The sequence below is a fragment of the Pantherophis guttatus genome, chromosome 4 (assembly GCF_059756535.1).
Source record: "Pantherophis guttatus breed Tessera chromosome 4, ASM5975653v1, whole genome shotgun sequence".
Lineage (NCBI taxonomy): Eukaryota > Metazoa > Chordata > Lepidosauria > Squamata > Colubridae > Pantherophis > Pantherophis guttatus.
The window spans coordinates 121,582,037-121,654,125 of record NC_142066.1 but is presented as its reverse complement, the minus strand read 5'-3'; the positions used below and the strand labels follow the sequence as shown (position 1 = coordinate 121,654,125).

At 38.5% G+C, this 72,089-nt stretch overlaps 2 protein-coding genes across 7 annotated transcripts; both read right to left on the bottom strand.

Moving 5' to 3' along the window:
- Positions 1-12,558: 12,558 nt before the first annotated feature.
- On the bottom strand, positions 12,559-16,841 carry POLR1F (RNA polymerase I subunit F). The gene is made up of 4 exons (XM_034402467.3): positions 16,331-16,841; positions 14,818-14,959; positions 13,620-13,828; positions 12,559-13,211 (listed from the first exon to the last, which is right to left on the bottom strand). Exons 1-4 carry the CDS (start codon positions 16,603-16,605, stop codon positions 12,872-12,874), a joined length of 966 nt encoding a protein of 321 aa, XP_034258358.1. The 5' UTR covers positions 16,606-16,841; the 3' UTR covers positions 12,559-12,871.
- Positions 16,842-18,068: 1,227 nt separating this feature from the next.
- On the bottom strand, positions 18,069-66,421 carry TMEM196 (transmembrane protein 196). Of its 6 annotated transcripts, XM_060685686.2 has the most exons (7): positions 65,576-66,420; positions 55,630-55,686; positions 52,656-52,910; positions 51,697-51,770; positions 50,499-50,580; positions 47,676-47,800; positions 18,069-18,788 (listed from the first exon to the last, which is right to left on the bottom strand). In XM_060685686.2, exons 1-7 carry the CDS (start codon positions 65,744-65,746, stop codon positions 18,746-18,748), a joined length of 807 nt encoding a protein of 268 aa, XP_060541669.1. In that variant the 5' UTR covers positions 65,747-66,420; the 3' UTR covers positions 18,069-18,745. The 6 variants fall into 6 exon arrangements, with proteins under 6 accessions (XP_060541669.1, XP_060541670.1, XP_034258359.1 ...); XM_060685687.2 differs by lacking the exon at positions 47,676-47,800 and having other exon boundaries at positions 65,576-66,419; XM_034402468.1 differs by lacking the exon at positions 18,069-18,788 and having other exon boundaries at positions 46,734-47,800; positions 65,576-66,421.
- Between the last annotated feature and the right edge of the window lie 5,668 nt (positions 66,422-72,089).

The following is a 72,089-nucleotide window of genomic DNA, read 5'->3' as shown; positions in this document are numbered from 1 at the left end:
AATTGATTTCTTTGCAACACACTAGTGAAGTAGTGTACCAAATATCTACTCATCTGCTTATCTGAAATGAAATGCACATTTTTTACCAATTCTTATTTTAGCCTTAAATGGTACGAAATGACTCAAAAAATTGAATTACTGATCAGATTGTTGATTAATAGCAACATTTGATCTGTTCTTCAGAAATAAAAACATATTTTAATATTTACAGGTTTGAACATCTCAAAGTTTTGTGGATATTATAAAATGCCAATTTTTCTTCTCCACACTTGCTTTTTTTTAAAGCATGCTGAATTTACAGCCCATTATTTGGATAAATCCACTTGATATCAATCCTGTTAGAACATGGCTGTTAAAAAAAATGAGATAACCGAATTATTCTTCGTTAAGTGCCTATTTAGAAATACAGCTGTAAAGTTCTTCATACATTTTTGTATGCATTTTATTGGCAGGAATATCAGGGTCAAAAATGCTGGGAACATTCTTATTAACTACATAAGATTTTTTTATGAGCCAGCAAAAAGTATCAGACTGTTATGTTATTGGTAAATTATCTAAAAGCCAATCTAGCATAATTTTGCCCAAATGTCCATGATTGGTGGAGAAATGACAGATTTATTTTGACAATCTGGGAAACACACATTACATGTATATATTTTCAAAATGATCTGTTAAAACAGCAATAGGTAGACTACCTAGAAACCTATTCTAATGCCTTAATAATACACTGCTTTTACACATCATTTTTCTTTTACTTTGGCCTCTTTCGATCAGGTATACACCCTAGATATTTCTTGTGAGAATGAACATACTCAACACACACACACACACACACACACACATACAAATTCCCTTAGCAACATATATCCCTTACCACTTATATATGTCTTTGTTTTATTATTGTATTTAGGCACTGCTCAAGTCCAAAACAACTCTGGGAATGCAAACAAACCTGCAAACATTTACCCTCATTTGCCCACTTCAAGCTGTATTTTTGCTATTCCAAAGTAGAATTCTTGAAAAATGAAGAGAAATGCAGGCTTAGCATATTCTCTGAAATATGAACTGATTTCAAAAAAATTTCTTGGCTGATAGATATATTGATGTGTTAATGAGATGGGCTCTGGAAGAAATGTTGCACATTTGGACAAAGTTTAGACAATATCCTGAAATGCAAAGGAAGACTGCATATAAAATACTTTCTTTATTGCTTTACTGGAAACTCAATTTATATACTCTACTTGCCATACAGTGTGAGCAGAAAATTAGAACTTAACTGGAACATTTTTTTTTAATAAGTATGATAATTCTTGGGCCTATGACAGTGATATAGCCACAACATTTTTGACTCAAGTTCTGAATTAACAATGCTGATTTCTGCTCTTCTGAACAGATTTCAGCATTACTTGACAATAAACTAACTCCCATTTTAAAGTTTTTACAGCCATGTGAATTACCCTAAACAATATTTTTAATCACCCAAAGTATATAATAAAATATAGTGCTTTAAGAGATTATATGGTTAACCACTTTATTTATTTATAATTTTATTATTATTTTATGTAATAATTTAATATAATTTATTATATTAAAGTTGTATTAATGTAAATAATATAATTGCACAATTTTATATTTAGTAATAATTATATATAATAGAATAATTATATATACATAAATTTTCAATATCTTTTTATTGGTTGCAAAATAGAAGACTAAAGCAATCAAAAATCTATCTTTTGATTGCCTGTGTGAATAAGGATTCAACCATATTATCTCTATCTTTATCTTTATCTTTATCTTTATCTTTGATTTATGTACCGCCCTACTCCCGAAGGACTCAGGGCGATGAACAGCCAAATGATAAAATACATAAATACAAAATTTAAAAACAGAATAAAACCGAATTAAACAATTTGGCCCAGACAGATTTAAAACACCCCAATCATTTAAAAACAGATTAAAATTTTAATATTAAAAAGAAAAAGGGAAAAGATTAGGCCAGGCCCGCCTGGTGGAATAAAAAGGTCTTGAGAGCGCGGCGGAAGGTGCGCAGATCCGGGATCCTCCGTATCTCCAGGGGGAGCTCATTCCAGATAGTAGGTGCCCCTGCAGAGAAGGCTCTCCCCTAGGGGCTACCGGTCAACACTGTTTGGCCGACGGCACCCGGAGGACCCCCCCCCTCTATGAGAGCGTACCAGCCGGTGGGAGGCTATTGGTGATAGTAGGCGGTCCCGTAGATAACCAGGTCCTAAGCCATGGAGCGCTCTAAAGGTGGTAACCAAAACCTTGAAGCGCACCCAGAAGATCACCGGGAGCCAGTGCAGCTCGCGCAGGAGAGGTGTTACATGGGAACACTAACGTATTCTTAAGTAGTATATTGTACTACTCTCTGATGCAATCTCATCCAACCTGTTTATATGATGAACTTTATCAGAAAGTGTTCATTAATTTAGATTTCAAAAGGATTTACCAATGCCATCTGCAATATTTGACTCAGTGCTGGTACTCTGCATATAAATGTAGAGTGGTCGGCTTCTTCCCAAATTTAGGAGTCAATCTTTAAATTCATTTAATTTGAGATTAAAAATGAAATGGATTAGGCAAGTGCAAGATTGCAACATTGATCCTTTACCACAAAAACCTGAGAATATTTAATTTTTATGTCTAATTTCCTGGGTTTTTTTAAAAAAAGTTTGTTTTGCTTTGTTTTGTACTCATTAACAAAATAATCTTACCATTCTTCATTCATATCTTCCAACACTCCCAATGACAAATCATTTAATAGTACTTGAATGTTTTGCTGGTTTCAAGGCAATAAACTTTATTCGTACCCATTGCACAAAAAGACTTGGGAGGTTTTTTTTCTCTCCCTTTTTTATTTGCTACAATCTGTTCAGTGTCACTATGTTAAGAACAGCAACATGGCTCCAAAGCTGAAGTCTGGGAAGCTGTACATCAGGCACACTTTAGCAGATTTATGTCATCAACTCCCACACAGTATCAATCATTCCCGAGATCATAATTCGCCACCAAAGCAAAAGCTGTACTGAAATCACCAGGACAGACTTCAAACCAAGCCAGTTGCAAGTTTTCAGTTGCCATGGAGGAATTAGGAGTGGGGGTTGAGTGGTTGAAGTTAAAGAATTCTCAGCAAACTCTCCCAAAGAGGTTAGGGAAAGGTGGGGGGGGGAGGAGAGCAATGTTGCCATCAGCACAAATACAAGATGTCTCTGTTAAAGAAACCAGGATGCATTCTGAGACAAATAAACACAGATTTATCAGTCTGGCTGCAATTTTATGAAGTGCAACATTAGCTCTCTTCTGTCTCTTTCCAATCTAGATCAGATAAACAGATGCATCCGGGACTGCATATGTCAGGGTATATGATCAGTAGCAATGGCCAGGAGCATTTCAAAGCATTTCAGGGTTCTTTCACTTTGTTTTCATATCAGTATTTTCAGATGTCAAACAGCCATTGGCACAGCAGCCATGCCTTTTTATTATCATACCAATTCTTAAAATATATTTCAATATAGAGGAGGAAATACAGTGCTCTTTTCTAGTTCAAGAAGAATTCAAAATATTCCAATTCCTATTTGCTTAGAACATGATAATTTGGTAGTAGTGAAAGCCCTAGTCCAATGATGGTTAACCTTTTTGGTGCCAAGTGCCCAAAGCGCACGCGCACATGCACAAATGCACACGTGTGCCCAAACCCCCAAAATGCAATGTGAGCGCCCCCCCATGCATGCCCCCCTAAGCATGTGCCCCACCCTCCGGGCCTTATTTTAGGCTTGGAAAGCCTCCCACACCAACCTGCACTCCCCTGCGCATGTACCCTGCCCCCCACACATGTGCATGCGTGTTGCCCACATGTACCCCACCCCCCGTGCATGCACGGCAGAGACCCGAAGACCAGCTGGCCGGTGGGAGGTGCACACACATGCACGGTGAAGCTGGGCTGGGGCGACAGCTGCGTGCCCACAGAGAGAGCTCTGCGTGCCACCTGTGGCACACGTGCCATAAATGTGCCATCATGGCCCTAGTCCTACCATGATCTTTGCTCTATATCAAGCAGACACACACACACACAAGAAGCCAAAATATGGCCCAATGCCAGTCTGTGGCTTCATCTTCATTTTCAAGAATGCCTCTGGGATAATGAGATTTATATATCCTATAATTCAACATTCCATTACTTACCCTAAGGTTACCTTAAGAATTATCCTAGAGACAACCTACTATTTCAGATTTTGTAATATCCAAAATCAATGTCACCCTCTGTATATTAAAGGAAAGATGGCTTCATGACTCCAATCAAGTTTCAAAATTTGCTATCATGACAATTTTAAAAGAAAAGTTTAACCTCCAACTTCCACATGAGACTGTCTCTTTCCTATTTCTAAATGCAGAAATCTCCTACAGGTGCTAATTACCACCTGCTGTAAACTGATATCCCATTCTGACAACTTTTATTTACTATAGGAAACCATTTCTCCTTTGGTATTTTAACAGTAATGGGACTAATAATTATTTTGGGAAGATTCTGCAGAAAAAAATAACAATCTAAGGGATCAGGCCCCAAATGGGCCTCAGAATTATACCCATTCTATATTTTCCAGAGTATAATTATGTGTTCCAGCACATATCATTATGCTCTGGAAAACAAATAGAATGTATATAAGCATGTTCATAGATATACAGGTTCTCTCCGAAAAAATATTTGTGGTTGGGTTTTTTTCTTTTTCTCAAACATCTTAATGTTTGTTTAAATGTTTGGGGAAGTCATTAATCAAAAGTAGCTGCCATCAATCTCCAAACTTGTAAAAGTCAACCGAAGGAGGCAGAAATGGTTTAAAAAATGTGTTAAGCTAAGAGAATCATATGGAACTTTTTAAAGGAATGTATCAAGGGAATTTGCAAACTGTAACCTCCTACAACTGCAGGAAAGGCTACTGAAAGTGTGAATTAATTTAACACAGAATTTGTCCTTAGCCATTCTTAAGAAATAACAGACATTGGGGAAATGTAGAGAACAGAGTGGCATGCAAAATTATAAATCAACACATGAGAGCTGGAAGGTGCACTTGAAAAGCTTGGCATCATTTTAAAATACTCTAGACAGGATGATTGATTTTCCATAGGGGAAAAGATGTGCAAAGTGGGGGAGGGAAGCAAAGGAAGAGCCTATCATGTTCAAAAGGTCATGAGAAGAAGCAGAGCAGAAAAAAGCATTTGATCAAAGACAAGCTGCCAAATCTGTGTGCTGAGATATTGGTAGATGCTTAAGTAAAAGATGCTTAAGATACCCACACCTACAGCTGCATTGTAATATGGAAAACTGGAACTTCTTAATTAATATAAAGTTAGACTTTGTCATCTACATTTTCTTCTTCGATAGCCTCTTCAATTGTTCACAAAGAAACTGCACCTCGGGCACATGCCTATAAATGTAATACATTATGTATATTAATTTGCTTTGTTGGTGCAAATTTGCCAGTTCCTGATTATGATGACATCAGAATGATGCATCATGATGCCACGATCTAAGTTCTGCCTTTTCATATTAAAATCATGACATATCCATGAATATCAGCTAGCAGTCAGAAAACAGGATATAAATTCCTTAAACTCTTCCACACTTGTAGCAGAGAAACTGGCATTTTTGACCAAGCCAAATCCATAAAATGCTAGGGAATTTTTGGAGGCTTGACATTCCAATAAATCAGCCATCAACAGACACGTAGAAATAAACTCCATCCACATGCCATTTAAAAGATAGCACCAAAAGTCAAGTAAGAAAACAAACATTGCTCATAGCAGCCAACAGCCAAATAAACAATCAGGGAAGAAACTATATCCAAGCAACAATCAAGGAAGAAACTATACTCCAATCAAGACTGGTAAGGCAAGATAGTAAACAATCAACAAATATTCTTTTCCTATGAACAGATGATGTTATCTAGCCTGGTAATGAAACATCTGCAGGAAAAAAAGTAATCAAGCTGAGAGGACAACAAGAACTTAATTAATCTAAATAATAGATAGATGTCTCAACACCATAGATATAAAGCTACTTGGAACAGGTTGGAAAGACTTTGTGCAGAATGCCATAAAAGTGGGAGAACAATGCTCATGGGAAACAAAGAATGTTTTGTAGAATGCTGAAGAGAAGCATGTTATGGAATAGCAGAAAAAGAAAAAGATATCTAATGTAAATATTAAAGTATAATTGTTGCCCGTGGAATTGCTATGCCACTTGTATAACATATAGTACAAAACTACTATATATACCTTATAATAGGAAAATGTTAGCAAAACTAAAGTGGGATTAATTTGTGAAGGCTGCTGAAAAGTTTTGTCAGAATATGAATAATCTATATTTTGGCAAAAGGAGTACTCTTTTTTACCAGATAAAAGATTTTTCTCTTCACATTTACAAATGTATGAAAATGAGAGTTTACTGTATATTTTTTGATTTAGAGAAAGCATATGACAAAGTGAATTGGCTTGAATTATAGAAGTTTCATACATTAATGAATAAGAAATGCTTATGATTATATCACAAGTAGCTGGAGACAAATATACATGTACTTTTATATGGCAATGATTCTACATTATTACTAGACAAGACAAATTATTTTCCTCAAATATTGTATGCAATGATAGTATGTATCTGAAAATCAATATATCTAAAACCAAGGATGACAAGGAAAGTGGGGTGAACAGTGGCAGGTTATAAATACATGGCAAAAACGTAGAGCAAATAGAATTATTATTATGAGGACCCAGATTGTTGGGGGCAATATGCTGACTCTGTAAACTGATTAGAAAGGAATGTAAAAGTACTATGAAACAGTATATAAGTCTAAATGCTATTGCTATTATGATACCTTGGTAGAAAGATTATTGAAGTTAAGAGAATAGATAGAGGAAGCTGGTAAAAAGATATAAGTGGATATTGTAAGGGATTTGTTAAAATAATATAAAATGGCAGTACACAAAAGCATATTACTGCGTTTTGCTGCATGGAAATAACAGTTGGTATGTTCAGAGAAACATAAACACTGAGTTGAATACAGGAAAAATGGGATGCTTAAGGTGTGATAAAAAAAGAAGAAGAAATGGGATCCAGAATGAATAGATGTTAATAAATGATAACTGATTATAAAAATCAGTGAAGAGTATAGAAGCATGTGCATAGTGGCAAATAAAAAAAAATGAATTAGGACCATATATATGAAAAAGATTAAATGTTCAAAATTAAGAAAAGACTTGCACTATGTTTAGGTTGAGATTTTGAGAAATAGTGAGGTGAAAAGTTTTAAAAACAAATAAGACAAGTAACAATGATTATAGTGAAAATACTTTAAGAACGATTTGCAAGAACAGAAATAGAGGTCTAAATAAAGGTGATGTAATTATTTTTGTTTTGTTTTTTCCTAGAAAAGTTTAATGTAATTGGCTTACTATTTCTTACACCTCCTCCACACACTAAGTGTACAGAAAAGATCCTTTCATTTCTATGTGGCTTGTAAATGAAAAACTCCTGATGACTTTTCCACAATTTTTATTATGTAAGCATAGGATCTATTATCAATATATAAAACAATACTCCACCCTGTGGCATTATAGAAAAGCAAAATAAAACAGTTTTAGAAGATTTTAATATACATGGTTTGACATATAGATACTGGGTAATAAGTAAAAATAGTTTGACGGCGGGTTCCCCTTTGCAAAAATATTTTGAGAAAGTTTCAAAATGAAATAAATCCTAAAAGCATTTTATAAATTTCTGCTAGAAAAATATAAGTAAATACAATAAGCTTGCCTACTTCTTGGGGAAGGAACCATTCTTCATCAGAATGTCCCACAGGGAGATTTTTGGGATTTCCAGTTCAAGGGATCAAATAAAGAATCTGAAATGAGGCATATAAAACCAGACAAAAATAATGAGATGGGAAAACATTCAAATATCACAATGAAGCCTGTAAATAGGAAGCTAGGGTCCATCATGCTCTCTGCTGCTCTTGATTTTTTTAAATATTGCTACAAAATATTATTTATTGAGAGATATTTATTTTATTTATTTTTTATTTTATTTCAAATTTATATACCGCCCTTCTCCCTGAGGACTCAGGGCGGTGTACAGCCAGAATTAAAAAACATAAAATACAAATATTAAAAAACAATTAAAATATATATAAATTAGGCCCAAAATTAAAAATACAAACCAATTAAAACATTTAAAATTTCTTCTTAAGCCAGCCCGGCTTGCTGGAAAAAGTGGGTTTTAAGGGCAGGGCGGAAGGCACTAACGTCTTGGATTCTCCTTATCTCTGGGGGCAACTGATTCCAGAGGGTAGGTGCCCCCACAGAGAAGGCCCTCCCCCTGGGGGTCACCAGCCTACATTGATTGGCTGATGGCACCCTGAGGAGGCCCTCTCTGTGGGAGCGCACGGGACAATGGGAGGTCGTCGGTAGCAGCAGGCGGTCTCGAAGATAGCTAGGCCCGATGCCATGGAGCGCTTTAAAGGTGATAACCAGCACCTTGAAGCGCACCCGGAAGACCACTGGGAGCCAGTGCAGCTCGCGCAGGAGCGGTGTTACATGGGAGCGCCATGCTGCTCCCATCACTACCCACGCTGCTGCATTCTGGACCAGTTGAAGCCTCCGGGTGCTCTTCAAGGGGAGCCCCATGTAGAGAGCGTTGCAGTAGTCAAGGCGAGAGGTGACGAGGGCATGAGTGACTGTGCACAGGGAATCCCGATCAAGAAAGGGCCGCAACTGGCGAATCAGGCGAACCTGACAAAAGGTCCCCCAGGTTACAGCTGTCAGATGTTCCTCCAAGGACAGCTGCATATCCAGGAGGACTCCCAGATTGCGAGCCCTTTCTGTGGGGGCCAAAGACTCGCCCCCAATAGTCAGTGATGGAGTCAACTGACTATATCGGGATTCCGGGAGCCACAGCCACTCAGTCTTGGAAGGGTTGAGCTTGAGCCTGTTCCTCCCCATCCAGATCCGCACAGCCTCCAGGCACTGGGCCATCACTTCAAGGGCATCGCTGGGGTGGCCTGGGGTGGAGATGTACAGCTGGGTGTCGTCAGCGTACTGGTGGTATCTCACCCCAAAGCCACGGATGATCTCGCCCAGCGGCTTTACATAAATGTTGAACAGAAGGGGCGAGAGGACCGATCCCTGCGGCACTCCACAGATGAGAGGCCTCGAGGTCGACCTCTGCCCCCCTGCCAACACAAACTGCGACCAGTCAGAGAGAAAGGAGGAGAACCACCGCAACACGGTGCCTCCCACCCCCAACTCTTCCAGCCGGTGCAGCATGATACCATGGTCGATGGTATCAAAATATGAAGTCATACAGATATTTCTAGATTTTTTTTATTTTAAGTTTCGTAGGTACCTCCCAATATTTGGAAGTATGCCCATCTGTCTCCTCATTCTGGGACCATAGCAAACTGGAACAGCCTGGAACCTGTGAAAAGGAGTCATTTTGTGATAGGTAATTCTTCTAAAAGAAAGTAATTCTCAAAGAATTCCAGAACATGGTCCCAAAATTCAGAATGTTTCTTTTTCTGTTCTTATCCTATATAAAACATTATTTACATTCCATATTTCCCTCTTGAGAATTATATCGTAAACATTTTTGGTAATTTTAAAAACATATTTTATAGCTATAAAGAAAATTAAGGCTAGAAGTTTATGCATGTTTACTGAGATTAAGTATAATTCTATTTTACTAATTGGGAATTAATTCTTGAAAAGATGAGCAGAACAATATATTGTGTTTTTTCTGAAAAAAGTAGAAATCTTAGTTATGGCCGGTTAGTTATGGTAAAGCAAGAACATTAAGTTCTGATGTTTAAAATATATGAATTTGGTTAACTGGAGCATTTAATTGTTTATGAAATAGTTTTCTTGTATTGGTATGTAGCCTGTTGGGTGAGCGTGGTAGCTTTATTTGCACATGTGCAGGGAATAGATTGTATATACGAAACCATATCCCCCCTCCATCACCACTGCCAATCCATGGAGTCAGAAATATCGGGGACCGGTGTTATAAATTAATGTAATCAAAACTGATGAGTCATGATTAAAGAAACAATTGTTTTAAAAATGATGTTCTTCTTCATCTAGGCTCTAACAGGATAGCATATTGATCCTTACAATAAAAGCTTTCACCAAAGTAATCCCACTTAATTTAGTTTTGTAATCCCACTTAATTTAGTGACTTAGATTACTAAAGTCAGTATGTATGTGATGGGTTATTACTGAATAAACATCTAAGTCATGGGTGTCAAACTTGATCACATGTTTGACACCCATGAATCATGACATTCTTTGCCTTTGCAGAGCCAGGCTGGGCATGGCCTTCACAAGACACATCCGGCCCTAGTTTGACACCCCTGGTCTAAGTGTTTAAATTAATGGAACATATAGCAGTTCAATTTGGAACATGATCCTTGTCAAATTTCCCAACTTTCTTTCTTTTATTCATGTTCTGGACTAGGATTTAAATACTACTACTACTAACTTTGGCAAGTCTTTATTATTTCCTATTTGTTGTCTGCAGCATTCTAGTATTGCTTAATTATCTTTGGAGTTTGTTTTCATCCTGTGATATTCAGACAGTTTAGAGATATAATAGTCCATTTTATGTGTCTCTTCTGAATTTGTGTTCCAAGTTATTTGTGAGGATGAGTGGGGTAGGTAGGTATTGTGAAAATAAGAAAAAGATATCTGACTGTCCACCATTGCTGATCTCGAGGAAAAACAAGACCTTGGAGGACTTCCCACTTGGGATTCAATGGAATGTGCAGTCAGCAGTGCTGCAGACCATTAAACAGAGGTGAACAAAGAAAGTGTACACTGCCCCCCCGCCCCCCGCTTATATAGTAAGGGAGGTAAAAGCTGGATTTCTTTACTTTTCCACTGAGACTGCCAGGTATTTTCCCTCTTTAATCACAAATCCACCTTATACTGGGGAAAGCATATTTTTTCATTTAAAAGCCATTTATTTCACATTAACACCAACCCTCAGTTGAGTTGCCACGTTTCAGTCATCAATTTTACGTGGAACTGAGAAATCATAATTTCTTTTTTTTTCACAATGGACTATAATCTCAGAGTTATGGCTGAAGATGATATATAGTTCATTCAAGTGTTTTCACAGAGCTTTACATCCAACTGATTGGATTCTGCTCATTCTGAAGTTTTAAACCCATGGTAACAATAAAAATATAAACTCTGGGTCATTTTAGATGGCGGCCAACAGCATTCCTTTGGCAGGAAAATGTCTACACTGCATATTTAATATTTGAATGTACAAATCAAGCCTCTAACTTTGGCTTGTGAGCACCTTGTGTTGACAATGTGAAGTTACAGACTAAAATAGTTGTTCATCTGATCCAGCTGAGCTTTTTTCTTGTGTAAAAAAGAACACTTAATATTTATCCTATATTTATCTTTAGACTTTTTAAAGATTTTTTAATCGCGCCTATATTACTTTTATAAGTACCTCAAAACAGTGAAAATACCTAAAAAAATTTCTACAACAATCCTATATAGTGACTTGAGCTAAGAGTGAATGACTGGCCCAGTCACCTAGCTGGCATGATGATAAGTCTCTCTTCCTTTTCTTAAGTTTTCTTACCAGTTATGAATGTTATATTACATCATATACTAACATGCAAGGTTTAACCTGACCTACTTATTCATAGACTTCCTTCCTTCCATAGATTGGAAGGAGGAGAATTTCCTTATCTTTAAACAGTGAATATCTTACTTGGTATTTTTATATATATTGACCATTATGAGACAGTATGCTCAATACACAATAATTTGTGACTCTGCTACAAATTATGCTCTGCTAATGTATAAATTATCTGTGTGATAATTTATAAAACCATTAAAAATTGTATTGCCACCATCAATTATCTTTCCTCAGAAGCAGAATTTCAATTCCTTCGATCTTTCATTACAAAAATAGATGGAAATTTCTGTTATTATGAATAATTTTCAAAAATGTTCATAATAATAGAATACTTTTAAAAGACTATTACTCTTTCTTTTCAAACTTGTGGCTGAATTAGAAATTTGAGATGTTGTGAGGATTTTCAAAAAATAGCAATTGAAATGGCATGACTACTAAAGAACATAACTACAAACGTTTTCTTGTAGTAATGGAAACTTTTAAACAAGTCCATGGATACAGCCTTCCACTCTTTTTATTTTTAAATATAGCTAATGGGTCTGTTTGAGCCCCAAACCATCCTTGTAAATAAAGATGATACTTGGATCTGGAACATTTATTTTCAATATGCCAATTTGCTTGCTTATTTATTCATAAGGTGGTGAGAGAACCTAGTGGCATCCAGGTAGGTATGCTGAAGTTCAAAGCATCAAATTAGATACACCGTCCCACTCCTAATATATATACATTCATAATTTAAGAGATCAATTTCTCCTTCACTGTGTTGGCATAAAAGAAGTCTTGAAAGTTATTGTGATTTTAACACAGAGTACAAATAAGTTCTCATATAGTAATTTTTCAGGAAGATTCTTTAATATCACTCTGAAAACAAATATTCAAAACTAAATATATAGCTCAGAGGAAGAACTTAATTTAGGATTTGGACTTTTCCCCCCCAAACCTTTAAACACACTGCTAGTTAAAGGCTAGACAATAACATAAATGTCTTTTCTCATATTATTTTAGGCATTATTGAAGTCCAGCATTACAATGGAATTTTTCAGACATCAATTCAAGATGCTAAAATGAAATAAAAATGTCAAAATATTACTGATAGAAGAGTTCCAAATACAGGTAAGGCACATTGGTATTATTTAGACATTTTCACTCTTTTCTCTTCTTTTTAGCTTTAGATTTTAACAAACCAGTGTGTCCATTTTCCTCCTCAAAAAGTTTTCTTTTCTTTTTCTTAGATTTACCATGATCACTATGGTAACCACTGGAGTCACTGGCATGCATTCCCACCTCTGCTCCATCTTGCCCATTCTCTGTCTCAGGCTTATCATATATACCATGATCATCTTCATCATCACCATTATGCATTTCTCTGTCTTCTAGCCCAACACTTGATATATCAACTTCCATCTCCTCTGAGCCAATATGTACATCACAATGTTTTTCATATTTTTTCTTGCATTTTTCCTTCAGCATCTCTTCTCCAAGACTAAAAATAAAAAAATAACTGAGAAAACAACTTTTACAAGACTAGTAAATACCTACAGTTATACAGAAGCAAAACAATGTACAGTTTATCCAAAGTGATTCATACCTGGCTGTTTCAGTTGTAATAGTACCTCCACATCTAGATTATCCTTTATCTTTTAAATGGATTACCCTGACATATCCTTTAAATTGAAGACAGAAGTGCTAGCATAAACAGATATTTTGGGACACAAACCATTATTATTGGTAGTAATTTTTCCAAATTTATTTTTCAAATTCTGATAGATCTCACATACTTTTTCATTAAACTTTTGAGAAATAAATGAGATCTTAAAGATTTTTGTGATATGCTATATAATAAAAGAACCTTTTATTCTATAATCAAGCCACTCTAAAAAATATGTATTACCTGTTTTTACAGAGTTTTCCTCGAATGCAGAATACTCCAGCAGCATCTGAATCAAAATGCAGCACCTTAAATACCAGTCTAATGCCTATTTGAAAACCAAAGTTTTTCCATTCTTCTATTGATATGTGATCTGGCTTGGGGATAGAAGCATTGAAACATTCATGAACCAGACAGCCAATATGGCTAGGTGCCACTTTATTAATTATACCCTGTAGAAGGAAAGGAAAAAAAGAAATGTTAGCACCATATCATGTGTTTTGGGAAAAAATTATACTGTTGTTTCTGTCTATATTCAACATAGGTACATACCAAGTACAGTGGTACCTGACATTAATTGATTGAGAGGCAAGATGGGAACTAAAAAATATGGGTGCCAAACAACCAGGTGACAAACCCTTTGTTTTGGCCATCCCCCTCTTCCTTTTGCAGCAACCTTACAAAAAGGGTTGAGTACCACATTGCATGAGTTTTGAAGCAGTCGAATTCCAAGGTACCACTGTATATGGAATTAGACTGAATATGTATTCTTACATATTTTGAATGTTAAATATTCATAAACAATTTTTAATTTTTATTTTCATATAAAACAATTAATTACAGTGCTCGTTTTAGCCCACTACTCTTATAATTAAAGAACCATACTTGAAAAAGATCAAAGATTGTAAATATTATCACCTAATAAATCACAAAATGTAAAATTTAAGCATGCTTAAGTATAATCAATTCTAATAACAATTTCTTAAAGATTGCATGTTATAGAAAATCTAAGATTCTATATACTATTTAGATATACAAGGTACTATCCTAGAAACCAGGAGACTGTTAGTTCTTGATCTTCCTTAGACATGAAAGAAAACTGAAATATTTTGGGCCAGTTGCTTTCTCTCAGCCACATGGTTGTTGTTGTAAGAAAAAATAGAATTAGAATCTGTGCATGCGCGTGCGTGAGTGCAGGGTCGAATAGTAACAACAGTAATGGTATACTGATAATTGATCATGTTATATGTTTTATATTTTTAATTATATCACGTATGCTTTACTGTTTTCTTGACTGTATTATAAACTACTATTTACTGTTGATGTCATCATTATGGAAGGATAAATCCAATAAATAATTAAATAAGCAAATGAACTTACTATGTAAGTTGAGATGAGAAGAACTGTACAAACAAAAGTACTGAGTTATTTATATACATACCACTAGTTTTTTTCCTGGCTTAGGCTGAAAGACAACAAAAGTAGCTTCTATATCCAGATGGATGGCCCCAATGTCATCAATTATGTCACCCAGTTCTTTAGTTATTTTAATATCATCATAAGCCACAGGAACTCCTTGAAAACTACAGGATAAAATAAATAAATAAAATAAATCACTTAGCAATATAATCAGCATAAGTATACCTAAGGTCTAGAAGAAGCACCGTAATTATGATCCTTACCATGACAAAGCAGTTACAAGCAATTCAAATAAATGAAAATTACACAATGCAGATTATGATTCTGAGAAAAATGGCAAAGTTACAAGGCCCCCGCAGTAGAGTGCAATATAACAGATGACTACAACACCATTAATTTATGAATTACTTAAAAATGTACTGACTGAAAATAAATTTGTTATGCAAGTTCCTCACATAATTAAGATGTTATATAAATCCTTTAATTAAAATGTGTTAATTACAAATCATTACACATTGGAAAGCATTAAGAAGGCTGCAGTTGAGGTAACTGCTTAAATAAAAGCCACAGGATTAATTTAGGAAAGAGAGTACATTCCTTACTTGGATGGAAATTTATTTTGTTCCCTCTTTATACAGTGAACTTGCAAATAAATGATTACCCACTCCCACCCCATTTACCTCATCTTAGCTACCCAGACCTTAATCTTTGAAGCTCCTTAAAGCCATAAACCAAGATAGCCAATGACGCTCCTGCCAATAAAGGCTTAAATTGGTATTTTTGGAAGGTCTACTTAGCAATGGAATGTTCTTTCTAACCAGTTACTTTTTACAAAGTTTTTTTTAACAAAGTTATCACTTACTAGTTACCAACATTTTCACTCCTTCAAAAATGTTTAATTCAATTAATCCACTAATTTTGGTTTTACATTTCTTAAAATTACATTTGCAGCATGGTTTCTGTATGTTTCACAGCAATGCACTGTTTATGAGCAAACATAAAGTACAAGGGCAAAAATAGAGAATATAGTAATAAAGAATGATGTTTATGCAAGTCAATCTTGCATTTTTTGGGGAGGGAGGGAGGATTTCTGAATTATCTTCTGTATTCTTTATAAGGTTCTACCCTGAAAAGGAACAGCACGATGGGTAGGTCTATATGAAGGCGGCTTATTAAAAGACTGGTTTTAATGAAAGGTATGAAACAACAAGTCTGGGGACTTGTTTCAAAAGGAGGCCTGCAAAGTTTCTAATATAATAATATCCGCGGGGAGGAGAGGGAAGAATGGGGGGGAGGGGCTGTAATTTGTTAATTGCCTTTTGTGAGGAAAATTTCAGGTTTCCCGAAATATACTTTGAATTAGGATCCTCGGAACCTGTATTCAGTTTTAGAACCGGAGAACAATAAGGCTAAGAAGGAAAATATGGAACAATTTCTAGAAAGTTCATCGAACAACTCGCTTTCTCACCAGTTTATCCTTTAGAGCCTTTAAAGTATTCAAAAGGAGTATTTTTACACGCAATGATGGCACGTACCTATCTGAGTAACGGCGCAGTTCAGCATCTAACTGCGCGCAAATCCCTGTCCGTTTGCGATTCAGGAAACGCGGCGGGAGCGCGATATGCCTCCGGTGCGGAACCACCACAAGGCAAGAGTAGCGGTTCTCCGCCAGTGCTCGCGCAGCCTCAAAAGAAGGCAGCTCGACGCAGGTGGGAAGGGGCGTCGGAGCATTAGGCGCCGCCGTTGAGGTCACAACAGCCGCCTCAACCTCCGTCGCTCCCAAAGTCGAGCCGGCCTCCATCTCCGCCATGAAAAAAATGGATCACCCTTATGTCCCAAGGCGCCCTCTTTCCTTGCTGTCACTTGGTGATGACGTCATTACCATAAAGTAGTTTCTCTGTGTGTGTGTGGTGTGTGTTTTTGTGGCCAACCTATCAAATGCCTGAAAATAGAAAAAGAAAAAGGGCTCTTCCGTTTCCGGATGTGATTCAGCGGCCATCTTGTGTGTGGTGGCTTTGCTTACCTTCCATCTGCACGTGCGACAATGGAGACTTCCTCATCCGGTTCCTGAAGCCGACGGGGTTTCTAAACCAGGGGGTGGCGCTCTAACGGTTTGTACTGTGATATTCGTGTCCGGAATGATTTTTCCGGAAATGGATCTCAGCTGCTGGCTGAGGAACTCTGGGAATTGAAGTCCACAAGTCTTAAAGTGGGCAAGGTTGGAAACCCCTGATCTAGACGGCTCAGAGGATGAGCAGTGGAATTTTATTAAAGGTTTTAAAACTTATAACACATAATAGAATTTTATATGAAAAGTTATACAATTTTATATGAAGTTTCTTTGCTGGAGGGACCGGTGATCTGGTCTACTGATTTATTATCAGTGCTTAAATTGTTTCAATTCTGGATGGTTAACAATTGGTTCTGTGCTATCAAGTTGTTTTTGACTCTTAGCTGACACATAGACAGATTTTGAAAAAGGTTGTGGTGCAGATAAAGTCCTGCCTGCTCCCTTTTTTTGGCCTTTAATGATTATAAATGGTAACTTGAATCATATACTAGCTCATTTGTTTTTCAAATGCATCCTTCCAAACTTTTTGAACAAATTTTCCTGTTAAAGTTGCAAAAGAAAAAATAAGACATGATTTATTTATTATCACTCTTTTTCTTTGATAATAAACTGCACCAGTATGTTATAATATGTAAGGTGTGGGACTAAAATTTAGTAAACCCAACTTTACAACTACCCCCTTGTGCTCAATAACTTTGTTAGCCATCTTCTTTGAGTCCTGCATACTCTGTCATGACTGGCCAATCGTTTGGTTTCCCTGGGCCACAATGAGTAAAGAATAATTGTCTTGGGCTGCATATAAAACATACAGTATACATAGATTGCATCATCATCACCATCATTTTAGCCATTGTCTGTCCACTGCAGGATGAAGGCATCTTCTGCATGTTTCCAACCAATACGGTCCTGCATACTCTGTCATCACTGACCAATCATTTGGTTCCCTAGGCCACAATGAGTGAAGAAGAATGATCTTGTGCCGCATATAAAACTCGCAGTATATAATATCATTAATGTATATAAATAACAAACTTTCTTTATTGTATCTATTATCTTGTTGGGACAGCATTACTAGCTGTCCAGGGCTGCATGCAGCCTGTGGGAAATCCTGTTCTATGTAGTTTTTGTTGTGAGAAAGATTATAGGTCACTTTGAACTCCTGGAGACAGGGTACATGAAACAAAATAAAAATACTGTTGTTATAGATTAATCATGGACTCAACTTTATTGATAAAGTTTATTGATAAATCATTGTCCCAGTTTTATTCATCTTTATTTTTTCAGATACTTTGAAGCAGAATACAATAAAAATATTTACATTTGCAGTTGTTTTTCCTTCAGGAGTTCAATCCAATATTATTTCATGGGGTTGGGGTAGAACAGGAGACAATGAAGAAGGTACAAAATTTCATAGCGTCCCCTTCGCCATTGTAATAATTCAGATACTTTGTCATCACACTTTACTTAAAGCAATCATTTCATTTAGCCTGTTACCAGTATAAACCCATTTTCACATATCCAATTAACGTTAACTGAGCTTTAACTACCAGTATTAGTATTCTCAAACAACCAGTACCTGTAACAAAATACTGGGGTTAAAAAGATGTTCAAACAAAAAGTTTATCAACATTTTAGGCTTAAAGTTACAGAATTTGCAAGGACATATGAGAATAGATATAAATACAGATACTTTTTAAGGGGCAATATTACATGGAAATAGAAATGGGCTGGTCACATAGCAAGAAGAACTGATGGCAGGTGGACCAAGGAAATCATAGAATGTATCCCACTTACTAAAAAAGAATCCATGAAAGAGACTTTAAACAAGATGGATCGATGAAATCAGCAAGTATTGCGGGCCCGATTGGCAAACGAAAGCTCAGGACTGTATTGGTTGGAAACATGTGGAAGAGAGCTTCATCCTGCAGTGGATAGACAATGGCTAAAATGATGATTATTTTCATTTACTATTTCAACTAAAATTGCTTTTTAAATCAATTATTCTATCACCTAGATTTTCTGTACTGGAAGGTGAAAATGACTAGATTCAAATTTACAAGCTCTAATTTATAATTTTTTGATTATGTTTGTGTAAACAGCCTAATTTTTTTATTCCTTTCCCAATTAAATATTCTTTGCACTGTTTTTAAGCTTTCGTTTTTCAACATTTGACTCAATGGATGAAAAAAATTCTGCAATAAATGCAAGAATTGGAATATTTGAATTGTTCATCTCTTTTTCTTAATTTAAACTTCTCTAATCTTTTGTGGATAGTTAGATGAAATAAAACCTGTAAAAGTAAATAACTGTAATTTAAGAAGGTGTCACTGGGTGGCACACTTGAGCCTTGGATGGATATTCAGTTTTTAGAAATCAGTAAACCATTTTCCACCATAATATTAAATTCTCCATTCAACACTTCTGGAGAATGTTTACTAAATTCTGAACCTAAATATCTTCAAATAATTATAATTGTTTGAGTTTGTAGTCTAGGGTTTTAGAGAACAAAGATTTCTTAAGAAAATTGCAACACCTTCACATTATTCACTTTGTTGATAATAATAGCATTTGGTAAGGCAATATTGGCATCCTAAAAGAATCTTTTAAAAATTGTGAAGTGGGTAATCTGCAAACCATTTTCATTATCATTTAGAAACTGAAAGCCTCTGAAATGTTATGCTTACTTATAAATATATTTCATAATCTGCCAGTTTGTTTTTCTATTTGCAAATGATTCACACTCAAACTTTCATCAATTCTCTCAGTGTATTTATACTTACTTAATGCACAAACTTCATGTGTCCAGAAGGAAAATCTATTGATTCTTACTGTTCTTTAAATAAATCTTAATTTGTTCAGAAGATTTGTATCTTTAATTCTTATCACCATAATATTATTGACATTGGATTTTAACAGTAATAAAAAAATCTACGAAACATTAAAAACTGTATACCTGCTAAAAACTTTTCAATAGGCATAAAGTTTTAACTTTTTAAAGGTAAAAGTAAAGGTTTTTCCCTATCCAGTCATGTCTGACTCTAGGGAGTGATGCTCTGTTTTTTTAGCCAAGGCAGACAGATCCAAAGGTCCTTTTTCAGGAAGCAGCTGGATTTTCTTGTTTTTCTTTTGAAGACGTTTCACTTCTCATCCAAGAAGCTTCTTCAGCTCTGACTGGATGGTGGTGAATGGAAGGACTTATATTCCTTGCAGACAGCTGATGATTTTGCCAAAAACAGGTCCGTTTTTCGCAAAGGGTTTGGGAGGCTTGCAGAGTGCTCCTGGGGGCTGGGGAAGGCAAAAACATGACACATGGGGGGTTTGGAATGCCAAAAACAGGCCTGTTTTTGTCCTCCCCATCCCCCAGGAGCACTCTGCAATTAGTCTATTGTAATAAAATAGGGTAAAAGAGCAGCCCCGAAAAATTAAAAATGAAAGTTAAAAGAAAAGATGAATGAAAAATGATGGAAATGACTGTACATATAAATATGTTTATGAAAAATAAAAATAAAAACTTTATATATAAAAAAAAGAATTGTAGTGGAATGCATTAAACGCCCATAATGTAATCTACAAAATGAATACTGTACTTTTCTGATATAAGACACACTTTTTTCCACCCTAAAAGAGGATGAAAATCAGTGATGGGATTCTACCGGTTCGCACCAGTTTGGTAGAACCAGTTGTTAAATAGTTAAGTAGTTAAACAGTTCGGAGTAGTTCAGCAGTTCGGTTGTTAAAAGAAATCTCCTTTTGTTTTAAGCTTTTTACACCACTGTTGGAAGGAAATACTCCCCTGTTGGAGTTCTTCCAGCCAGGGTGCAATGATCAGCACTTTGAAGAAATAATTGAATAACGAAGCAGAAGCTTTTAATGACTAGAAACCAAGATGAGTGACATTCAGCAAGGTTTATTGGCTAGCTAGAAAGACTGACATTCAAATGTGAGTTTACATACCCTTTCTGAGTTTTGGTCTAAAACTGGTTTTTGGTGAAGTTTAATTCTGTGCTTGGTGATGTTTAATCCTGTGTTTAGTGATGGGATAATTTTCCCTATTCAGTTTTGTTTGGAAGGAAAAATGTTAATCTCTGTTCCTGAAAAGAAGCAGCTTTGGAAATCTGACTAGTTCTGTGTCTGTTTGTTCTGGTAATTGGTTTAACAAGCAACAGATACTCTGTTTGCTCCTTTGCTTCATTCTGGAGAGCTTAAATGACCTCTCTGCTAAAGGGTTTCACTTGGCTGCTGATAGTTATCATTGCATTTTAACTATTTTAATTCCTCAAGGTGCTCTGGCACCCTCCCTGATTTGTAACTCCAGTTTGCAGGTATTTCTAATCTAATGATTGGTATTTAGGGCAGCTTTTTTCAAGCAAAGAAGCTTTTTGTATTTTTGTACAGGTAATCCTTGATTTACAACAGTTACAATGGCACTGGAAAAAGTGACTTATAACCGTTTTTCACACTTATGACCATTGCAGCAAACTGTCATTAGGGCAAAGAAGCAATGCCACATGACCACCTGGCCACGCCTACCCAGTCACATGAAGCACCGCAGTTGTGAAATGAGTGACATGGTTGTTAAGAATGCTGCAATGGGCATAAATGATGACCAGTCATAAGTGCGAGATCCAGTCAAAAGTTCAAGGGCCTGTCAGAAATCACATTTTCAGCCCTCTGGGTAGTCCTTTTGTGCATATGGACTACTCAGAGAGCTGAAAAAGTTATTTTTGACTGGTCCTCGCACTTTTGACCAGTCCTTGCACTTATGACTGTCCTCACATTTTACATTTTTTGCCCTATCTTGTCACCATGGTGAAGGGAAGCAGTTCTGAAATGAGTGACATGGTTGCTAAGAATGCTGCAACTGGCATAAATGTGAGGATGGTCATAAGTGTGAGGACCAATCAAAAGTACATGGACCAGTCAGAAATGACTTTTTCAGCCCTCCTGAGTAGTCCCTATACACATAGCCATGCTCACCCGGTCACATGATCAGCTAGTCATGCCCACCCGGTCACATGACCTCCAAGCCTCACCCACCCAAATAAGCCACAACCACAGAACCAGTTGTTAAAAAAATTGAATCCCACCACTGGTGAAAATGTTGGTGCTTCTTATACACCGAATATAGCCATTTTTGGCCTCCCCAAACCCTGCCCATGCGTCCCATTTTCACCAAAACCAGCCTGTTTTTCACAAAGGGTTTGGGAGGCCTGCAGAGTGCTCCTGGGGCATGAGGAAGGCAAAAACATGACATAAGGGGGGGGGGCTTAGGAGGGCAAAAATGGGCCCGTTTTTTTGCCCTTCCCATCCCCCAGGAGCACTGCAGGTCTCCCAAACCCTCTGCATACCCCGTTTTTGCAAAAAACAGGACACACAGAGGGTTTGGGAGGACTGCAGAGTGTTCCTAGGGGCCAGGGAGGCCAAAAACCTTTTCTTCCTTGTTTACCTCTTTGAAATCGTAGTGCATCTTATACTCCAGTGGGTCTTTTAGTCTGAAAAATACGGTATATCAATAATCTTTCTTTTCTATGTATCAACACATTTAAAATAGTTTTATTTCTTTTGGCAAATATCTTTTATTTATGGCTTTGCTTTGAACTAAAATAAATTTACTCTGACACAATATGGGATTTTTCCATCACATATCCAGTGTGAGGAATCTTATGGGATTTCTATCCAGTTTAATGGAATAAAGGAAGTTTGGATAACCTTTCAGATAAAGAGAAATTTGTTCTAAAGCAGCTTGTGACACATCTTATCCATGCCAATGTTTCTCATATCTTCAGAAAAAGAGACTGCAGCCACTTTATGTTAACAATTCGGAGGAGAAGGACCACAGACTAACTGCTCATAAACCATGGTTACATGAAATTGTGGATTACTGAATAAATCATATCTGGAATTGCATACCTTAAAACTATAAGATATGTACAAATAACTGGCTGGCTTTACAAAACATTTAAAAATAAAATCACACAATTCCTCTGTTAGCTTATAGAGATGTGTAAACAGATCAATTTGACAAGAACATCAGGATTTTAAGATAATATTTGTTATAACAGAAGTGTCAGTAAAGTTTAATCAAAATGTCAAGATAGCAGCTATGATTAATGCTGCATCCATTTTTATGTGCATCACAAATAAAATATAGACAGTTTTATACATACTGGTATGGCTGCTATTTTAACTTTTTTTGACTGCATTCCTTATTTGGAGCAGCATTCTACTCCTATGATAGAGAGACAATTGTTGGCTGCTTTTCTTATCATTCAGGTTTAAGAACATATAAAGTAGTCTTTATTTAACATAAAATAGATCTTAATCAGTCAATCAATATATTCTTGGTATTTTTACTATATTTTTATATTATGTCACTCAGGACATGAAATTAAGCCCCAATAGGATTTCAGTTTAACATAATATTTATGCACTGTCAGGAATCAAACTTTGACAATATTTGTGAATGTTCAGTAAGAATGACACTCAAAAGCAGATTAAACTCAAACTATTGTGTTTAAATTAAACTAGAAAATATTAATAGGAGTGAGGCAAATAAATTCTATCAAGATGGTGAAGGGGCTGAAAATCAAATGAGGAATGATTAAAGGATCAGGCTATATTTAGCCAAAGAAAGGATAATGAAGGAGAGAGATGGTAGTAATCTTCAGATAAGGGCTGTCATGTGGAAGATAGAGGACTAAAATGAATGAGTTAAAACTAAAGCGAATGAGTTAAAAGTAAAAGAAACTCCATGTACTGTCATTCAATGGAACAGGCTGCCAAAGCAATGAGTCTTTCTTTGCTGTAGATCAGAGGTCCTCAAGCTTTTTAAACAGGGCCAATTCATGGTCCCTCAGACCATTGGAGGGCTGGACTGGCTCGGTTGGTGTGGCTAGGTAGTCCTGTGATTAGGTGGGCGAGGCTAGTGGTCATGTGACTGGGTCTGTGTGGCCAATTTAGCAGTCAATTAAATAATACACACAAATTAAACTTTAATTTGTTTTGCTCCTGGGGGTGTTTTATTTATTTTTGTTTGCATGTTGCTCTTTTGGTTGACTTTTCTTTTTACTAGATCGTTTTTTTCAGTTGTTTAGGAGTCTAGTGGTCTACTTCAGGAAACTCAGTTTTGCAGCAATTCTTCTCAGCCTACAATCAACAAGTATCTCTCTCTCTCACACACACACACCCTCCCTCCCTCTCCCTCTCCCTCTTTCCCACTCTCTTCCTCTCTCCCTCCCTCCCTCCCTCCCTCCCTCTCTTTCTTTCTTTCTTTCTTTCTTTCTTTCTTTCTTTCTTTCTTTCTTTCTTTCTTTCTTTCTTTCTTTCTTTCTCCCCCCCTCTCTCTCATTCTCTCCCTCCCTCCATCTCTGTCTATCCCCGGGGTGGGGTGGGGGGAAGAAGGAACCCCTGAACTGGTCCTAGGTGGTGGGAATCTGATGTTCAGATGCCAACCAGCAGCGTGCCGAAGACCAGCAAGGAGACGGGGCAATCCTGCGGTCTCCCCAAAAGTAACACATCTCTTTTGCTTGAAACTTGAAAACTAGTCCAGCTGGCAGGTGGATGAGTAGGCGGCCCTCCTCCAGTCCAGTCTTCCTGGAGCACTCTGCCAGCCAAAAGTGGGCCCATTTTTGGCCTCCTTGGACCTCCGCATGCCCCATTTTTGGCCTCCCCCGCCTCTTGTAGGACTCTGCCTTACCTTCCAGTTCCAGCCCACAGGGCTTGCAAAGGTAAGTCCTGTCTTCGGCCAAAGGTGGGGGCCAGTGAGTCGGTGGGGTGATGTGGGCAGGGCAACCTCATGGTCCTGTGCAGCATGGATTAATGGCTTTGGCAGGCCATATCTGACCCGTAGGCCATAGTTTGAGAACTCTTGACATAACCTGAGGACAGTGCAGCCTTCATAAATACATGCCAATTGGAACGTGTCCAATTTTGATCACATGTTCATCAGATGATCATGTGGTCACGGGGATGATCATGACTATGGGGGTCATAAGTATGTAAACTGGTCATAAATCACTTTTTTCTGTACCATTGTAACTTCAAATGGTCACTAAAGGAATGATTGTGTTGAGGATTATCCATAGTTATACTGGATTGGGACCACTGCATGAATAACCTGAGTCTTTTTCCTAATCTCTTCCCTTGAAATCTTATACCCAAGTGTTCACCAGGCAGAACCATGCTTAACTTTTGTCCCCAGTGAAGTGACAAAAATTGCTGATAGAAAAAAAAAAGATGTTAATGAAGGAATGACAGATATAGAACAAATTTTATCTGACTAGATAGCAAAAGTAACAAAAGTAGAACTGCAATTGACAGGCCAAGGTAATGATTTGAAAAAGGATGCTTTACTTGATATACAAAAGAAACTGGCTGAAGTTTTAAAAAACAATTTAATACATAATTTTTATTAAAACTTTAAAAATAAAATAATACAAACTGATATAAGGTAAACAAAAAAGAAAAAGAATGTAAAAAGTGAGCGGTCGTTGGTGATCTCCGAGCTTGTTTTCTTGCAGATGTCTCATTACCCTAATTAGGTAACATTATCATTTGCAAGAAAACAAGCAAGCTCAAAGAGCACCAAGGGTCCCTCGTTTCAATCCTTACTTACAAATATTCTCCTTTAGTGCAAGAAAAGAAAAAGGATAAAAAATAAAAAGGAAAGAAAAAAAGATACAAAGCATATCAGACTTTCATATTCTTCATATCAGTTATAAGTATAATTATATTTTAACCACTCTAAAGTAGCATCATAACACTCCTCTATATTTTATTGTCTAATCATCAAACCATAAATCACAAGGTATTTTTTCATTTTTATGCAAAAAAGTCCAGAAAATATTTCCAATCGTCAATAAGTGTAGATAGTGTCTTAATCAAAATTTAGTTTATAATCTCAGCAATATCTGGGAACTTCACCAATCATTAATCCATAGTGAGCAGTGTTGAATCCTTCCACCTCTGTGCATATAATAATATCACTGCAGTAAACATATATTAAAATTATCTTCCATGGCTTTAATCTACCTGTTTATCCATTAGTCCTAAAAGGAAAAGTTCTGGCTTCAGTAAAATATTAATCTTTAAAATCTTCTAAATAAAAGTAAACATTGAATCCAATATTTTTATCTTTTTTACATGTTCTACCAAGCAAGATAAACTATCCCATCACATTGTTCACATTTTAAACATACATTTGAAATGTCTTTATAATTTATAATATGTGATATGTCAACAATTTATAAACATTTTCTTTAAGGTAATAAAACAATGTAAATTTTAACCCTTTTAACCATATATTTTCCCATTTATCCATCTATTATATTATAAACAAAATATATTTAAAATTAAAAGGAAAATACAAATGATAAAGCAAGACAAGAACCTGGAAAATATTTTTATTGAATGTAAAAAAGAGGCTTGTTAAGTTTTGAAGAAATGTATCATGAGATAAGGAGAACTGAAGATAAATAAAATCTTATGACAATATTTTATTGAATTTTAAGATTAAAACTGTTAAAAGTCAAAGAAAGGAATATAGAGCTGGCACATTTGATCATGGTTAAAATAAGACTTTTTTTTTTTTTTTTTTTTTTGCAAAATTCTGCCAACTTGGCATGTTGCGAAGAGGGGGTTGAGGGGTTTTTTATATAAAGTTTTAGCAAATGTCTTAAGGGGTTCCGGGGGGGGAGGGTTGGATCAGAAGTAAGGCCGTGGGTATGGGGGATAACCACTAAGGGGAGGGCCAGGTAAGGCTGTGGAGCACGGCACGGGTGGTGGGGGGCCCGGGGTCAAGAGGGGGGATAAAGTTCATCCAGATAAGGTTTTTACCATCAGTACTGTGGGTGGGAGGGTAGATATGGTGGGAGCAGGGGGCCATATCATGGTAGGGGAGCGCGCGCCCGCTGTCTTCGAGCGGTGGCGTGCTCTGGCCCCCAAAGCTCCACTCGTTTTCCAGGTGGCGCAGATCCTCAGGGCCCTGGCCTCCGTCTGATGTTATGCAATGCCAGGTCTGTAGTAAATAAAGCCCCCCTCATTTGTGATCTTGTTCAGGAGGGGGGAGCGGACCTGGCAGGTATTACGGAAACCTGGTTGGGCCAAGAGGGGGGGCTCCCTCTAGTTGAAATGTGCCCACCAGGTTTCCGCGCATTCCATCAGCCGAGGTTGCAGGGTAGGGGCGGGGGGGTAGCGGTTATTATTAACAAAGGTCTGAGACCGAGGGAGGCCACTGTTCCTCAGACGGCTGGCTGTGAATCCCTCCTTGTGAAATGGGGCCACGGGGTTCAGATGGGTTTGCTGATCACGTACCTGGCTCCCTGCCATGTGGCAGCAGCCCTGCCCGAGCTACTCAGCATCATCGCCACGGTGGCGGTTGAGACCCCTAGGCTTATGGTCATGGGGGATTTCAACTTGCTGTCCGTTGGTGAGGCATCTGAGGTGGCTCGGGAGTTCATGGCTTCCATGACAGCCATGGACCTGACCCAGTTAATTCATGGCCCTACCCACACGGGGGGAAACACGCTGGATCTGGTTTTTGTCTCTGGACAGTGGTTGAGTGATCTCGAGATAGGGGATATAGTCACCGAGCCCTTGTCATGGTCTGATCACTCTCTCCTTCGCCTTGACCTTCGAACCGCTACACCCCGCCGCAGGGAGGCGGAGCCGGTAAGATGGTTCCGCCCCAGGCACCTGATGGAACCTGATAGGTTCCAGATGGAGCTTGGGCCATTCCCTGAGGCTCTGGCACATGCCTCGACTGGAGACCTAGTGGCCGCCTGGGATAGGGCGGCCGCTGGAGCTCTGGATCGGGTCGTGCCTTTGCGGCCTCTGACCCGGCACCGATCTCATTTAGCTCCTTGGTTCACTGAGGAGCTGAGGGAGTTGAAGCGCCGGAAAAGATGCCTAGAGAGTAGTTAGAGGGCCAGTCTTTCTGAATCTGACCGGACACTGGTAAGAGCTCATATTAGGAATTACCTAGTGGCGATAAAAGCAGCGAAATGTAGCTATTTTGCTGCTCTTATTGCGTCATCAGATAATCGCCCGGCCGCCCTGTTTAGGGTGACCCGCTCCCTGCTCCACCAGAAACCGCGGGAGGACCCCTTGGAGGGTAGAGCCGAGGATTTTGTTCAATATCTGTATGACAAAATCGCTCAGATTCGGGAAGATCTGGACTCCGACTGGATAGTCTCAGGGGGAGGGACTGGGGCAGGTCTTGAGAATGTTATCTGGGATGAGTTTGATCCTGTGACCCCTGAGGACGTGGACAGGATTCTGGGTAGACTGAATGCGACCACTTGTTTATTGGACCCGTGTCCCTCCTGGTTAGTGCTGGCTTCTCGGGAGGTGACACGAGGCTGGTTCCAGGGGATTATAAATGCTTCGCTGGGTGAGGGTGTCTTTCCTGCCACCTTGAAAGAGGCGGTGGTGAGGCCTCTCCTCAAGAAGCCTTCCCTGGACCCGGCAATGTTGGTAAATTATCGTCCGGTCTCCAACCTTCGTTTTGAGGTGAAGGTTGTTGAGAGTGTGGTTGCGCAACAGCTCCCCCAGCACCTGGATGAAACGACGTATCTGGGTCCGTTCCAGTCGGGCTTCAGGCCCGGGTACAGCACGGAAACGGCATTGGTCGCATTGGTTGATGATCTCTGGAGGGCTCGGGACAGGGGGTGCTCCTCTGTCCTGGTCCTGTTAGATCTCTCAGCGGCTTTTGATATCATCGACCATGGTATCATGCTGCACCGGTTGGAAGAGTTAGGGGTGGGAGGCACTGTGTTGCGGTGGTTCTCCTCCTTTCTCTCTGACCGGTCGCAGTCTGTGTTGACAGGGGGGCAGAGGTCAACCCCGAGGCCCCTCATATGTGGGGTGCCGCAAGGGTCGGTCCTCTCACCTCTCCTATTCAACATTTATGTGAAGCCGCTGGGCGAGATCATCCGTGGTTTCGGGGTGGAGTACCATCAGTACGCTGATGACACCCAGCTGTACATCTCCACCCCGGATCACCCCAACGATGCCCTTGAAGTGATGTCCCGGTGCCTGGAGGCCGTATGGATCTGGATGGGGAGGAACAGGCTCAGGCTCAACCCATCCAAGACCGAGTGGCTGTGGTTTCCGACGTCCCGATATAGTCAGTTGACGCCATCACTGACTATTGGGGGCGAATCATTGGCCCCCACGGAGAGAGCTCACAACTTGGGCGTCCTCCTGGATTCACGGCTGTCTTTAGAAGAGCACTTGACGGCCGTGACCGGGAGGATTTTTTATCAGGTCCGCCTGATTCGCCAGTTGCGTCCCTTTCTGGATTGGGACTCGTTACGCACGGTCACTCATGCCCTCGTCACCTCCCGCCTGGACTATTGTAATGCTCTCTACATGGAGCTCCCCTTGAGGAGCACCCGGAGGCTCCAACTGGCGCAGAGTGCGGCCGCGCGGGTGGTAGTGGGAGCGACATGGCGCTCCCATGTAACACCTCTTCTGCGCGAGCTGCACTGGCTCCCGGTGGTCTTCCGGGTGCGCTTCAAGGTTTTGGTTACCACCTTTAAAGCGCTCCATGGCTTAGGGCCTGGTTATTTACGGGACCGCCTACTACCACCAATAGCCTCCCACCGGCCAGTACGCTCTCATAGAGAGGGACTCCTCCGGGTGTCTGGCAGAGTGACTGGCGGCCCCTAGGGGGAGAGCCTTCTCTGTGGGGGCACCTACCATCTGGAATGAGCTCCCCCCGGAGATACGGAGGATCCCGGATCTGGGTTCTTTCCGCCGTGCTGTGAAGACCTTTTTATTCCATCAAGCGGGCTTGGCCTAATCTCTTCCCTTTTTAAATATGTAAATTTTAATCTGTTTTTAAATTATTGGGGTATTGTAATTTGTCTGGGCCAAATAATTTAATTTGATTTTATCGGGTTTTTAAATTTTGTGTATTTATGTATTTTATTGTTGGCTGTTCACCGCCCTGAGTCCTTCGGGAGTAGGGCGGTATACAAATCAAATAAACTAAACTAAACTATAAACTAAACTCTTTTTACTGATCTCAGGCTGAAAAGGTGATATTTTTAGACTTTCCTATAGATAAGGAGTGAGATGAGATTAAGCATTAGAGATGAAGAGATTGGGAAGGGGATAAAGAGTAACTAGATTTTTGATTAAGGTTGGATGTTACTTCTTAATATATTTCTTTTCTTTTTATTATGTTTTTTATTATTTTTATTTTTTTTGCACTTGTTATTCTTTTTCTCCTTTCTCTAATCTTAATGTGCACTTTTGCTTTTATAATCAAAATTCTTAATAAAAGTGTTTTAAAATACTCTTGAATCAAACCTGGATTAAGTTTATTGCACTAGAGTAGTTTTTCCTCAGTATATTGATCTTTCTATACTAACTTTTTTAGTATAGGATCTTACTTTTACTTTTGTTAATAGTTTTCTCGGGCTTCCGGGTGGCTCCGCAGGACTTCGCTGACGTCCCTCCTTGGGCGTCCGATCCCCGATCTCGTAAAAGCCCCAGAACAGCCGAAAAACAGTTGTCTGGGGCTTGAAAACCCTCTCCCTGGGCAAAGGGGAGGGAGAAGAGCCGGCAGGCGGAGGTAGAGCCCCCCCAAGTGCCTTAGGAGAAATCCTGGGGTGCGAAGAGCGAGGGCTCCCTAGATGCCTGCCAATCTGCTCTGGACCTGGGAAGACTCCGCTAATTAGCGGGCTAGAAGCCGCGACCATTTCTGCTGACAACAAATGAGGGATTTTTAACATCTTTAATTGCTGCAGGCAGAACAAGCCAGGAGAAGTCAGACTGCAAGTATTTACACTTAACTCCAAAGCTTATTGCCTCCTTTGGAAGTAACAAGTTAGCAATTTGCATCAAAATGGCGATTGAAATCTGAAAGGGAGGGGTGGAGAAAGGGAAAGTTACAGAAAGTTTCATTTCCCTGGCAGCCTCTTGCCTGGAAAGAATTGCTGTGCTGAGAGAAGGAGAAATTTAAACGTTAATTTACGATTGGGAAAATTCTTGGACTTTGATGAACTTTTCTTTTTGGCTTCTGAATAAAACATAACAATTAATTTAAACTGAAAATGGCCTCAAAATCTGTAAAGACTGTTCCTATTAAAGGAACGGGAAGTGCTGGCAGCTCCCCAGCTCACATTCCTAGATTGCAAGCTTCTGCCCCTCCAGCAGATCCACAGACTTTAACGTTGGAGATGTTACAACAAGCCCTCCAAGTTACACAAGAGAAACTTGCTATTGTGATTAATGAAAAAATTAATGAAACCAATGAAAAAATACAGGTTGTGTCAGATGAGATTGCAACTCAGAATCAGCAAATTAGGGATGATATTATAAAGACATTTAAATGTTTGGCAGGCAATATTGAAATGGTGGATGATAAAGTTGAAGAAGTTAAACAATCTACGGTAATTTTGGATAATAAATTAGCAGAAGCTCAGAATAGAATTCAGAGGGCTGAAGATGATGTAGCTATGATACAATACAGAGATATGGAATTTGCTTTAAGATTTAGAGGGGTGAAGGAGAACAAACAAGAGAACTTGAGAGAAATGATGTCTGAGGTATTGGCACCGTTGGTGGGGGAATCAAAAAATGATCTGGGCTGGCAGATTGACAAGCTGTATTGCGTTAATTCTTGGGTTGCTAGACAGAAACATTTACCAAGAGACATTGTGATATATTTTACTACAAGGAGAATACGTAATGAAATTCTACAGGCCACTTTTCAAAACAAACTTCGGGTTGAAGGCCAGGAAGTGATGACAATGAAAGAAATCCCCCCTAAGATCTTGAGGGCCAGAAGGGAGTATGCTTTTCTGGTGGATGAACTGAAAAAACGTCAGATACAGTATAGATGGGAGGTGCCAGCTGGATTAATAGTGACTTACTCAGGAGAGAGGTATCGGCTTAATACAATATGGAAAGCAAGAGATTTTTATATTAATGTATTAAAGGCTGGCACACCCAAATCACCCAAATTACCAGAAGGCAAAAGAAAGAAGGATGTGATGGAAGGTGAAAAAGAAGAGCTCCTGACAGTAGTTCAGGGGGGAGTTTTGACAGGCCAAGGAGAAGAACCATTACAAATTCAGATGGCTGTTCAAGAGTTGGAGTTAATTGATTTAGAGCAACCCAAGGATCAAAGACAGACCAGATCGGTGACAGCTAGGCTCAAAGAAGTATTAAGACAGCAACAATTCCAGATGGCAACTCAAGGAACAATTCAAGAATCTACCAAAATAGAAGCAGTGGGAGGAGCAAGACCTAAAGGTCAATTGAGACAAGACCACCAGAATCTGCTCCAGTTGCTTCAAGGGCCCAGAGATGGGAACTAGATTTTTGACGTGGAATATTAATGGTTTGAATTCTCCACAGAAAAGAAGAAAAATATTTCATTATCTCAAACAATTTAAAAATGATGTGATTTGTCTACAAGAGACTCATATAAGAGTACAAGATCAAAAATACCTGATAAATGCAAGACTTGGTACACACTATGTAGCAGCAGCACCAGAAAAGAAAAATGGTATAGTTATATATCTGAAAAGAGACTTAGTTGCTAAATTAATTGAAGCAGATGACCAAGGAAGATTCTTAGCAATAGAACTTTTAATTAAAGGAGAAAAAATACTTGTAATTGGAATCTATGCCCCGAATCAACAACAAGAAAATTTCTACAATTTACTACACTCGAAGTTGACACAATGGGCATATAAAACTTGAATCCTGTTGGGGGATTGGAATGGGGTCTTGGATATTAAAAAAGATAAGAAGGGACCTAAACAAAATGTTTTAACAAGAGCAAAACTGCCCAAAGCGTTTTGGGAGATGATGGATGATTGGGAGCTGAGGGATATTTGGTGTGAAAGAAATCCGGAGGAAAAGATTTTACTTTTTTCTCAGACAGACATCAATCCTTTTTAAGGATTGATTTTATACTAATTACTAATTATCTTTTATCTAGGGTGAAGAACACGAAGATTTGCTCAAGAATATTGACAGACCATAGTCCAGTTTGGTTGGAATTGGAGTGTGGGAAAGGGTCTAGGAGGTCCTGGAGGTTAAATGATAACTTGTTTAGGTATGAAGAAAATGTAAAAGAGTGTAAAAATTTTTTTGTTATGAATATGCAAAAGGGTACATCTATGGAAATGGTGTGGGATGCAAGTAAAGCATATATGCGAGGAATTTTGATATATTTGAATAATAAGCAAAGAAAGAAACAGGGGGCAAAAAGAAAAGAATTAGAAGATGAGATTAGTAAACAGGAACAGGCTTTAATAGTCAATCCAACAGATAAGAAAATTAAAGAGGCAATCAATTTATTGAAAGGTCAATTTAACATGTTGATAGCAGATCAAGTGGCAACTAATTTACGATATGCAAAACATAATACTTTTTATAATGCCAATAAACCAGGCAGGTGGTTAGCATACCTGTTAAGGAAAAAGCAAAAATCAAGGACAATAGAGAAAATAAGATATAAGGGTAAGGAGGTTTATGAGCAACAATTGATTAAAAAATCTTTCTTAGAGTTTTATTCGAGGCTGTATACTGGTGATAAAATTAAAGATATAGATATAGATAGATATTTGCAGAAAGAGAATATTTATACAATCTCAAATGAACAGAGGGATAGCTTAAACCAAATGATAACTTCCAAGGAAATTGTGTTAGCAATTAAGCAGTTGAAAGTGGGTAAAGCCCCTGGGATGGACGGTCTGACAGCTATTTATTATAAAACTTTACAGGAGGAAATGGTGGAACCATTGAAAGAATTATTTAACAATATACAACAGGGAGGAGAGGTGCCTCCAACTTGGAAGACAGCATTTATCTCGTTGATCCCAAAAGAAGGGCATGACGATACAGATCCTAAAAATTATAGGCCAATTTCATTACTGAACACAGACTATAGCTCCCTGACTGCAGCCTTACCGTTCCCTTTTTCACAGGAGCCATTTAGCGCAGTCAGAGCAGTGTTTCGGAAAGAGCAGCAAAAAGGAACCCTCACTGGGATAGAACTTGCAGAAGGTCTCCAAGCTTTTCCAGTCACACAGACAGTCAATCCACAAGGGCAAGCTCAATATCAGTGGAATCCCTTGCCATATCAAATTTTGAAAGAGCTGAGGAAAAGTATCACAGAGACAGGTTTGCATTCCACCTATACTGTTGGAATGGTGGAAGGCATATCTAATGGTTATAATTTGATCCCACAAGATTGGAAGGATTTGTTTCGCATGCTTCTCACACCAGCACAGTATGTTGTTTGGGATTCAGAATATCAGAGAGAGGTAATTCATGCAGGAAACAATTCAGGAGGTTTATATATACCAGACCAACTATACGGAGTTGGTGTTTTTACTACAATACAGCAACAAGCCACAGGTATACCCCCGCCAGCTAACTCCGTGATAGGGCGTTGTGTGCTCAAAGCATTTAAGAAAGTGCCAATCTCAGGCAAACCTAGCAAGTCTTTTGCAGCAATTCGACAGAATGCTGGTGAAACATATTCTGATTTTATTGATAGATTGCAAGAAGCTATTCAGCGGCAAGTAGATAATGAGGAAGCTAGCAGAGAATTAATGAAAAGGCTAGCTTATGAACATGCTAATGCTGATTGCCGCCGCGCATTGCAATCTGTTGTTAATAGAGGGGATTACACCTTGACTGATATGTTGAAAGCATGCACTGATATAGGCACAAATGTTCATCAAATGGATGCCTTAGCAGCTGCCTTACAAAAAGGAAAGTTTGGCAAGCCCAAAGGTAACTGTTTTAATTGTAACAAACCTGGCCATTTTAAACAGCAGTGCAGAGCCCATGGTGGTGGAGCTCACAAAGGCAATGGGCCAGGAGGAGGTCAAGTAACTAAACCAAAAACTGTTTGGCCTAAATGTAAGAAGGGGTTTCACTGGGCTAATCAGTGTAGAAGTCAGGGAAATAGTCAGGGAAACTAGAGTTTGGGCTCGTGGCAAGCCCCGACCCAATTGCCAACATTACTATTAAAAATTCTAAAGCAGCTACGAGAGGGAGTGCAGGAATTGATCAATCAAGAGGATAAATTCATTCCTTTCCCTGGAGTTGTTACCTTAATGTCATCACAATTGAAGGGACCATTACCTGCTAACACTGTGGGATTGCTCCTTCCTCGATCCTCCACAGGGAAAAAAGAGATTTTTGTCATCCCTGGAGTCATTGACTCAGATTATGAAGGCATAATTATGATACAATTTGAAATGAATGTGCCCATGACTTTAAAACAAGGAGATTCTTGGGCACAATTGGTAATTGTTCCATATGTAGTGCCAGCAGGAGGTCAGCAAATTAGTAGAGGAAGTGGAGGATTTGGTTCTACCAATCCTATCCGCTCCCTGCATCCTAGCATTATGGCAGTAACACAATCAATTCAAGAAGAAAAACCAAAGCGTATATATTTGTTAAATGGCAGAACTTTTGAAGGACTCCTCGATTTTGGCACAGACGTCTCTGTCATAGCCACTGACAATTGGCCCACAGATTGGCCTACTACAGAATCACCCTCCGTGTGGGGAGTTGAAGGACCCCAAGCAGCCCGACGCAGCACCAAGTGGCTTACAGTAACAGCTCTTGATGGAAAACGCACAGCCCAGTTAAAGCCAGTTATACTCCCCATTCATGTAAACCTATGGGGAAGAGATTTGATGTTGCAATTTCAAGCAAAATTAATTATTAATGATTAATAGTTACTATGTCTCAGCCTACTGCTCTCCCTTTAGTATGGCAATCTACCACCCCTGTATGGATCGAGCAATGGCCTTTATCGCAAGAAAAACTTATAGCCTTACATGAATTAGTGAGAGAACAGCTAGCCACTAACCACATTGAACCCACTATAAGTCCATTTAATACACCAGTTTTTGTAATAAAGAAGAAATCTGGTAAATGGAGGCTTCTTCACAATCTCAGGAGCATCAATGCAATTCTACAACCAATGGGGCCACTACAATGTAGCACCCCGAATCCGAACATGATTCCTAGGGAATATCAAGTTATGATCATTGATTTAAAGGATTGTTTCTTTACCATTCCATTATGCAAAAAGGATAAGCCTCTCTTTGCCTTCACAGTTCCAGTATTAAATGCTGAACAACCCACAGAAAGATATCAATGGACTATATTACCTCAAGGCATGTTAAATAGACATACTCTCTGTCAGCACTTTATTGCGAGAGCTTTGAAGCCTTTTAGGAAAAGATATCCTCAAGCATTAGTATATCATTATATGGATGATATCTTAGTTGCTGGACCGCAAATTCCTCCATATTGGCTAGAACATCTAACACAAGATCTGGCTGCGTATGGTTTGCAGATAGCACCAGAAAAAGTACAGCTACAAGAGCCATTTATTTATTTAGGTCACAAGTTATTACAGACATATTCACACCCACAAATTCCTCAACTAAGGATAGAGAATAAAGTTTCCTATGTTCAATTAAGATTGAATCAATTAAAAGATGCACATTAATTTTGGGGGAGGAAAACAAGAAAAAAAATTTCTGCCTCTGCCTACCAGCATCTATCGGTATTCATCTGCCTAACATCCGAATAGCCTGGTAAGCTTCAGCATGTTATTCCAGCCTGATTTAGCATGAACAGTTGATTGGCCATTGGATCCGCCTCTCAGAATACCACCAATCAGCTGTTCCAGGCTGTGGGGATCGCCAGAGACCATTGCCGCCTCCGCACATCGTGTTTTTGGCCTCCACACGGCCCTTTTTTGGCCTCTGCACATTTCACATTTTTTTCCCCGCCCAGTTCCATCAGTGGTGATCCCCATCACCAATCCCCACTGCCTGGAACCAGCCAAAAATGTGACGCATGGAGGCCATAAACAGGGCATGTGGAGGCTGAAAATGGATGCGTGGAGGCTGAAAATGGCTGAAAGGTGGGGGGCGGCAGGTGGGCGGGGCTTTGGCAACATTTGGTGTATAAATTGCACCACAATTTTCATCCACTTTTCGGGGGTGGTGGATACTCTGAAAGTATAGGAAGTTTGTCTCAGATATGCTCTCTTGGCTAATCTGTGGTTTCCCAGTCTAACCTACATCCCTATAGCAACAGTATTTCCCATCTAAACAGAACAGAAACTAACAGTTTGGCCCTGGAACTCAGACAAAGTCAGATCGTTTGCAAAATGAACAAAACAAAAGGGATGAAAAGGCTACTCATTTGGATAGAAATGCATTCTCGATAGATGTTCAAATGACATTGTAATTAAGAATATATTTTATCAATTTTGGCAGGCTCTTTATCTGTAATGAGCTTATAACTCAATAACAATAGATTTAGTTGAATATACTAAGCACTTTCAGAAATGATTCTTGCAATTATAGGTAGTCCTTGATTTACAACCATTCATTTAGTGACCGTTTGAAGTTACAATGACACTTTAAAAAGTCGCTTATTTTTCATGCTTATGACCATTGCAATATTTTGATCACATGATCAAAATGGCGGCTTGGCAACCAGTTCATATTTATGACAGTTGCAGTGTCCTGGGGTCATATGATCACTTTTGCAACCTTCTGGCAGACAAAGTCAATGGGGAAACCAGATTCACTTAACAACTGCACTGATTTCCTTAACAACTATGGCAAGAAAGGTCATAAAATGGGGCAAAACTCACTTAACTGTCTTGCTGAGCAACAGAAATGTTGGGCTCATCATATCATATACAATTTATCATATTCAAATATATTTTACTTTGTTTCCATTTCTGCCAAAGTGTTCTTTTTCCAGATTTATTAATCAACGGTCAATACTCTGTTTCAAAAAATATGTGGGTGTGTATTGGGGGTGGGGGGGACAAATAAAACTTGTCAAAAAAAAAAAGAAATGTTGGGTTCAATTGTGGTCATAAGTCGAGGACTTCTTGTATCTATATTTTAACAGACTCTAAATCAGGTCAGGACTTGTATTTGATTTGTCATACAATATCAGGTTACTGGTGGTAGTAGTGTAAACATGAGAGAGCCATTTTGATGCAATGGTTAAGGCATTAGGCCAGAAACTGGGGGACAGTGAGTTCTAGTCCCACCTTAAACACCGCCTGGGTCAGACATTCTCTCAGCCCTAGGATGTAGACAATGGCAAACCACTTCCAATAAATCTTGCCAAGAAAACTGCAGGGACTAGTAGAGACTGTGGCCAGAAATCAAGACTGATTTGATGTATGGGTATGTATATGCATGACCCAGCAACCAAGACATTCCAAGTAGTCAAAAATATTCTTATGCTAAGTATTCATATTTCTTCAGTTTAAAAATATTTAATTTTTTTCTTTTAAGTTAACAGAAGCATGTGGGTATGTTCCTGTGGGTAAAAAGGTTCAAATATATTGAAATAATATCCTGTTTCCTGCAATACACTGCCAAAATATACAGTTCAATATTCTGCATGTGAAACCTCCAAAAACAAGTTTCCCTATGGGCTATAGATATTCATAGCATGCTGAGATTAACAATAGAATAATAGTATATGGCTTTTTGAGCTAATTATTAACTAATAACAGAAGATTAATAATTGGTTAGAAGAATTAATGAAAGCTTAAAATAAATTGCAATGAAGTTTGCTGGAAGCAATCCACATCTCCACCTCTACACCACTGCCCACATTCTCCATTGCCAGCAAATAAATTTAGTCATTTGATGCTCCTAGTAAAATAAACAGCCATTTTAAAAAGAAGTCAAAATGAGCAGATGTTAGTCAAGAAATATGGTTTTTTGTTTATGGAAAGATATTTCACCATCTTTCCATAAACTAATGATTTTGCACCTGGGTAAGAAAATAATGGTTATAATTCTTCTTCATTTTATGAGCAAACTGACTAGACTATCTTCTAAATATAAGTTCCATGCAGCTAATAGGACTGTGTCGTATGCACCACTTGGAGATAGCAATTGTGGTTTCATGTCTTATGAAAGTCAAGCCACATGAAGGTCAAGCCCTTTAAGGAGGCAGAATGAAACCATAGGACCAGCCATTGATTGAGTTACCTTCCCTACCAGAAGAACTGTCTATTACCGCCTGGCACAATTCCTTGTTTGTCTACAGAGCTGATGTATTTGTCACTCATCCATAATGCCTACCTTGGTGAAATGGCTTCTCAGAGCAAGGTATAAATAAACAGTTGCCTTTTTAGTTGCTTGTTCATTCTTTAGAAAAACAATTATTTTAATTATTATTAACTCACTATTGTCACTTTGAATTTATTAACATTATTACTACTTAATAATATAATAATAAAGGAATTTTATTTATTTATTTAAGAAAATTTATATGTCTGCCCAACTCTCTTACAGTGACTACTGACAGCTTACAGAAATAAAACCCAAAACTACAAAAATCAATGAACGTCTACCTCCTGACCACCACAATCAAATAAACCACTTGATGAGCTCTGGATCATTTTGAAATCCTCAGGTCCCCTTGCAAAACCACACATCTTCAAGACCTTTTGAAAGACTATCAAGGTGGGGACTAATTTTATTTATTTATTTTATTTTATTTTATCATATTTGTATATCGCCCTACTCCTGGAGGACTCAGGGCGGTGAACAGCCAAGATAAAAATACAAAGGACATACAAAAGTTAAAAACTATAAAAATAAATTAAATAATTTGGGCTCAAAAAACAAATTTAAGACATCCAATTTATATAAAACATTTAAAACCCAATTTAAAAGGGAGAGTTAGGCCAGACCAGCCTGTTGGAATAAAAACATTTTTAGGGCGCGGCGGAAGATGCGTAGGTCTTGAATCCTCCGTATCTCCAGGGGGAGCTTGTTCCAGATGGCAGATGCCCCCACAGAGAAGGCTCTCCCCCTGGGGGCCGCCAGTCGACATTGTTTGGCCGACTGCACCCTGAGGAGCCCCTCTCTATGGGAGTGAACTGGTCGGTGAGAGGCTACTGGTGGCAGAAGGCGGTCTCGTAAGTACCCTGGTCCTGAGCCATGGAATGCTCTAAAGGTGGTAACCAAAACCTTGAAGCCCACCTGGAAGCCCACTGGGAGCCAGTGCAGCTCGCGCAGGAGGGGGGTCACATGGGAGCACCACGTCGCTCCCGTCACCACCCGCGCGGCCGCATTCTGGACCAGTTGGAGCCTCCGGGTGCTCCTCAAGGGGAGTCCCATGTAGAGAGCATTGCAATAGTCCAGGCATGAGGTGACAAGGGCATGAGTGACCATGCGTAATGAGTCCCAATTCAGAAAGGGCGAATCAGGCGAACCTGATAGAAAGTCCTCCTGGCCACGGCCGCCATATGCTCTTCTAAAGACAGCCGTGAGTCCAGGAGGATGCCCAAGTTGCAAACCCCATCTGTGGGGGCCAACGACTTGCCCCCAATAGTCAGTGATGATGCCAACTGACTATATCGGGACGTCGGAAACCACAGCCACTTGGTCTTGGATGGGTTGAGCCTGAGTCTGTTCCTCCCCATCCAGATCCATACGGCCTCCAGGCACCGGGACATCACCTCGAGGGCATCATTGGGGTGGTCTGGGGTGGAGATGTACAGCTGGGTGTCATCAGCGTACTGATGGTACTTTACCCCAAAACCACGGATGATCTCACCCAGCGGCTTCACATAAATGTTGAACAGAAGGGGCGAGAGGACCGATCCTTGCGGCACCCCACATACAAGGGGCCTCGGGGTTGACCTCTGCCCCCCTGTCAAAACATACTGCGACCGGTCAGAGAGAAAGAGAGAGAACCACTGTAAAACAGTGCCCCCCACCCCCAACCCTTCCAACCGGTGCAGCATGATACCATGGTCAATGGTATCAAAAGCCGCTGAGAGGTCTAATAGGACCAGGACAGAGGAGCAGCCCCTGTCCCGAGCCCTCCAGAGATCATCAACCAATGCGACCAATGCCATCTCCGTGCTGTACTCGGGCCTGAAGCCCAACTGGAATGGATCTAGATAAGTCAATTCATCCAGCTACTGAGGCAGCTGTCGTGCAACCACACTCTCAACAACCTTCGCAACAAAGTGAAGGTTGGAGACAGGATGATAATTTGCTAACACAGCCGGGTCCAGGGAGGGCTTCTTGAGGAGGGGCCTCACCACCGCTTCTTTCAGGGTGGCGGGAAAGACACCCTCACTCAAAGAAGCATTTATAATCCCCTGGCGCCAGCCTCGTGTAACCTCCCAGGAAGCCAGCACCAACCAGGAGGGACACGGGTCCAATAAACATGTGGCCGCACTCAGTCTGCTCAGTATCCTGTCCACGCTTTCGGGAGTCACAGGATCAAACTCTTCCCATGTAATATTCTCAGGACCTGCCCCTGTCATCTCCCCTGGATCTACCCAGTCAGAGTCCAGCTGTTCCCGAATCTGAGCGATTTTGTCACACAGACATTGTACAAAATCCTCAGCTCTACCCTCCAAGGGGTCCTCCTGTACCCCCTGATGGAGCAGGGAGTGGGTCACCCTAAACAGGGCGCTGGGCGATTATCTGATGATGCAATAAGAGCAGAAAAGTAGTTACTCTTTGTCAGGGCATTTATTAATCCCATGTTTGGCTCTGGGACTAATTACCCTGGTTTAGATTAGAGGAGATGAATCGAGGCTTATTCCAAGTTGCAATATTCTGAAAAGAAACGCGAGGAAAAGGTTTCTAATAAAAGTCATTTATTTGTTATAAAGAAAATAAAACACCTCACTAACTAAGAAAAGTTAATTGTTACATTTTGGCAAGCAAGGTCTCCTGCTGGTCCAAGCCGGACCTTGCTGGCAGGAGAACAAAGGAAAGAAGTGTGTGAAGGAATGTGGGTGGATGGACACGCGTAGTAGCTTACTGATAAGGAACTTGGCAAACTACAGTAAGTCTATTAGTCCAAAAATAATGAAGCTCAGCTGGGAAATAAAATAACGCAGTGACACTCTTCTCTATTCTTATCGCCACTAGGTAATTCTTAATATGAGATCTTACCAGTGTCCGGTCGGATTCAGAACGACTAGCCCTCCAACTGCTCTCTAGGCGTCTTTTCCGGCGCTTCATCTCCCTCAGCTCCTCAGTATACCAAGGAGCCAGGTGAGACCGGCGCCAGGTCAGAGGCCACAAAGGCACGACTCGGTCCAAAGCCCCAGCAGCCGTCCTATCCTAGGCGGCTACTAAGTCCTCAGCCGAGTCGTGTGCCAGAACCTCAGGAAATGGCCCAAGCTCCATCTGGAATCTATCAGGATCCATCAGGTGCCTGGGGCGGAGCCACCTGGTTGGTTCCGCCTCCCTGCGGCGGGGTGTGGCGGTTCGAAGGTCCAGGCGAAGGAGGGAGTGATCTGACCATGACAAGGGTTCAATCGCTATATCCCCTATCTCAAGATCACTCAACCACTGTCCAGAGACAAAAACCAGGTCCAGTGTGTGTCCCCCCATGTGAGTAGGGCCATAAATTAACTGGGTCAGGTCCATGGCCATCATGGAAGCCATGAACTCCCAAGCCACCTCAGATGTCTCGCCGACTGATGGCAGGTTAAAATCCCCCATGACCATAAGCCTGGGGGTGTCAACCGCCACCGCGGCTATAACGTTGAGCAGTTCGGGCAGGGCTGCTGTCACGTAGCAGGGAGCCAGGTACGTGACTAGCAAGCCCAACTGCACCTATGACCCCACTTCACAAAGAGGGACTCGCATCCAGCCATCTGAGGAACAGTGGCCTCCCTCGGTCCAAGTCCCTCATTAATGACAACCGCCACCCCCCCGCCCCTCCCCTGTGACCTTGGCTGATGGAATGCACAGAAACCGGGTGGGCACATATCAATAAGGGGGGCTCCCCCTTCCTGGCCCAACCAAGTCTCCGTAATACCCGTCAGGTCCGCACCCCCCTCCTGAATAAGGTCACAAATGAGGGGGGCTTTATTTACCACGGACCTGGCGTTGCACAGCATCAGCCGAAGGCCTGGGGCCTGAGGGTCCGTACAACCTGGGGAACGAGAAGAGCTTTGGGGGCCGGAGCGTGCCACCGCTTGCAACCAGCGAGGACGCACTCCCACCAAATGATGTGGCCCCCTGCTCCCACCATATCTGCCCCTCCCACCTACAGTATCGATGTCATGGCCATCTGCATCATAAGCTCTAACCCCCTCCTTGACTCCTGAGTCCGCACCTCCCATGCCGCGCCCCTCAGCTGGCCCAGATACCCTCCCCCGCGCGTTTTCCCCCAAACCCATGCAACCTACCCCCCTCCCAGAATCCCTTAAAATCTTATTAAAAAATTTCCCTTAAAAAACCCATAACCCTCTTTTTGCTGTATGCCATTTCTCCGGACTCCAAAGTCCGTCATTGAGATAGGCCCTCGATAAAGCAGAGGGCCAAACCTGCAAGAGAGGGGAATCTTGCAGTTTGAGGAGTTCTCCCAACGAGTATATTTTGTAGCTAGATAGTCCACAGCTGGTGGCATGTCCTAGCTATCCAGGGTCCCGTGGAGAGAGTATCAATCAGAGGTACAAGTCATTTTAGTTCCACTGACCTCTCACATCAGTGGTAGAAAACTTAAGCCATTTTGAACTCAGATGTAAACATCGGTCACCCTCTCACAGCAACCAGATATAAGGGAGAGGAATGAGCAGCCTTAGTCTGGTTCTTTCAATGTTGTACCTAGGCACAGATGGAATAGCCAATCCTTGGGTTCAGAGACACGGATAGTCTCATATATGTAGTAGGCGAATCCAGGGAGACTCAGATGACATAAAAGTAGGGAAACTCTTATCCTGACACACAGGAAACAACAAACCTGGATAGCAAATGATCACAAAAGGCTGAATATCTGGCCACAAAAGGGGCACAGGAGATGAAAATACAGGAGGGGGGGAGGTGGAGTAAGGCAGTGACATACCAGAGCAAAGCTCCCATGGTAGACACCACAATCCCCTTCCCATCTCCTTAGCCACCTTCAGGTCTTCCAGGCATAAAGTACCCACATAGAAAAAAGAGGGGGGGGCTCTGGGAGACGGTCCAGGGCTGGCCCGACAATGAATGGGTCAGCATCCCTCTGTCACCCAGGAGTTTCCGCTGAAAATAATCAGGCAGGTCCTGACATTATTTTATGTCCTCGGAGGTAATGTTCCACTAAGATGGAAGCATATGTGTAATGTTAAGCCATGGTTTGTTAAATAAATTACAAATTGTTTATTTAAAATGCTTGCCCAACAAGCCACATTAAATGTGTACCATACCTTTACTAGTGTAGTTATTTCTGTGATGGGAAAAAATAGTCATAAGTAAATAAATAGGGATGTTGATTATACAAGGAAATTTTAGGAATGGAAACAAATGCATTGATAAAATAAATCTAGCTCTTTTTTTAACTTCATGCCACAATTATCTGTATCTGTAGAGAAGCTCTGCTCTGAGAGCATTTATGGATCTGAACATAAATCTGTTTCTTTCATTCCATAAACAGGAAGAAGTCCTTTGTTAGAACAGAACCTAGAAAAGTGAAAATGGTCAGACTGAGCCTGAAATTGATACAAAGCTTTTCTTTACACTGTGTTCTCAAAAAGAAAACAACAGAATTTCCATTTAAGAATGGATCTTTAGCTGGTAAAAGTAGGAGACAGCAGACTCTAAAATTTCCTTTTTCCTTTCAGTCCCAAAAATAAATTCTGTTCAAAGTCCCATATATCATATGGTGAACGGAAACTATAGTTACAGTGTGTCATCTAAAAATGGAAAACTTGCCCAACCAAGATATTATAAAATGTGTTAGTCAGCATCCAATTGTGTTTCAATTCTTGATAGTTTGACAGCTCAGAAATAACTTTTTAAGGCAAAACCCAGGCCTCTGGATGTGCATACTGTAGGTATAAATTAATGAACGTCTTTGTGAAAATCTTTCAAAATCTTTCTGAGCTAATTCATCTTAATGCCATAAATATGTATTCAGGACATGTCAATGTAAAATTTTAAGCATAAATCACAAAAAACAATTTGCTACTTGTAATCTGGAACTTTCTCTTCTGATTGTTAAAATTTAAACTATCTTGTCTTGTGAAAATACATAACTCATTTTCCATCAGTCATCAGGCATAAATATTCTATAGCTTGTCTAAATGTTAATATACAGTGGGATGAGAATTTTTAAGATCATTCTGACACATTGAAATTTATTTGATTAAGCCTTTTGTAGACTACCTGTGACTAGAATAGTAATCAGCATTTTAGGATTAATCCACATAATGAAAAGTAAACCTTCTAGCCTTTTTAAAATCTTTTTATGCAGCTTGTTCCTATTTTGAGTGCTTCACAAAATAGTCAAGTATCATATATCTTTAAAATTAAACAATTATTAAAACATAAGAATCATGCTGGATCCTGCTGAAATCTTTTTCAATAACTTGCCTCAATAACTTTTTCAATAACTTGCATCTAATGATGCAATTAGAGTACTTCACATCTGTGGCCCTGTGGTTAAAGAAATGCCCATTTTGAGCAGCAAGTTTGGAGAAAGAGTAGCTATAGATAAATTATTTACTTTGTTATCCTCCTTGCTTCAAGAATGGGACATGTTTGTGGGAATTTCTGATTTATGTGCAAAATAAATTGCATGGCTATTACAAAGATCTTTCTATTAATTTTATTCATTTAGTTTTATTTTATAAAAACTCTAATAAGCAAAGTACAAATGAAATCCAAATTTAGCATTAAACAGTTAAACAAATAAAATAATTGGTAAGTGTTACATAAAACATATTAAATTAAAACATTGATTTGTTACTAAAGAGCTTGTTATTATAGTGACAGTTTTTAAAAATGTGAGATTTTCTGTCTCATAAATGATCATATCTTCCTATTCAAAACAGTTATTAAAGTTTAAGAGTGAAACCAATTATCCAGAAAGTAGTGCCTCAAGCAGATCAGAAGGGAAATGGCTGTGCTGTTATTTGTTCCATTTTAACATCCTTGATGGCTTTTGCTTGAACAAATACAGCAAATGAGGTCAAATTCACCATTGCTCTGTAGGCATCCCAGGGTGACAACAATTGAATGGGTCATTCTAACAGTGGTGCATTTATAGTGGACCTCAGGGTCAAAGTCTAGGGCTTTGAAACCAAGAATATCTCAGATGATTATGTCTGAAGCTAATGTCAATGGTGACTCATTCACAAGTTGGCAATGGTTGATGCAAAATTCTTGCTTCTCGGTAAACTTCTAGTTAGAAGTGTGCTAGGCATGAATATCATTATAAATTGCTAATTATAGATGATCAATTAACTATTTGTACTTAAATACATTTTTTTATTTCCAGAACAAATCTCTGTACAGCATGTGTACAGCGATAGTATCTAAGACAATTAAGCCTAGCATTTAAAATTAACTAGTTATATTCTACTTCTTTCTGTTTCCCAAATTCCAGGAGAGAGAGTTGGAAGACTATCAAAGTGAAGCTGCCAAGAAATTAGTCAGCTCAAAAAATGGAAATTGGAAAAGAAAAACAAACAGACAGTGGCAGAAAAGGTAGATTCCAAGGAGAAAAGGAACTGAGCTGACTGCAAAAAAATTACACAAAGGACTAGATGGACTGAAATAATTTTATTATTTTGGCTAGAACTTGATCAAAGTAGAGAAGAATCTAAATAAAAGATTAAAGGTGTGAAAAAGTTTATGCTATCCCTACAGTTTGCTGGACAGCAGGACAAAAAGTGGGAGAAGGGGCAAGCTAAGAATCATGTATCATTTAATTTAATTTAAATTAAATTAAATATTAGACATAAATGTTATAAAAACTTTAAGGAGTGACACTGAAAGTATAAAAACAATACATTTGTGCTTTAACTCAATATTTTGATTTTTTTAAACCTAAGAATGAGTTAAGGAATTTATCTGATCAATGTTTATAAATAAATTATTTTTTAATTTGTTGCTCAGATTGCAAAATTCAGGTAAATGCCCAGTGTAGTGAATTCCAAAAATGTATAAAGATATGTTTATTCAGTTGCATATGAAAAGGAATGCATCACGAAAAGCTACATATAGTAAAAGATGCAACTTGTTCTGCAACAAAGAGATTGCTCTCTGTTTCTTTGATTATTGCACAAGTGAGATGGAGAAGAAATTGTGTGAGATTCATTCCTGTCTTCACTTCATGCATTACTGTCTGATAAGAACAGTAGGAGAAAGTCTATAGAAGATGTCAACAAATGATAAGGGCATATTTCAGTTGATGCAAGTTGGAAAAACAATAATAGGGAGCATAGAAATGGAAATGAAAACAAGGTCCTGGGTTAGTTGGTTTTCTTGCTTCCCTTTACCTTCACAGTTTAGATTATACTTACCATGCCAATTATATATGTTTAGTATTTCTAATAAAGGAGACAATATTATGTTTCTAGAAATGGGGGAAATAATCAATAAAATTCCAACAATATATTTATGAAACACTGACAGATCTATATTTAATGAAAGGGTGTCACATGAATATTATTTTTGGCAGCTTCTAATTTAGCAGTCTCTATGGTAAAACGAGATTAATTACAAAATCTTTTGCCTATTTATCTATATTCTATGAACTTGGCAGCAATGTCTGAAAAAGTAATTTAATTATACTAAGTTTATTGTCCTTGACCCTTATCCTGCTTTTACAAACATACATAGTAAGATTTGTGTGTCTCAAAAAGTAACAGCAATCATACCATTGCAATTCACAAACTGGGTGTAGGCCAGATCATCTTCTGTCCATAAGCAATTTCAAGCATTCCAGTTGTTGTTTACTGGACAATTATTACCCAATGTAGCAGCAGTGATGCTGGGATAGGAGCCTCTGCAGTAACTAACCTGGAAAGTTGACAGAACTCCATAAAATTGGATGACTTCTGACCCAAACAGCAGAAAAATGGAAGAAATCCCGGATCTTTGCAACTTGGGGTACGGATGCTAGGTTTGGATTCTGGAGTAATCACCTATGAGAAATGTGGAGGATTTTTCTAACTTAGAACATTGTGCAGCCTCTGAAAACTGCAAAAGCATACCCATTCTCATTTGATTTTCGAAGACTGCAGAAGCTATACAAAAATGACTTCTACAGAATTCAGAAGCCACTTAAGAGCACCGCCCATTCTCAGGTGCTTCTACAGCCACCAAAAATCACATGAGAATAGAGCATATTTTCAAGAATAGTTGTTGGGTATTGATGGATGCTGAACTGTCACCCAAAATGTTGTGATATGCCATCTTTAACAAGCATTTCATAGGTTTGTCATTACTGTTCATAACTCTAGTTTCTCTAGTTGGCATCTTGAAAGTCTTACCATTGAGTTGAGGTTCAAAATTTATATCATCCTTCTGCATATTGTATCATCAGTGTTTGTATTTTTCTTTGTATTTGTTCTTTTTATGACTATGTAATTGGTGGGTATCTCAGTTGATTATGGAAGAGGTAATAGTACTATGAGTATTATTAATATTATATAATAATAGACTGTTATGTTTATTTCTAATGCATAATATTGATGACAAACTTTCATCTGCTAAGAGATGCAAATATAGTAAAACAAGAATATACTGTATGAACTGTAGTTACGGTAAATAAAGAGGGTTTGAAAGTTTTCTGAACACTTGCCTTAAATTTGGTTGAGAATTACAACTTCCCCTTGTGTCTCACTTGGATTTGTAGATCATTGTAAAAATTGTTAAAATGATTAAAAAAATAATCCCATTCCTATGTTTCATTTTATTTCACATCTTTTATGAACAAATTAGGAAAAATACCTCATAAATTGAAAAAAATGTACATTTTTTAAAAGCAAAACATTGTTTGACCACATAGCATCCTTAAAACTTCCCATTTTTCAAAACACAGCAGCGCGGAGAGCAGATTCATTCATTACACTTTGCATTGAAAAGACAACATTTTCATGTCCAAATTCTTTTCCTGTTAGTGTGCAATCCAATTTTTAAATCCCCTTATTTTTTTTATAGCAGTGGGATTTTTTTTTTAAATCAAAAAGTAATTCCTAAAAAAAAAAATCTGAGTAAAATCTGAAAAATTAGTTTTGTATATTATCACAGCCATTAAAAATTATTCAGGCAAAAAAAAAAAATCAAATGTGATAATACTTATCTTCCAAATGTGCAATTATATATCTTCAGTTAATGGAAATCAAAGCAAATCTCTGAAAGAAAATGTGACTGTGCTGTTGTTGTTTTGAAGTTGTGAAATTATTGCAAGTTAGAACCATAATGTTTTAGGACCTTGTCTCCAAGCTGTTGGCTTCTGAATTTTCTTCTTGAAGAAAATCCTAAACATAGTTGTTCTTTAAACATTGTAAATATTTCAGTATGCTCTTCCATTATAAATTAAATGTGGTCCTCCATTACACATGTTATCTGTCATTTCCTGTGAGAATTGAAATGGGTAATCAAAGTCAGTTATACTGCAATAACCTAGCCCAGATTTAAACAGCACACATTTGTAGCTAACATCTGGCCCATGTAAGCATTACTTTGAAGCAGTGGTGGGTTCCTCCCAGTTCGGTCTGGTTCGGCCGAGCCGGTAGCGGTGACGATATGACATCACCGAACCGGTTCTCCCCCCCGCCCTCCCACCCCCCACCCCCGTTATTCTTACCTTTTATTTGGTCCCACCCCCAATCTATTGCTGCCTCCTGAGTCCCATCTGATGACTAGAGGGAAAAAAACTGTTTAAACTCTTGCCGCGGGGCTTCAAAGGGCCGTCCTACAGCTGATCAGTGTTAAAAGCAAACAAATGAGTCGGGTTGTAAGTGCGAGGACTGGTCATAAGTGCGAGGACCTTCCAGAAATGACTCTGACCAGCTAGCCACGCCCACCTAGTCACATGACCTCCAAGCCACACCCACAAAATAAGCCACACCCACAGAACTGGTAGTAAAAAAATTTAGAACACACCCCTGCTTTGAAGGATCATTTTCCACAAAAGAATGAGTCTATAAGTAAACTGATGTACAATGTGATAAATTGGGTTATTATGGGGAAAGCTTTGGTCTTATTCAACCCCAAAGTCTCAGACTGCTTACAGAAGCCAATGTTGAGCTTACATATCTAGAATATGATGTGACATAACGAAAATATGAGAGATTAGTGAAAGTCATGCTTCAGCCAGAAAATTATAAGTATGCAGAGCACAATCTTTTTCACAAATTGACCTTAGCCATTCTAGCACATATACAAAATATTAAAATAAAGACACCTTGATTGCCTGCAAGAGACATTGAAATAAAATAGGCTTACTGATCTTCAGACTTTTTCATTGATTGAGGCATTTATGATTATTTTTGTTATTTTATTCTTGGTTACCTCTCATTTCAGCTTTTATTTATATTTCATCTTCTTTTCAAAGTGGGCCTAGCCAGACCTAGATCTTGAATCTTTTCTGGCATGATTCCTTTCCTGGCTGTGTTACACTTGTCTACAACTGTTATTCATACACCAACTAATATCCTAAGTAGCAGCACATGTAGGAAAATCTTTTTTCCTGTAAGAAGCAGCATCTGAAATGGTTGCCATAAACTATTTTTCCTCTATGTTTATCCCATCTCCACTTTTATCTCAACCTAAGGAAATGGACCACATGTTCATTGACAAAAGAGATGATGCTAGAACACTTTCCAATGCCCATACCTTGGACTCAGCTGGGATTTCCAGATAAGGTGTCAGATAATGTTGATTGAGGTGAGGGTGTGGTGATGTAGACACCTGTCTGCTGTGAAACAGAGTGAGATGCATAAATTCACCTTCTTTAGTTTTGAAACAATGGATGGAGATAACGCAAGTCGGTCTCATAAAATGAGTTCAGGCCTCAACCAAGTCACTGTCCCAATATATAAAACAGGGAATCATGGTGCGTGTTTACTTGAAGAGTGTTAGCCGTACAATGTAGTCCAAACTAAGAAACCAATGCCATTTAGGTTGGTTTAGGACTATTTTATTATAACAACTAGGGCAACAAAACTTGCAAGTTTGAATGTGTTTCCCCCTTTCTCCTTTATCTTTGTGTGAACTAGGAAGAGGTTATTTGAGACATTTCCTCAGGTTACTTTCTTGGTCTGGGTCTGAGCCCATTTATCTACCTTTGCACCTTGGCAGTGGCTCTTCCTCCTGTCCTCATTCCCTCTTCCGTTTTATGATTTTCATACAAAATAGAAATATTTTCTAAAAAATATCTACCTCTGTACGTGTGTGTGTGCAGATAAATAAATAAGCTGGGTGACCTTGGGCCAGTCAAACAACAGGGACAGAGTTATATAGCCTAAGTGTAAAATAGGATAATTGAAGAAGTATAATAATTATGTAAGCAAATACCCTGTTTCATAGTAGTAATTTTGTAATTTTTCTCTACTAGTAAATTTTTCTCTACAAGCCCTAGCTTTTTTCCTCGATTATTTACTTATATTTACTTATGTATATTTATACCCAAATCATTATTATTACTGACCACTGGCCACCAATTGTTTAACAATTTTTCCTTTTTATGAATTTTTTATAGTAATTATGCATGCAATATGTATGAAGCTATGACAAACTGGTTGATTAGAAAAATAATATATGTGGAGAGAGAAAGAGAGAGTATACAGTATATATATGTGTTTGCATATGTGTAAACAAGCTATTTGTATATTCGGTATATTGAGCAACAAGCCTCCAACTCTAGCATTATTCTACATAGATTTTAATAAAGTCTTTCCTATAATATGGATGAAGATTTCTGAAAATAATCAAGTTAAGAATTTTCTTTAAAAGCACGAAGTAAGATTGGTTTATGCGTTTCTGTTAAAAGCAACATTTCTAATTCATCATAATTCCCTAGAATTCAGCATACCTTGGAGGTAATTCTGGTGTTGGGGGTATCACTGGGCAGCTGGGCAGTTCGATTATTTCAATACCTCTTAATCTCTAATACAAAATAAATTATAAATAAAGCACAATCATTTGTATATGTTTTTGTGCATATCAGTATTAGACAAAGTTGTACTTTCTGTTCAATGCAGTACTTTTCAGCTTCCAAATGAACATCCTACTCTTTCCTCAGTAGGGCAAGGATGGGCAGCACACAATCTGCAGACAGTCTCAGACATCCTTCGGGTCATTTTTCTGAGATTCAGCAGCAAAATATAGGTATTTAGTAAGCTGAATGTTTCAGGTCTCATACATACACAAGTTTCTAATAAAAACACGAGAAAAAAAAATAGGTATCTGAAATACCTGCTAAAATAGGTATCTGAAATTGGAAAATTTGTCTTTTTTTTTCAAAATAGCTCTTTATCCTTAGCTATACTAAAGGTAGCCCAAGAACTAATCAGAAGACATATAATCATTTGCTCTCCCATCAGCAACCTAAAGTGGTACAATCCAATGACACGTTCATTGTATGTAGCTGCAGATTGTGTTGCTTGTCCTCCTACACATGATCTTAATCTTTGGTAAGCTCCAGCTCTACTGACTATAAAATATATTTTCATGCAGGAAGTGGAACAGATATACAATTATACAGCCATTAGCTTATTTAGGCCAAGGAGCTCTATATTTAGTGCAAAGCATTATAGTTACACAATGGAGCTATGTAATTAGTGGATGCATTTTATTGAAATGAGAGTACTAGAAAAGCTGGAATAACTAAACATAACTTTTTAAATTGTAATATAGTTGATATTGCATAGATGTGCATCATTTTCCAGTGACTTACAAATCGATCAGACAATTTTCTTGTATGGTTGCCTGTATATATTAGAAAAAAATGTTTAAAAAAACAGCATAACAAAAAAACACACGTGAACTTACTTTTTCAGCCATTTCATGAGAGTGATGTAATGAATGTTCTCTTTCTGAAAACATTCTTCTTTGTTCATAGCTGGCTAGTCGGCAAGTTAGCCATGAAGAAAGAGTACAACCACCAATTCCAATGCATGCTAGAGACATGGAGGTAAGGTGTAGGGGATAGAGAGCTGAGGATTTCTTTGTTAGAGCTCGAAGAAACTGGAAGTTTAATATTCCTCCAATTAACCCACAGATACAGCAAGCAGAGAAAAGTATCATCTGATAGGAAAGAAAAATTCACATTACTATGAGATGATAAGATGGAGAAAGCAACTCAGTTATGTATTCATTTGAACTCAACCGCCAGATAAAAAAAATCAATCAAACATGTTGATAAAAATACATTTGAACAATGAGAGTAGCAGCTGCAAACTTTTCAGTGACTATTCTACCTCTGTTTACTATATTTTTTTTTTGTTTCAGCTAACAAAATTAAAATTGAATGTCACTGTTTTAATGCTGACCTACAAAATATGGACTGATTAAAGCGTGTCCTTCCCTTTATGGCATTGTTTCCCATTTCCATTCAATGTTTTACTGGTAAACAAGAATTGTTATTTGGAAACTTCATAGCAAGAAAAATATGTATACATTTTTTACTTGCTGTAATGGTGAAATAATGATTTTTGTGGTCAAGCATATACTATGCTAGGAACTGTGCTGTTCAGTATCAATACGTCTCAGGCAAATAATATACTGGACTAGCTAACCAACAGCAATTTGGAGTACATCACATCACACCATACCAAAGCAACCAACACCAAGTACATTTGGAAGATTTTTTATTTTGAACTACCTGAAAAGGAAGAAGATACAAAAAGTGAAAGTAGGGCATACACACACACACTCACACACACACACACACACACACACACACACACACACACACATTTCTTTCTGAGGTTTTCACGGGTGTTTGTATGTAGGTCTTTGGTTATTCGGGTTTTCTCCCATGTAAAATTGGAAGTGTCTTGGCGACGTTTCAATGAAGTCTCATTCATCATCTTCAGGCTGGTGTTTTCGGCTTCGTGCTTCTAGGAGCAATGTGAGATTGCAGCTGTTTCTTCCTTTTAACTGCTAGTGGGGGTGTGAACTGATTGGGTGGGAGCTTGGCTGTGTTCAGATTGGGTGGATGTGTGTTTTGATTGGTTGGGGGCTTGGCTGTGCTCTGATTGGATGGGGGGGGTGTTCTGTTTCGGTGGGGGCTTGGTTGTGCTCGGGTTAGTCTGAGTTGCAGGGGGATTTGAGCTGGTGAGCTGCGTTACTGTTGTTTGGCTTTGTGTTCGTGGTCGTGCCACATCTTCATGGTGGGTGTCAATCTGCTTCATGTATGGATTGGAGGGGTTTAAAGTGGCTAATGATGCAGCTGCGGTCTGGCTTCTGGTCCGTGGTCATGCCTCATCATCGGTGTGGGTTTGAGTCTGCTTTCCGCGTGGATGTGTGGTGGTGACATCCTGTGTGGCCCTCATGAGTGTGGGTCTGGTGTCATTCCTCGTGTTAGGGACTTATTTGTCAATAAGGGCGGGTTTCCAAATGGTTGGTAGGCGGGAGGAAGAAACAGCTGCAATCTCACATTGCTCCTAGAAGCACGAAGCCGAAAACACCAGCCTGAAGATGACGAATGAGACTTCGTTGAAAGATCGCCAAGACTCTTCCAATTTTACGCGGGAGAAAACCCGAATAACCAAAGAGCTACACACACACACACACGTGTGTGTGTGTGTGTGTGTGTGTGTGTGTGTGTGTGTGTGTATCTTGCTCCTCTACCACTTCCAGTGTCTTGGGGTTTTATTTTTCAATGATTGCTTAAATTTTGGCCATATGGCCATATAGGAACTGTAATGATTAAAGACAGATTAATCAGAGAAGCTGAATAAATCTACCACTACTAGATGCTTGCTAAAATCTCTTGCTTAGGCCTGTTTCATTAACAAACTTTTTGAAAGATCTGCTGTTTTATGAGCCAGCAGTGGAAACCTGCAGAATGATGAATAAGGGTAAAGGATGATACAAATAATCTTTTCAACTCTCCCTCAATTAACATCAATATTTAATTATTGCCTTTCTTTTTCATATGTGTTTATCTGCAATTTCAACTACTATCTAGTTGTCATGAGTATATAATATATAGGTAGTTCTCGCTTAATGACCAATTGCTTTAGTGACCACTTGAACTTATGATGGACTTCCACAGAGCTATTTACGACCCATTTTAGAATTCTAATGTGACTCCAGTCTTTGATTGCATTTTGAGCCCTTGGCAATTGGCTTACATTTATGGCTATTTTCAGCCATTGGGGAAAACAGCCTCATTTAATGACATGTTCATTTAATGACTACACCATTTGCTTAATGGCCACTACAAAAAAACAGCCATAAAATCAGCTGTAATCACATAAAATCAGCTGACCTATTTAACTTAAGATAACTTAAAATAAATTAAATTAACTTTAACTTAAAATAAATTCATGCTCAATTTCTGTTGTAATTAGAGGACTACCTATAAGCAGTTTTACTTACTCGGGAAATTCCACAGCCTCAATAAGTCTGTCTTTACCCCTAAGAAATTTATCTCATAGTTCAGAAACACCAAATGATTCAGTCCAGTCCTATATTTGCTATCAATCCAAAACTGGAACAATGTCAAGAGAAGTATAGACTGAGTACTTTGTTTTATGTAATGGCTTTAATTACTGTGCCCATTTCATTAGATGAAAATATATATAATTTTCCAACTTAGATATATCTTCTTATATATCTATCTAACTATTATTAGATTATTATATCTATCTAACTATTATATATCTATCTATTCTTATATATATATCTAACTTTTTGAGTCTGATGGCAGAAATGAAGAAATATCATAAAGAGTCAATATATGCACAGCTTACATTTCACTTATGAATACTTATGAAAAGTTTAGTAAAACACTTACAATAAGTCCTGACTTTTTTTTGGCACAGAATATTCCGCATACTCCACAAAGCAAAAACTGCAAGGAGAAGAAAGGTGTATTTGATATTTTTATGGTCTAGGACAATAGTTGAAGCCTAGCTGTATTTTAAGTACATAAACAGTAACAGAATACCCTTATCAACCAGGTGATATGTAGATTATAATTTCTGTCTGTCAAGATTCAATTTAGACAAATCTCTGTATATTTAGTGATATTATTTCTAATGTTATTTTCAAGTTCAAATACTTTCTCTTAACTATGTACTACAGCATGTATAGTAGGTATATTACCCAGAATTTGTTTTTTATTTCTGTAAAATAATTTGCAACCATTCTGTAATTGTTATTAAAACACCTATGTAATGCACTCTATTTTCTCTTATCAATTCAAACTTGGCCAAGTAGTAAGAATATTCATGATAATATGCAACAAAGCAAAACAAACACTAAAAGGTAGGAGTGTCTGCAGGGTATAATCAAATGTCAAGAGATGAAGACAAAGTTTGAAACAAAATTTGATTATTTGTTATTCATTCCTCCAAAAAAAAAAAAATCTTCACAGACTAGTGGGGTTTCTGAAATTGTTCAACATGGCTGAGGAATCTCTTTAAATCTTGTTTAAACTTTTTTTTAAAGATACATCCCAAAATTATTATGCTAAAGTATGTGGTAAATTAAAGCAGATTTTTAAGAATATTACTTAAATATAGGCACATGCTCTAAGAAATTAGCATAATTTAACTTCAAGCTTGGACTTCTTTGGCAGGTCATGAATATATTTAAAACATCCATTTTTATTCCTGGCTTTCCAACAGAATATATTTGTTGTGTTGGCAAATTTCATTCATCCCAGCCTCTCTTTGATAATTATCTGTTTAATTTTACATATTTCAGCTACATACAGTTCATGGTTGCTAGTCAGGGTCAACACATTCATAGCAATTCATTAAGCAACACTATAATTTATTAATACAAATTCTTTAGCAATGAAATAAATGGGTGTAGTGGAACACATTATTAATTCTGGATTATTGATAAATGATTGAAGAGTATTCTCAATTGTGTGATCTGTTATAGTCTCCTAAATATGATAATTGTTATTCTCATATGGCCCTGAAAAAATGTTTTGTGACAAATTCTCTTTTTCCCTATATTTGAAAGTCTGTATTTATATATGTATTTACATAAACATAGTTTATATAACTGAAAAATGTCTAAATAAAAATACTATTGTCATGGCTTTTGCTTCCAAATGTTAAATACCACAGCTCTTATCTGTTTTGTGAATTTAAGAAATTTATTCACAATTAATTATCAGGTAAATTTAAAACCAGTAGGATGTGCACAACATTTTATGTAATATTTTATATATGTTCTGGAAATATTCTAAGCTTAAAAATACTCATTTTATGTTAAAAACCCTATTTCTTTTGAAGTAGAACTGCTTAAATTTTAAAGCACTTCCAGATTGATTTTTAAAAAATTCAAACAAAAACCCCCATCTATTTTGAGCTTGAATACTCTGATCTTAATTTCAAATTTGAAACTTTCAACAGACATCATTTCAGTTTATTATTTTTAAGCAACTACTGAAGAAGTGTTCTGCTCAAAAAGTTTTTCTAAGAATTTTAATTCAGGGTTCATCAACAGTAGGTCCAATAATTTACCTTCTTTGTTCTTTGAAGTCAGACTAATCCTGAAATTAATTATTAATTGCATTTATATTCTGCAATAATCAAATATTTTGGCCAGTTATTTAACCACAGGGAAAGACCGTAATTTATTAGCAGTAATTCTCACCTTCATTCACACACAGTCTCTTTCGCTCCCTCTCCCTCGCTCTCCCTCGCTCTTTCTTTCTCTCCCTCCCTCTTCCCCTCCCCTCTTTGTCTCTCTGTCACCTACACATACATACACGCAGATCAGTTCTTGGTAGAAAAATAACTAATGCCATAGTTATTGCTATACAATTACTGTATAATGTACAGTATGTAAATGGGAGAGGGATCTGTTTACTTCTTCAGACTTTAATATTGTGCCATCTCTATTGGACATGCAAAAAGTGTAATAATAATATAGCACAGATTCCTCATTTCATTTGTTACATGGAGTTGACTGCTACACAATGAAATATTACTTCTTCTATTCCATGACATGGAGTCTAAGAGCATGAAGGTCTGCCTTACCTTCTTCCCCATGAATTTTCCTATCAGTACAACTTAAAGGCATAGGCATTGGATAAGGCTTTTCTGACAATGTATTCACCTGATCTTTGATACTTATTTATACAGTAAACTATATGTATATGTATATGTTAACTACTTGAAAGAATCTAGGCAGATGATGATGATGATTGCTGCTGCTGCTGCTGATATCATAATTAACATTTCACCTGCAGCGAATGCAATTTGCCACATCAAATACTGCAGAAGAGTTTCACTCTCTAAAGTTGAAATTCTAGTTTTGGGGAGAAGAGATGTTACAAAGTGAGGAAACTCCTACCAAGAAGGAACTGCTTTGCTCCATCGAACAACTCCTGGATAGTGGGTGAACACAGTGACACACAGGCATGCATACTCACAGACACAAACATTGCTGAAATGTATTGAGTGTATATATTGAGCCTTTAAGTCGGTATTGACTCCTGGTAACTTCTTGAATATGTCCCTGCAATTTTCTTGGCTGGGCAGATTCTAATGGTAAAGATTGCCCCACAAATAATAAGCATCCATACTTTTATATAAATATTATCTCCTTGAATTGGGCTCCAAGCAATCAGTGTAGTCCCATGATATAGCTGTTAGTCTCCTAAAGCAGCATCTAGCCCCAGTGTATCCCACAATACAGTCTACTAAACCAGCATTTAGTACATACAGTACATACAGTTGTTAGTCTGCTAAACCAGCATGCAGCGACATTCTTTGCCATTTATAACTTCCAAGTTATCTTCAAGGCTGTGCCATGTCCTTCCTACAATAGACCTTTCCCTGGTCTCTCCCAATTTTCATTCCTAACATTCTTCCTAGTAGACTTTGTCTATCTCAAAGCAATTTCAGCAGAGTGACCTTAAATCATCCCTTCTACCCACTCTTACTCACATGTACTTTGGATCCCAGCTTCCATGTGCTGTTACTTCAGAAAGCTGGGATATTTTTTTCATTCATCAGAATGATTACTGTTAGAAAAAAAATTGGCATGGCACGAAATAATTTAAAGGAAACAATACATAAAATGGAACAATTGTTTTAATCATGAGGTTTATAGTTTAAAGATGGAGATTTAAAGTTTAAAATGGAGACTTAAGACTGAGAATCTCCATAGACATTTAAGATGGAGATTGCAGACTGAATGTGCTAATCATTAAAGGGCATTGCAACTTGCAACTATGTGTCCAGGTATCCATGCAATTGTGAGTTTGAAAAAAATACTGAATCTTTATATGAGAATCAATATAAGAATGGAAATCCAAGAACTCTTCTAAATATAATTATAGAATCATAGACTTTGAAGAAATCATCTGGTCACTAGGTGCCATCCATTTCTCAGCACACAAATCCAAATTAAAGAACTTCCAATAGGCAGCAAATTAAATTTATATTTGAGTACATTCAATGAAAAAGAAGAGATCCTAGTTTCTTTGAACATTTGTTCTTTTTCTAAACTGTGGAAGCTAATACTTTCCAACATTCAATCAGAAATTACATTTCTGTGGGTTAAATACATTACAACATGTCCTGCACTCTGGGCTGCCAGAGAACAGGTCTCAGTGTTCTTCTCCTTTCAAATATTTGATTATATACCTATGGTCTTTTCTAGTGTAAGCAAAACCAGGTCTTTTAGTCTTTCATTGCAAAATCTTATTACTATTCCATCATCATCTTCTTTCCCCTCTCTTAATCTAAATCCTTCTTAAAAGATAGGATCCAGAAATGAACACAATATTCAGGCATCAGCTGATCAGCATAATGGAACTTTACCTCCCATGATTTCCAAACTTTATTCTGTTGATGCAGTCTAAAATCGCATTTGTCTTTGGCAGCCACATCAAATGCTGACTCATACTCAGTTTGTAGTCAGCCACTATCCCAGTATCTTTTCCATAAATATTCTTAAGAAGCTAGAAATCCCACATCCTGAACCAGAGGTCAACCCTGATTAAGTAAAACAGAATAGCATACATAAAACAGCTTTCAAATCCTACAAAGTAATTACAGTACCTATATTAAATTAGAAAATTGTTCTATAGAGCCTAGGAATTTTTGTGTGGAAAATTAAATATTAGAAAAATAAACATATTTATAACCAGGATTATGTCGTAAATTCATGTCTAGTTGGCTGTGCAGTTCAGGCTTGTTCAGCAAAAGTATTCTTTATTTTTGATGAATCTTTGTTTCAGGTCATTGAAATGAATGCTGTCATTTTAATAGTGAATGTCTCAGTATTACACATATTCTGGTGATTGGTTGTTCTGTTTCTATGGAGAACTAAATCTTTGTTTGGTGGTTTCAAAAATTTAGAAGTATTTGTATTCCACTCAAGAGACCAATTATAGATCACATTGTATGGCTAGAACAAGCAAATAAGGCATTTAGAAGCAAAGAACAAAGAAGATAACATTCCCAAATAACAAAGAATTCCATATTTTGATATTTATGTGACAGAGCAGGGATTGATAATGCTTTCCATATAGATTTGATTAATGGAATGATTGATCTATGATTAAATTCCTTTTTCTATAAACCATTAGAATCATCTCAAAGTTTGGCTTTATAAAATTAGTTGTCTAAGTGTTTTCTAAGATAATGAAACTTCTTACATTTTCCTCTTCTTTTTTGCTATATTAATAATCAGAAGAGTTTCACAAAGCTAAAGAAATGCTATATTTAGATGATTTATGCAAAGCACCTCCTTGAATCTTCTTTACAAAATATTGTGTCTGGAAAACGACTGTGAATTGTTAGGCCTCATCTGGAAATGCCAATCACTATATTCACCATTTCCAGCTATTTCTGTGTGACACATGTGCAGAAACCTCTTTTTGCTACTACAGCTGCTACATGTCAGAACTCCTATAGACAGACCATGTCATCTCCATAATCTGAGGTGAACCACATTGCTTGTGCAATGCAAAATACTTTGAAGAAGCATGAAAATTTACAATATCCTGTATATCTTACAATTGAATGGAATTCAATTTCAAAATAAATGTAAACATGTACTCTAAGATATTTTATAGGTACATGTTTATATTTTTAAATATTAGATTGGTCTGGCTAACAAGCTCCATAAATTTATCTGAATTTGATTTTTTAGTGCAATATGCATACTTATTCAGAAATCATTTTACTGGAATTTTCTTCAGTCTTTTCAGACAGCAGAAAATGTATACACTTATAGATATAATTAAAAATTATCTGAAAAGTACATAATGGAATACAAATAGCATATAGCAAATTCTTCGTTTAAGAAAAGGAAATCAATATACAGGTACAGAATGGGGTTAACCTGGCCTCTAATAATATTTGAAGAAAACATCCCAGAGAAGGAGTTGATATAAATTGAGTATGAGTCAGCAATGTGTCAAGGCTGCCAAAATGCAAATTGAAGTGTAGGCTGTATCAACAGAATAAGAGTTTCCAAACCACAGGAAATCATTATTTCACTCTATTCTGCTCTGCTAAAACTCCTAAATGGTATAGGACCATATCAAACTGAAGAAAGTTCTAACACAGACAATAAAGATCTAATTCCTATAAAAGGAAATTGAGAGAACCAGGATATATACTTTGAGAGGATTGAGGGAGGAGTCTTCAAATATCTGAAAAGAAACCACACAGGAAAATAATCTAGCCTTGTATCAGTCCAGAGTAGAGGACATGGATTACTGAATACAGGAAGGCAGTTTAAATGTTTGAGGGGGGGGGCACGACTCTTCATAATAAAGCAATTCTTGAAAGTTTCATTGAAACGTATTAATTTCAATGTGTTTGAACACATTGAACACATTGAATGTGTTCAAATACAGGTTAGCAATTCATTGATTGGGGATGCTTTAACATTGAGCAGAGGATTGTACCCAAAAATGTAATGCCCTTTTCAATTTTATGATTTTTTACACATGTAGTTCAGGAAATCTTTATTCTCGTGGGCAGTGGCTCCTATCTGACAGTACAGAATATATTTTGATATAATACTTATGAATATCATGTGGTTCAAGTATCACAATATATATATATATATACACATATAAATAAATGTGATTCTATTTACTGATAACAAAACCACTGTTCTTTTGCTTTTAGAATTAAGATTTCTAAATAGTCCAGTTACATTCCTATTGTCAGAGATGGTTCCATCTACCAGTTTGAATATTGATTCTAATAGGAGGCTAATAGGATATGTTAACCACCTTTGTTAAGACTTTATTTATCTAACTTGTTTTATTTCTATTTTAAATTTTGTATTGATATGTTTTATTTCATGGCTGTTCACCGCCCTGAGTCCTTCGGGAGTAGGGCGGTATACAAATCTAATAAACTAAACTAAACTAAACTAAACTTTATTAATTGTATGCTATTCATTTTTGTGCACAATTAAACAGTTTCATTAATTTTTATTTATGAATATTCATTATTTGAAAAAATAGTTCTTCAGAACCGAGATATCAAGATTAATTAATGAAAGGTTTTGAAAACATCAGTATAAACTGAGAATTGGAATATCTTCATGCTATATGGTACCTTTTGTCTATCCTGTTGTTATTATTGGTAAGAATAATTTTTATAATGGTAAGTAAGGACCATGCTTGGTGTGCTGTGGTCTTAGCGACTGAACAACATGGACTATGCTAAAAAAAATAATCCTCTTTCTGCCTTGCTTTATCTGCTTTAGCCTTTGGAAAACATGTCTGAATTTTTTTAAAATTCACATTGTTTTTAACTAACACATTTAGTGATATAGATTTTGATTTCATGTTAATAATTCTAAAGTGATACATTTAACATTTACAGGCTGTGATGATTTATTAAATTGTTATTTGGTATTTTATAATTCTCTTCTGGGCCTTTGGATTATATCACGTGGAGTTTGCTAAAGCAATTTGTAAGACAGGTAGGAAAGATGCAAATAAATAAGAAAACATGTTATATTATAGTTTCAGAGGATCATTGTAGTTTGTAAGGAAGTAGATGAAATAGGGATATGGATTATTTCTATCTATGTAAAGTGAGGTATTCAGATGTAAGGTTTCCATAGTAACCTTCCTGCTAGCCCCTTAGGTGTGAAACTGGGCTTCTATCCAGCGATAGCTATTTGAAAACTCAAGTGGGTCAAAGGTCTTTGCATTTTTATGTTATGTTATTTTTAGAAAATAAGTGGATGCAAATTAGCCTTGCCATAATGCTGATGCCTCAGAAGTTATTCATTTTTGGATTTTTGCTTTGTCCTATTTTTGTTACCTGAGTCTATCATAGTTGAAATCATAGCACTGGCTAATCAAGCCTATTATTTGAATTAAGCTTTGACACACACCCCAAATTAAACTTAGTTGGGGTTCTTCAAATTAATGAACTGAATTCCTAGACTATATAGACAGTGGATTAAGAGCAGAATTGCCTATTGTTTGAATCCAGTCATTTCTGTTATAAATTAGGGTTTATGGCTTAGCATATTATATGAAATCACAATATAAGGATGTCTTGCACATGAAATCATACAAACTAAATTATTATTTAAAATGTAATATGACCCTAATTATAAAACCATTGGCTTTATACTAGGGTCATAAAAAGTCAGATTATTGGTTTGATTCTCACTAGCCATTCATATGAAGGTGTTACATTAACTAGTCTTTTAGAAGCCAGAGATTAGGGGATATTTAGTTATGTAAATAAACTCAGCATCCTTTCTTGTCCCAAGCAACTACTGGAGCTTTACATCTGAAGTAATGCTAAGAACACTTTAGTAAAATATAGAAAGTGGCAATTTCCTAAACTCCTTGAGAAAGACAATTTGGAAGATAAAAGCTGGAGATCCATAAGAACACCAGTTTGGTTGGTGAAAATGCTAAATTTACAAGCCATCTGTAGTCACACTATTTTTTTTCTTCCCCTTATTAAGGATACAGAATTCATGGAGAAGGATATACACAGGTCATTCACAAAAAGCCATTTTGCAGTGGAAATGAATATGGTGCAACAATCAATATGCTGCTTATGTAGGAGACCCACAATTCTGAACACATATGTATGCACAGAGACAAGTAACAGTAACTGTAACAGAATTGGAAGGGATCTTGGAAGTCATCTAGTAGTCCAACCCCCTGCTCACACAGGAGACCTATTCTAAGGATTCAAACCGCCCAACTGCCAATCTTTCTGAATGACAAGCTCAGTGTCTTAGCCACTGAGCAAAGGGGAAAAAAGTGAAATATCTTTCTTAAACTATATAGTAGCATAATAGATGCAGGGCTAAATCTAAAAACTACAAATAGAACAATATTCTTCTTCTTCGTAGCATATTCCTGCAGGTTCAGGATCCGCTTTCAAATAGAACAATATCAACAGGACAATATTAATTTGTGCCTAATTTGTGAACTTAAAAAAATAAAAAGAGTGGGATTGGTACAATCCCAACAGCCATCTTGGTTGCCCTTGGAGGTGGCCTGACTACTTCCCGGTTCAGTTGCACAAAAATATTTGATACAGTCTAAACATATGAAGATATGAGTCCTAGTTATCACAATTATCTATAAATACTTTTCCTGCTCCACAAAACCACACACAAGCTTTGGTTTAAAACAAGAGAGTATATGCACTCATAAGCATTGTTGCATTATTTTTCATTCTATCAAAGAGGTAGAAATTTTACAAATAATTTTGCATTTATTTCCATTTGGTTGCCTTTAAAAAAAAACAGTTCAGGTTATGAAAATATCATTTCTCTTTTTATTTGTTTCTAGCAAATTAAAATTAAAATTGTGAATTTCATGTTATATTTACAGGAAATATAACTGGAAAGTAAATTCTTCAGTCAACTTATTCCTCCTCTTCCGGACAAAAGTTCCATTTCAATGAGACTGTTTAATTATTATTGCCATCACTGTAACCTTAAGCAGTACTGAGCACTATCTAGAAAATTAAGCATATTTAAATCTTACCTTTTTAGTAGTTTTTAATACTTTAGTAATTTAGTACTAAATTAAATTTAAATTATTAGTAATATCTATGGAAATAGAGTTTAAGACTATGGTTACCAAAGCTTGTGTTGTAAGTGTTCAGCTCATGAAATTGAACACAATGAAACTGAATACAATGTAAACATCAGCATTTTATTTGCTTTTCTTACCAAGAAATTGATCAACAATATAAGATGCCACAATGAAAAATGAATTCTCCCAAATGTAGAGTTGCCTGTTGAATTGCTAGTGAAACCTTAAGTAGAAGATATAGGAGTTCTGCCTCAGCACAAGTATATAATGCAGGGCTTCAAAACTCTCAGATCTTCCAATTTTTCAAAAATGTATATTTTTCACATAGGCATTTATTTATCCTGACTTGAAACTGTCAGATGTTTGGAACAGGGTTATTTTATATCATCAGCATAGAGTGTGGTTGGAGAGGGCAGAGTTTGACATCCCCAATTTTTTGGCCCTGCAGTATGTGGGCACCAGTCTTCTGTGGCTTTGAAGGGAGGGGAGGATAGCCTTCCATAGGCTTGCTCCAATAAAGTTCAGGTTTTGCTCTAAAATGCATTGTAGGAATTAGAGAAGCAGCTTCTTGGCTTGGATCATGCAGGTCAAAACTACACAAAGCATGCAAGAAAAGCGGGGGAGAGGAAAGAAAAGAGAGCTGCACAAAAGAAAGGGGATTCGAGAGCAGACTGCATTCACCATCAAGAGTTAAAAGAGAGTGAAATAGCTAACGTACACACACCCCGCTCCATACCGGAGAAGAGTCTCCCAGCTGAGTTGAACGCTCAGAACCCGCAAGAACGAGGCTGAAGCTGACTGCCCCCACGGCCACGCTAGAGACTCCCAGCCCTATCTCCAGCATGGATAACACCAGGAGGCTCCCGATGATCTGGCTGCTGGTGCACATCCTCTCTCGGTCATCATTCCTACCAGTTCAGCTACTAAAACCAGACATTCGCCTTCTCTGGGGTGGGGAGACAAGGAATGGTCTCCTCCCCCTCCCTCCGGTGAAACTTTTCTCTGTTCTTTAGCAGCCAGGGATATCCACAGTCCACAAGGCCACGGCGCCCCAGGACAGGGCGTGTTTTTCGCCTCAGTTGGAGATCCAATAAAAAGAGGTTCTATGCTTTGCAGTACCGACTTGGACGCTTGATTCGCGTCGTCTAGATGATGTATGCAGCAGCCTGGATCTGGACGTATCCCCCCCCTCGCGCGCGCAAACTCCCCCCACCCTTTTTTTTTCGTCCCGGGAAGAGAGCGGAGATGGAGTGAAGTGGTGCTCGCAGCTTCGCAGATTCTGGGCTAATGAGGGCTCCGTGGGGAGCTGTCCGCGGTACTGATCCCTCCTTCCCGATCTTTCGCAATGAGCGTCCTCTTCAGGTCCTTGTGATTACAGGGGTCTTTCAAGCTCAATCTCTTGAAAGCACGTGTACTTTTTTTTCCCTTCTGCTGCTGATGTCCTAATAAAGTCACGTTTTTATTATGTGGCTAGTCATATACACATATTACATGTGTATATGAATGAATAAATAAATAAATAAATAAAATATCCCTGAGCCCTGGCAGAGGCAGATTAAATTCAGCACCAGTTCTCTTTAGCACACAGAAAAGAGAGATAGGAGACATGTCACCTCCTGCTTCATTCTCATTGGAATGACCTCGCAAAGAGTTGACTGTAGGGAGGGGAGACTGAAATAGAAAGTCCAGCCCCTAGAAGGATTAGGCACTACTCTGACGGAGTCAAAAATTTACACAGCAATCCCACCACAGGCACAAAAATGTGTGAAGCAACATTAGCTCCAACATGTGCATCTGTGTTACTGTCACATCTATAATGTTCAAACTGAAAATCCCATCCACATACATTGTTTCTCCCCACCTCCACCATTTTCCTTGATCTCAGCAAAGACCTAATGACTTCTTTAAAAATATTGCAAACAATTTGCAGAGTGACATAGCATTTCTTCATGATATTAGCTGTCCATATTAAGAAACAAGTGATAGTAGCAATGTTAAAATGCTGGAAAAGAGAAAATGTTATGGCCGCAGTTATGGCCTTCATCTACATTGTATACAAGAAGTGGAAATATTTAATAAATATTAAAATTCATTCATTCTTGCATGTGCTAGGTGTGCTAAATTACTGGCTTAACAATCAGCAAATTACATGTCAGTTCAACATTCTTTGGAGCTTTTTGTGGGTAGATTTTTAATAGAAAAATGTTAAGCATCTTTAAAATATAAATGTGTTCCAATGAAATCAAGAATGGTAATTTGATAATGTGACTTTTCCCATTTCTCATTTGCTTGGCAATATTATGAATCCATATTTTATTGTTTTGTTTTGTTTTGTTTTGTTTTGCTTTGCTTTGCTTTGCTTTGCTTTGCTTTGCTTTGCTTTGCTTTGCTTTGCTTTGCTTTGCTTATTATTTTATTATTTATTTATTTATTTATTTATTTATTTACTTATTTACTTATTTCATAAATGTGGTTACATAATGCTCAGAGCATTCACTGAAAGGAAGGGTAAGATTATTGAAGGATTGTTGAAACTAAGATTGGTTGGCTGTGATTAGTATGGACATAGGTGATCCCTTTAAAAAAGCCATCGTTCCTGTAGTTTTCCACAAGATCTATTCTGCTGTTGCCAGGGTCATAACTTCTTTGTTACATACTGAGCCAGATCACAATTTCAAAATTAGACTGACTTATGAGTGACTCAATACCTTGTTTGAATTGTTGCATTTGTTCTGCTTTGTTTCTCTGGTACCTATATGTATATAGGTACATATTAGTAAGAGATATTGAACAGCAAGGGACAATAATATCCAAATAAAGGCTAAATCAAAGGGAAAAGTGGAGAATGACATTAGTTGATGCTACACAGATGTTTCCTAACCTATCAAATACCTACCATCTACCAAGAAATTACAGCATAATGTATGTCACAAACTAGAAAATATCATATCACATAGTAGGAAGATTTGAAAAATGTGCTTCATGCATGGAAAAATGTTTCCATTCATAAGAGTTATATAGAATGGTTCATTTAACTTAATTTTCTCACTGACATTTTATATTATGTGCAGAAGGACTGGAGTGCCATAGCTTTGATTAATTTAATCAGAAGGAAAATTGAGGCTTTTCAGATAGGTCTGTAATTTGCTATATTTGCTCTTTTTTCCAGATAACTTTTGATTGAAGAGTACAAAACAATGCTCAGGAACTCATAGGAAAATTCATATGGAAATGCATTTAGTCTCCATTACCATCCCAACACAGAATGACATTTCTGAATGGACATAAGTAATTTTTCCTCTCTTTTTAATTTCAATTTTTGTTTTGAGAGATTGGGTACATAAAATAGCTTGTATTTAGTGATGGACATTTGATTAAATCAGTGCCTAAAGTTACATCACTTGGCAGAAAAATTCTATAAACTTCCGAATAGAGGGAGGTGGGATTTGCAGCTTTTACTGACTTAAAGGCAGTTTTTTATTCCATTTCCCAAGAAAAACTTTGAAGGAAACAAGCTAACACATTGATTGATTGTTGTCTACTTAATTTGATTATCTAGTTACACTATGACACCACTCTGCAAATTAAAGGCACTGATTTTGATGATGTAACAAAGCCTATTCACCATCACAAATGGATTAAGCAAGGGTGCAGACTATTTTTCTTATTGTTTAAACTTTACATTAACAAAGTTGTACTTTTTACCAATCCAGGCTTCTATCTTCCATTTCTCACCCATTATCCAATTCTTATGTATGCAGAATTCAAAAGGAATTTGAAACTGGAAATGGTTGGTTCAGATTTGAATATTTTCCAATTTGAATTGTTTTGCTCACCTTTAATTTCAGATCCATAAAATAATGCTTGAACAGTTAATATACATACCTTGCATGGCTCTATGCTGTTCATCTAGATCAGTTGTAATGATCGGAATGCATCTAACAACTTTACACGAAAACAAATCTGGGCTTGGATGGAAGATCCTACTTAGTTCCACTGAACATTTGGATAGAAATAAATTAATTAATATAATGTATATTCAATTTCTAGTAGTGGTTTATTTAAAATGCCAATGATATGCTGAGTATAAAGAACAATAAAAAAAATACAAGATTACAAGAACAATCCAAATATGCTGTATGAAATATGCTACTATTTCTCATCAGGTTTCCCTCTCCCTTTCTCCAATATTTTGGTAATAATTTGACATAAAACTGTGAATTCTAATTCATTGGTGCTTGCAACCTGATTCCTTTGCTAATTATCAGAAAGAAGCATGAATGCTGGCCAGGTTCAACAATAGTCATTTTTATAACATCCATTTAACATTGCTAGCCTAAACTTGCTTTTCATCAATTAAAATAACCTGGCTAGTGCTATAGGATTTCATAGTAAGCTTGCTGGGATTTCATAATAAGCTTACTGATTAATAATAATAATAATAATAATAATAATAATAATAATAATAATAATAATATTATTATTATTATTATTTTATTTCTATACCGCCCTTCTCCCGAAGGACTCAGGGCAGTGTACAGCCTATTTAAAAACACAGGAACAAAAAAAAAAAAAATTTAAAATCATTAAATAATTAGGCTCCAATTAAAATCCCAGAAATTTAGAATACCCCAATTAAAAATGTTATGTTAATAGCCCGGCCTGGCGGAACAACAGGGTCTTCAAAGCGCAGCGAAACACCCGGAGGTCGGAGATCTTACGTATTTCCAGGGGCAGTTCATTCCACAGGGCTGGGGCTCCCACAGAGAAGGCCCTCCCCCTGGGTGTCGCCAGCCGACATAACTTGGCCGATGGCACCCTGAGGAGACCCTCTCTGTGGGAGCGGACTGGTTGGTGGGAGGCTATTGGTGGCAGAAGTCGGTCTCGAAGGTACCCGGGTCCTATGCCATGGAGCGCTTTAAAGGTGGTAACCAACACCTTGAATCGCACCCGGAAGACCACTGGGAGCCAGTGCAGCTCACACAGAAGGGATGTCACGTAGGCGCAATGAGTTGCACCGATAACCACCCGCGCGGCCGCATTCTGGACCAGTTGGAGCCTCCGAGTGCTCTTCAAGGGGAGCCCCATGTAGAGAGCATTACAATAGTCCAACCGGGAGGTGACAAGGGCATGAGTGACCGTGCGCAAGGCGTCCCGATCCAGAAAGGGCTGCAACTGGCGAATCAGGCAAACCTGATAAAAGGCCCCCCTGGCCACGGCCGTCATGTGCTCTTCTAAAGACAGCTGTGCGTCCAGGAGGACACCCAGATTGCGAGCCCTCTCTGTGGGGGGCAAAGATTCACCCCCAATAGTCAGCGATGGCACCTGCTGACTATATCGGGGCGCCGGAAGCCACAGCCACTCGGTCTTGGATGGGTTGAGTCTGAGCCTGTTCCTCCCCATCCAGGCCCGCACGGCCTCCAGGCAGCGGGACATCACATCAAGGGCATCGTTGGGGTGGTCTGGGGTGGAGATGTACAGCTGAGTATCGTCAGCGTACAGGTGACACTTCACCCCAAAAGCACGGATGATCTCTCCCAGCGGCTTCACATAAATGTTGAACAGGAGAGGCGAGAGGACCGACCCTTGCGGCACTCCCCATGCGAGATGCCTCGGGGTCGACCTCTGTCCCCCTGCCAACACAAACTGCGAGCGGTCGGAGAGGAAGGAGGAGAACCACCGCAGAACGGTGCCCCCTATTCCTAACCCCCTCAACCGCTGCAGCATGATACCATGGTCGATGGTATCAAAAGCCGCTGAGAGGTCTAATAGGACTAGGACAGAGGAGCAACCCCGTCCCGAGCCCTCCAGAGATCATCCACCAACGCGACCAATGCCGTTTCTGTGCTGTACCCCTGCCTGAAGCCCGACTGGTACGGGTCCAGATAGATAGCTTCATCCAGGTGCCGGGGAAGTTGTCGTGCCACCACGCTCTCAACAACCTTCTCCACAAAACGAAGGTTGGAGACTGGACGATAGTTGGCTAATTCAGCCGGGTCCAGGGAAGGCTTCTTGAGGAGGGGCCTCACTACCGCCTCTTTCAAGGTGGCAGGAAAGGCACCCTCACTCAGAGAAGCACTTATAATCCCCTGGAGCCAGCCTCGTGTAACCTCCCGGGAGGCCAGCACCAACCAGGAGGGACACGGGTCCAATAAACACGTGGCGGCACTAATCTTACCCAGGACCCTGTCCACATCCTCGGGAGTCACAGGATCAAACTCCTCCTAGATAACATTCTCAAGACCTGCCCTCGTCTCCTCCCGTGGACTCATCCAGTCGGAGTCCAAGCCATCCCGAATCCAAGCGACTTTATCATGCAGGAATTGCACAAAATCCTCAGCACGACCCTGCAAGGGATCTTCCTGCACTCCCCCCCGAAGAAGGGAGTGGGTCACCCTAAACAAGGTGGCTGGGCAGTTCTCTGCAGATGCGATAAGAGCGGAAAAGTGGTTAGACTTTGCCGCTTTTATCGCCACTAGGTAGGTCTTGATATAAGACCTCACCTGTGTCCGGTCGGAATCGGATTGACTAGTCCTCCAAATGCTCTCTAGGCATCTTTTCCGATGCTTCATCTCTCTCAGCTCCTCAGAGAACCAAGGAGCCAGTTGAGATCGGCATCGGGTCAGAGGCTGCAAAGGCACGACGCAGTCCAAAGCTCCGGCGGCCGCCCTTTCCCAGGTGGCCACCAGCTCTTCAGTCGAGTCGTGTGTTAGGGTCTCAGGGAACGGCCCAAGCTCCGTCAGGAACCTTTCGGGGTCCATCAGGCGCCTGGGACGGAACCATCTAGTTGGCTCCATCTCCCTGCGGCGGGGGAAGGTGGTAGAAAAGTCTAGTTGGAGGAGCGAATGATCTGTCCATGACAAGGGTTTAATATCTAGGTCCCCTCTACCAAGATCATTCAACCACTGACCAGAGACAAAAATCAGGTCCAGAGTGTGTCCCCCTATGTGAGTTGGGCCTTGAACTAACTGGGTCAGGTCCATGGCCGTCATGGAAGCCATGAACTCCCGAGCCGCCTCTGATGCCTCACCCGCGGATGGAAGGTTGAAATCCCCCATGACGATAAGTCTGGGGGTATCAACCGCCACTCCGGCAATGACGTCGAGTAGCTCGGACAGGGTCGCTGCCACGTGGCAGGGAGCCAGGTACGTAGTCAGCAAACCCATCTGCACCCCACGGCCCCACTTCACACAAAGGGACTCACATCCGGCTATCTGAGGAACAGTGGTCTC

Coding starts and splice junctions, on each gene's coding strand:
- POLR1F (XM_034402467.3), bottom strand. CDS start 16,605: ATGGCGGAGATGGAGGCCGGCTCGACTTTGGGAGCGACGGAGGTTGAG. Junction 14,960..16,330: donor CTGCGCCGTTACTCAGATAG/GTACGTGCCATC, acceptor TTTATCCTGTAG/TTTTCAAGGAGTTCCTGTGG. Junction 13,829..14,817: donor AGCCAGGAAAAAAACTAGTG/GTATGTATATAA, acceptor TTCCTTCTACAG/GGTATAATTAATAAAGTGGC.
- TMEM196 (XM_034402468.1), bottom strand. CDS start 65,746: ATGTGCACCAGCAGCCAGATCATCGGGAGCCTCCTGGTGTTATCCATG. Junction 55,687..65,575: donor CGGTATGGAGCGGGGTGTGT/GTACGTTAGCTA, acceptor TTCTCCTTGCAG/TTTTTGCTTTGTGGAGTATG. Junction 51,771..52,655: donor CTCATGAAATGGCTGAAAAA/GTAAGTTCACGT, acceptor ATTTTGTATTAG/AGATTAAGAGGTATTGAAAT.